This window comes from Arachis hypogaea, chromosome 5, assembly GCF_003086295.3.
Source record: "Arachis hypogaea cultivar Tifrunner chromosome 5, arahy.Tifrunner.gnm2.J5K5, whole genome shotgun sequence".
In the NCBI taxonomy this organism is placed as follows: Eukaryota; Viridiplantae; Streptophyta; class Magnoliopsida; order Fabales; family Fabaceae; genus Arachis; species Arachis hypogaea.
Genome location: NC_092040.1, coordinates 102,423,300 through 102,495,388, shown reverse-complemented (window position 1 = coordinate 102,495,388; position 72,089 = coordinate 102,423,300). Strand labels below are relative to the sequence as shown.

Here is a 72,089-nt window from a genome sequence, read left to right as displayed (position 1 = left end):
GAACCTCAAAACCAATCCCCTCACCCTAATCCCACACACATAGTCCAATCCACAGCCTTAGACATTCATGATGCATCTCCCATTAATATCAATATTGTATATACTTAATTGTCTACTACATCTGTTTTCATTCTTGGAAATTCTGCATTTTATGTTGCTCATGAATTTTTTACATGCAGCATCGAATGAGGCTCTCCCTTCACAGGTCATGTCTAGTTCACAAGCACCAGCAGCTTCCATTCCTCTTCAACACACCCAAAACATTCATTCCATGTAGACCAGAAGCAAAAATGGTATCTTCAAATCAAAGACCCTCACAGCCATAGTCTCTAAAGCCACTAATCCTACTGCCCAAACAAACACTGTCCAATTTCTTCCAAAAAGACAATTGCTGAAGCCCTTGCCCACCCCCAATGGAAGGTCGCAATGGAAGAGGAATATAACGCACTATTAAAGAACAATACCTGGCAACTTGTTGATCCACCACCAAACGCCACACCAATTGGTTGTCAATGGGTATTTCGAGTCAAATAGCACCCTGATGGGACTATCCAAAAATACAAGGTCAGGCTAGTAGCAAACGGTTTTCATAAAAAATAGGGGATATATTATGATGATATATTCAGCCCGGTAGTAAGACCAGCCACAATTAGAGTTGTATTAACTGCAACACTTTCAAAAAGGTGGAGAATCCATTAATACGACTTCAACAATGCCTTCCTTAACGGAGACCTCCATGAAACTTTTCACATGTCACAATCAAAAGGCTTTGTCTCACAGTCATCTCATCAAGTTTGCAAGCTTTAGAGGTCTCTCTACAGCCTCAAGCAAGCTCCTCGAGCCTAGTTCACCAAGTTAAGCTCGACCCTTCAATAATTCAGATTTGTCAACACAAAATCCGATGTCTCCTTATTCACCAGATTCTCACCCTTCTCTACCACCTACATAGTTGTCTATGTTGACAACATTCTGGTCACCGAAAACTCAAAATCTGAAATCAATAACCTCATGTCACAATTACACAGTGCCTTCTCACTAAAAGCCTTAGGTAAAATCAACTACTTTTTTGGAATCGAAGATAAAAGGGAGCCAAATGGATTCATAACCCTAACCCAGACAAAATACATTAAAGACTTACTGAAAAAGGATAATATGAGCAATGTTAAGCCAATCCCCATGACTTCTACCCTAAAACTATCAGCTTTTGGAGGCACCTCTTTTGACAGTCCAACCTTGTACAGGTCAGTTGTTGGAGGACTACAATATGCTATAATAACCAGGCTAAGAATCTCTTACGTTGTAAACAAGGTAGCTCAATTTATGCACTACCCATTTGAGACTCACTGGAAGGCAGTAAAAAGGATCTTCTGTTACTTGGCAGGAATAATGCATCATGGTCTCCACTTCAATTTGTCTCCAAACCTAAGGATCTACAACTTATGTGACTCAAATTCGGCAAGCGATGTTAATGACAGAAAATTCACAAATGGGTTTGGTGTGTTTCTGGGTTCGAACTTGGTGTCCTGGGCCAGTAAAAAGCAAACGACAGTGTCGTAAAGTAGCACAGAGGCTGAATTCAGAGAAATAACTGACACATTAATTGAAATTATATGGCTGCAAAACCTTCACAATGAAATAAAACTATCCGCTCTTAAAGATAGAGCTTTTCCCCGAAAATTCGGGAATAACTATCCTCTGCCTTCTTTTTTATTCCCTTTGCCATGGCCATAGCCGCTTCTGTTTTCTTCATCCTGGTCTGAGCTTTCTCCAGGTAGGACGTCAGCCCATCCCTCTCCTCCTCTAACTCCTTATTTATCTCCTTTAGCTTTTCCACCTCAGCTCTGGCAGCTGGTGCGGTGATTTAACAAACCACAAACTAACCGGCAAGTGCACCGAGTCGTACCAAGTAATACCTTACGTGAGTAAGGGTCAATCCCACGAGAATTGATGGATTAAGCAACAATAGTGTTTGATAGGCTTAGTTAGACAAACAGAAAAGAGTGTTTTGGTATTCAAAGAGCATTAAACAATAAATTAAGAATTTCAGAAAGCAAGCAGCAATGAGTTGGGAATAAAATATGGAGAAAATAGTTAAGGTTTCAGAGTTATCTATTTTTCGGATTGATTTTTCTTACTAACTATTTTAATCATGCAAGATTTAATTCATGGCAAACTATATGTGACTAGACTCTAATTCCTTAGACCTTCCTAGTCTCCCCTAAAATTCATTAACTGCCAATTCCTTGGTCAATTAATTTCAATTAGAAGGTGATGATCAAATTCCAGTTTATATGCCGCCAAAATCCTAATTATCCAAAAATAATGGTATTATATGTCATGTATCCAGTTAAATACAAACAATTATAAATTTAGGATAATATGTTTTCAAGCTGTTGTTCAAGTAAAGAGCTTTTCCAAGTTTTACTAGAACTCAATTAGAACATGGGTCATACTTCCGTTCCACCCAAATTCATAAAATAAAGAACGAAAACAATTATTGAAATATAAATCAAAACATGGATTAAATTAGAAAGATCAAACGAATCAATCCATACAAATAGACAGAGCTCCTAACCTTAACAATGAAGGATTAGTTGCTCATGGTTCAGAGAAGAAAACTAGGATTCTGGTAAAATATACAGAGTTTTAATCTGATGGCATCTAAATTCCTATTTATAACTAATCCTAATAAATTTAAAATCTAATTATCCAAAATTAAAAATAATATCTTTTCCTAAAAATAAGATTTGAATTTAAATTTGAATTAATTAACAAGTCTTCAGCTGATGGGTGGGGACCACTTGATTTGTCCATTCTGCAACTTCTAATTTGTGTTTTCTAGGCTGAAAACTAGGTCAAAACAGCCCATAAATCGCCCCCAACATTTTTCTGTATTTTTTTGCACGTAGCGCATGTCACGCGTGCGCGTCGATGGTCTTTTCTGCGAGTCACGCGGACGCGTCGGTCACGCGGACGCGTCGGTCACGCGGACGCGTCGGTCACGCGGACGCGTCGGTCACGCGGACGCGTCGGTCACGCGGACGCGTCGGTCACGCGCACGCGTCGGTCACGCGCACGCGTCGCTGAGCAAATCTTCAATTCACGCGTACGCGTCAGTCACGCGCACGCGTCGCCATGGATACCTCCAAATCACGCGCACGCGTCAGGCACGCCTGCGCGTCGCTCCTCGCAGCCATCTCCCTTGATTCTTGTGCTGCAGAAACTCTATCAAATCTAGCCAAATGCTACCTAAAATAAACAGTATTGCACAAAATTCAAAATAGCATCTATAGTGGCTAAAATATAATTAATTATTGATTAAACTCAACAAATTAGATGCAAATTTACTAGAAAAAGATAGAAAAGATGCTCACGCATCTACAGCCACTAGAGAGTTGTAAGTGACACTGATAGGAGTCTTCTCCAACTCCTTGGCCAAATTCGTATACACTCCGGCCGTTCAAATTCTACCTCGGGCCAGGAGTTGAAGATGGTTCTAGATAGCCACATCATCCATACTAATATGGCTAAAGGCTAGGATGTTTTTCTCACTCCAAGCAAGTGCGTCAAAATCCCTTGTCGTAAATACTTTCCCCTCAGCAGTCTTTTGCCTCTTAGGAAGAGGCTTCGAGGATGAAGGAGAAGGACGGGCGACAGTGCTTTCTGGAGGAGAATTAGGAGGAATCAGCCGACTTGATGGTACAGGTATAACCTTCTTAGGAATTGAAGGACTCGAGTCTGACTTTTTGGAAGAAGGTCAGGCAAAAGTATCTCTGGTTTTCTTTTATTGTATACCATGAGCCACGACGTTCTTGCTAGTGGATCATAGTGTCTTCATAGCAACAAATTTAAGAGCCATACTTTCTGCAAGCTAAAAGTCAAGGTGCATTAGTTATCAAAACAACTCACAGCCATAAATTATAAAATAAAAGGTAAGAAAGCTACCTAGCTTGTACTGAAGATAACTGGGATCCCCTAGACATTTTTTGGTGTTCAAATGAGGAGTCTGGCCCCAATACTCTTGAAACAGGTCTACCACACACTTCTCAAGATCGTCAAAGGCATCTACACTATATTTGGCTATCACAGGTTTCTCTTTCCAATATAACGGGAAACATGATTCATCATTTTCATAAAAAGAAAGGTCAGGCATCTTCTACAGTTCGGACCTTCAAAAAATTATTTTTAAAGTCGTGAAAAGACTCTTCAAGAATGGAAAAGACTTTCATTTCCTGGACAGCTTGGAATGATACCCAACCTAGTTTTTTGGAAGAACTAAAAAGGTTTGGTCAAAACAAACAGATAAAAGAACACCCTGAGTGAAGGTCGTAATCTAGTTCCTGACAAAGGAGCTGGTATATCTTCAGAAATGCCCAAGAATTAGGGTGTAATTGAGTAAGTGCGACATTGCAAGTCCAAATGACATTGGTCTCAAAATCAGAAAAAGGAAGCTTAATATCAAGCTTAGTGAAAAAACATTCGTAAGCATAGTTGAACGAGCGTTCCGACTTATCTAAGGGAGGAAAGAAAGCCCTCTCTGATCGGCCACTAGTATCTCATAATTGCGCTCGTCCTCCCGATTTTCACACAGTCTATGGTGCCTATGAAAGGTCTCGGCAAATTCTTTATCAATCATGGGGACAGGAGTAAGGACAGTAGTATCTACCCAAGATAAAAGAGAATGAAAAACTTTTGTTGACATGTCATGAATAACATATCAAGACATAAAGCTATACCTATAAATGCAACAAAGAAATTGTCACCAGAGAGCTCAGACACCAATCAAAAGAAGTGAGGTAAGTGAAACTAAACACAAAACGCGATTTCAAAAGATCTTTTCAAAACAAAGGAGATAGAAATGGCGTCACTCCTACACTAGCAACAGCAACACCATTGGGGGACAACGCGATGACATTCTACAAAAGGCAACAATTTCTCAAAAATTCCAGAGACACAGCCAAAGTTCACAATAGTGATCCCAGGCAGAAAAAACAGTTTCAAAAAGATTTTTAGCAATAAACAAAGCAGCAATAGTTAAGCAAGCTATCAAAATCTCAAGACACAAATATCGACAACATAAAAACAAAATTCATCACCAATACTACTATTCAGGGGACCATTTAGAACAGTTTCATGAATACAGAACAATCAGACAATAAACAAAAGTGGATAAAAATACCAACTTTGATGAAATTCAAAAAATGGAAAGGCACGTCAAGCAGCAAAATCACAATCGATCCTCTTCGAAGCATCAAGGACTCTTCAAACGAATCAAGATAGAGAAAATATTAAAACTAAAAAACGGTTATGAAACAAGAAACAAAGAAAGAAATTGAAGGAGTTTTCACAATGAATGACGCAAATGTAGCATTTTCAGAAATGGAAAAAGGAGAAGAAGGAGAGCGCGAAGCATTTTATATGAAAGAAGAGGTAAAACAGTCATTTCACACCCCTCCTTAAAGCCACGCGCGGATTCCAAGGGAACGGCTACATAAAGTTTGTCCCCCAAGCCTCATTTAAAGAGGTAATGTTCAAAAATTCAAAAGATGTCGTGTACCCAATCTCTTGAAGGCGGCGTACCCGACAACGAAAACTGAAGTAAGGAAATGCTTGAACCCGACCTCATGAAAGCTCGGACTCAAACAGTGACACTGTTCATACCTTGACCTAAAACATAGAGCCAGACCTAACAAGGACAAAAAGGCTCCCCAAAAGGGTGGCCTTTACAATTTATCCGACCTCTTTAAAGAGGTCGGACACTGTGACAAGGACCAGTGTTACTTATCCAAATAAGTAACTACCTCTCCGAATCTCTCTCACTATCTCTATCTCTCCTAAAATATAGATTTCAACAAACTCCCAAAAATAAAGGAAACGGTTATCCATCAATTAAAGGTGGAATCACTCCAAAAAAAGTGGTTATCAAACTCCACTATAAATACGCTGATACCCCCTCAGGTATACACGCGTCCCAATTTACTAAAAGCCTGCTTAAAGTCCTTGCTAACTTAAGGATCAGAGTCTCTTAACTTGTAGGTATCACTCCTCATCTCCTCATGAAGAATTCGAATGACAACACTTCGATACCAAGAACAAGTCGGTCGCTACCACTAAAAGAGTCTGAATCTGACATTCAATTCTAAATTATCGTTTCAAATAACCCAAAACAATATATATATATATATATATATATATATATATATATATGAAATAACATTCTATTCTAATATCTATTTTTCACTTTATTGCTCGAACTCAAAGTTATTGTTTCAAGGAATTCATTCCTACAGCAACATTTGATGGGGGAGACTTTTACCTTATCATTAAATGAGATACTACAGTATTTTTTATTACTTACATCTTTACCTTCTCTACTACTATTTCATCCTCTACTGCGTATCTTTTCAAATTTTTAGACGTAAGCTTTGCCTGTAATTCAACCATCCCGTCATTTTGTATAATTTTTTCTTCTCCATCCAATTTAGATCTTTTATGATATTTCTTTCTTTCTATTTTACCTTTTATTTTTGTCGTCTCTTTCATTTTCTATTCGAATATTTTTTATTATTTTCATGTTTCTTTATCTTTTCAGCATTCAATTTTGTTTATTTTTAAAATAACGCACGCTTAACTTTTTACTTTTAGGTAAAAATAATTAAATTATATTTATTTTTATTATTCATCCATATTTATTTCTCAAAATATTGCACGTTTACTTTGCTATATATAAAATAAATTTTTATTTATTTTTATAAATCATGTACGCCTATTTTTATAATACATGTTTACCTTTTTTTATAAAATATTTAATTTTATTTATTTTGTAGGGTAGATATGTTAACTCTATTTTTTTTTATAATGTCATCGTTTCCAATTTAATATATTATTATCGATACAACATGCTTTATATTAAGATCAGAGTATAGCTCTAATTTCATTTTTATTTTCAAAAGGTAAAACTTATTTATAGAAGAAAATGAAGCACAACCTTAGCTATGTACATCCTCTATGTGAATGTGACTATGTATAGTAGCGAGGATGAATAAATTATAATGAAATTGTCATTTTTATTGATGAAAATGTAATTAACAAAAATAACAACTAATGGGTATAATTAATTAATTACAGAAGAAATAGAATTTAGATATTAAGAATAAACTAGGATAAAACAAAAGATATTTTTCATATTATAATAGATACAGATAAGTCAACAAATCATCATAACCTATGGATATTGTTTTACCCAAAAGAGTACACTAAAAGTCTAGAACCCATTCTGGATTGGAAGAACAAGTTCCTGAATACGACAGCTACTAACAGCAAGTTGTGTAACAACATCAGTGAGGAAAATAACTCGGTGAAAGTTCATGTTTAATTATAATTAGATATGATATTTACTAAAATTTATAGTTGATCCATGTAATCTTAGAGAATTTCCAATTGACTTTTCTTTTATTAAAGAAAAAAAAACTGTATTTAGTTTAATCTTTGTTTTCTAAGAGAAGATTTAAATCAATGTTAAAATTGTGTAGAGAGGTTTTAATTAGAGGGGTATAATTTGTGCATAAGTCACAATAAGACAATATATATATAAAATATAAGTTTGGTAGGCGAGGAAAAACAATAATACAAAAGTAAAAATTGAAAAAATCATTCTATTTCAAATAAAATGTTTTAAGTATCTTGGACATATTATACATGATAATAGAGATATTAAAAAAATATAAAACATCACATACAAACAAATTGGTTAAAGTGATACAGTATGTTTGATTTTATATACGAAAAAATAATATTTTAAAACTTAAAAGAGAAATTTTATTGGACTATCATTAAACCGGCTATGTTATATGTAATATAGAGTGTTGGGTTGAAAATGTGAGCTTGAACATAAATTAAATATGAAAGAGATGAAAATGTTGAGATAAATAAGTAATTACACATTTATAGAGTAGCACCTATTATATATAGTAAAAATAGTAAAATCTCATTTTAAGTGATTTAGACATGTAAAAAGAATATCAATAGATCATTTAATAAAAAAAATAAATGAGATAAAAAATAGATAAATGATAAACAGTACAAAAAAATTTATATATATATATATATATATATATATATATATATATATATATATATATATATATATATATATATATATATATATGAAGTAATAAAAAAATTTACGTATAAATCAACAATTTTACTATAAATATAATACATAATAGGACATAATAAAATTATTTGATCAATATAATTGATGTCATCTAATAAAATTAAATAAAACTTTGTTGTTGATTTAATCTTTGTTTTCATCTCAAAACCTTAAATTAAAAGTTGGTTTTGTCTTTTCATTTACTCACAACAAAGACAAGTGATAACTTAAGATGATTGTGGATCATGGTTAATTAACGTATGGAAACACATGAGCTAACAATAAACTATATACGCAAATTCATGCAAAAAAAAAAAATAAAAACAATAGTTGGCATGATGATTAGTAAGTGACAAAACACGTAAAATTCAGGTCTAGTCGATTTCACGTGAAATTAATAGTTGAAAATTATTAGATGAAAATTTTGTCAAATTAATCAAATCATCTAACGACTCTTAATTATCAACTTCACGTGAAGTCGACTGCACCTACACTTGAATTTCTACCGACAAAATATTAACTAATGCTCCTTTAGTATTAGTGCGAAAGAGTTTCATAATTTTTTTATTTAATTATAGGCCTTTTTTTTGGCGTACTTATTATAGGCCTTTTGATATATAAGTAATTGAATAGATATTTTACAATAAAAGTTAGACACACTTTTACTAATATGTAATAACGCTCTAATAATCTCTAATATAATTGGCTCAATGGCAAGAAATGTATATGTTCTTTTTCGCACAGTTTTTCTAGATATGGTTGCCTATACTCTTTTCTAGATTAAAGATTTATGTAATAAATAAACATGGTCTCGGATCACTTGAATAATAGATCTAGCGCGCATATATATATATATATATATATATATATATATATATATATATAGAAAAAATATAGATAACCAACAATATTTTTAAATAATGTGTGAACAATGTAAATTAATAAGATTAAAAGAATAAATTTAAATTAATAACATTAAATTAGAGTAACATATATCTTTATTTGATTGATAGTTATTTATGTTGTTTAAAATAATCATTGTTCTCCTAACATTTTCTATATATAAAATATTATTGAAAAAACTAATTTATTAATTCAAATTTAAGCTGAGATAATTTTACACCTAATTAGTGTATATAATTTTTGTGAATTTCGTATAATAAATTAATAAAATTTTATCTATAAAAATAAATTTAATTAATATTATATAATATTTATATTAAAATAAATTATTTTAAAATAAAATAATATCATATAATATAAAAATATAATATTTTATTATTAATTTTACCGTAAAATATATATCTTATTTATAAAATATAATTTTGAATCGAGGTGAATTAACTTAAAATATGATTCAAACTCAATCTAAAATTATATCAAATAAATTTGATAAACTCCAACTCAATAAAATATACTTTAAATTTAGGTGAAATTTTGAACCGATCCGAATCTTATATATGCTTTTTTGCTGAACCTTTTTTGGTATGTATGTAAGATTACGTTTATTTAAAAAAGATATAAAATTATGTTTGACAGAAAAGATATAAACAGAGATAATATGTCTAAAAATATTAAATTAATATATTTTGTATCTATTTTGACAGAAAAAATATAAAGATACTAACAAAAGACACAACTTATTTTTTAGGGTAAAGTACTAAATTGATCCTCTATGTTTGGGCGTAATTCTATTTTGGTTTTTAAGGTTTAAAGTGTCTTATTTGAATTCAAAAAAGTTTCATTTAGCATCAATTTAGTCCCACAGTGAGGTCAAAATTAAATAATTAACGGAATTTCCTATATAATAACAGTATAAGAATAAAATCGATAATCTGGAGAACAAGTTCAAATTCCAGATGCACAAAATTAACTGTAGATACATCAATACATTTATTTATTATTTTTCTTATAATATAAATAAAATATTTTTTATAGGACTAAAGAGAATATTAAATCTCTATATTATCGATTTTGTCTTTGTACTATTGTTATGTAGGACATTTCATTAATTATTTAACTTTGACATCATTGTAGGACTAAATTAATGCTAAATGAAACTTTTTTGAATTTAAATAGAACACTTTAAACTTTAAAGATCAAAATAAAATTATTTTTTATTCTTGTTAATTCTTTATAATTATATCTTTTATTATTATTTTTTTGTCTCAAATCTTTTGAATAAAAAAATAAAAAAAATTAAATTTTTATAATTTATTTTTGTTTATAATAAACAATATATAAAAACACAAAAATATATATTTTTATCTTTTAATATTTTATTCTCAATATCTTATTTTATACTGTTCTCAAAAATAAACCCTGCGTAAAGGAACAAAATTGAGGGTAAAATAAAGTAAGAAACGTTCATTCACATTTGGATCAATAAAATGATTTAGAGATGTACTTTTTAAGGAAAAAATAAAAATGGGATGAATATTATCAAATTTATTCAATAAAAAGAAAAGATATTGACATCACAAGTAACAGAAAACATTCAGCTTACCTACATTTAGCTAATGAAATATTAATTATATTATAAATTATGATAATTGATATCATTATTTTATTGAGTAATCTACGGTTTCTAATCAGAAAAAAATTAAATGTTAATAATAATTCTAAAAGTAAAATATATAAATTATTTTAATACTCATCTAATACTAAATTTCTTTAAACCAGTAAAAATAGATGATTTATTGAATAATTTTGTCAAATATTTTAGAAAATTTCTTTAAACTTACCTTTATTAGCTTGAATACACTTATACACATAAAAGTAACCTTAGAATCTAGCAAATACAAAACATACACATATTCAAAAAAACAAAAATAAAAAATACAATGATTATTATATATGTGTATTGTGTGGTATGTAACGGCGCTGCATTTAACAACTCGTACGGCTGCTTCTACCAACTATTTTTTTTTTCTTTTATATGAAATGAATTAATTAAGTTTCACATTTTATTAACCAAAAACATATAATAGAAGAATCACATGTCAGTATTTAACTTCGGCACACATGTTTGGCTATTAAATAATGTTGTTAATTAATTATTTATTTATTTAACTATTTTAGTGGGTAATAGCTTCACGAGACAAAGTTGTTAGATTCTATTTGTCTGTGGCAGCCTGGCTTCTCATATAATATATATAATATAATCATCCATAAAGCAAGCCGATTTACCAGTAATTGACTAATTGTTACCTCTTAATTATTATTATTATTATTATTATTATTATTATTATTATTATTATTGTTGTTGTTGTTGTTTGCATAAGACTCGCTCCTATTTTCTTCTATTTTTACCCTCTTCAATTCATAATTGAATAAAGAGAAAAAAACAAATTGAAAGTATTAGTTAGAAGATCAACTCGTGCGTTATATATATTTTCTTTTATTAATTTTAGGGTAAAATATCGTTTTTATTCTCAATATTTGGGGTAAATTCTAAAATTATTTCTAATATTTCAATCGTCCTATTTAAATCTCTAACGTTTTAAAATTGACTCAATGTTATCCTGTCATTAGGAATCCGTTAACATAATTAACGGCATTATAAAATTGAGACGATTTAAAACGTTAGAAATTTAAATATGACGAAAATATTGGAAACAAAAATAATACATAAAAATAAATTTTAATTTTATCTTTCAATAATATCAATTTTTTACTATACATAGTATTCAATTATTTTTTAATCATATCTAAATAAATTACACTTAATCATATTACTTTCATTTTAAATAAATTATTTTTTTATAATTTTACTCTTAAAGATTTTTAGTTATCATGAAATGTTTATAAAATGACTAGTATATAAACTCACAGAAAAAAATATATACAATAAAATATAAATTATACCTTTTGTCTCTAATGTATTAAAATTCTTTAAAATTATAAAAAATAAATTTATTTAAAATGAAAGTAATGTGATTAAGTGTAATTTATTTAGATGTAATTAAAAACTAATTGAATACTATGTACAGTAAAAAATTAATATTATTGAAAGATAAAATTAAATTAAAATTTATTTTTATGTATCGTTTTTGTTCTTAACGTTTCAAAATTGTCTCAATTTTGTCCCGCCGTCAATTCTGTTAATGGATCCCTAACCGCAGGACAACATTGAGTCAATTTTAAAATGGTAGGACTTAAATAGAACGATTAAGGGTGTGTTTGGATTTGCGTTGGAGAAGAGAGAAGCGCGTTTGAGTTTTTTGAACGCTTCATCTTTTGTGTTTGACAACATTTTTATCCTCTAAACGCTGGAGTAATTTTCATCTTCAACCCACGTTTACCAAAATCTATAAATTCTAGCTTTTCCGTTTAGCTTGTCACATTGGATTAAAAATTATGGTCTATGTACTAATTATGTTCTTCATTATTCATATGTTTATTTTTTTATAATATTTTTTCTAATACTCTCTTATGCATATTATTGTTTTTTATAAAACTTCTATTTTTTTGTTTATATGAATTTTTTTTACTGTAATTGTTATTTTTTTTATATGGAATATTTTTTCACTATGATTCTATTAATTCTATTAGAGTACTAAAGAATATTAAGAGTACTAAAAAAAATATTAAAATTTATTTAAATATTTAAAATAAAATTATAAAATAACATAAAATAATTATTTAAAGGTGAAAACTCAGTTGCAGTCAATTTCACGTGAAATTGATAGTTGAGAGCCGTTAAATGAAAATTTAGTCAAATCAGTCAAATTATCTAACAGCTTTCAGTTATCAACTTTACGTGAAGTCGACCATACCTGAATTTTTACCTTATTTAAATTTATGTCCTTTTCTGTAATTTTTCATCTAAAAGTAATTTTGAATAATGTAATCCAAACAATATTTAGTTTACTATAATCCATTTTAAATAAAAATAGTCAAACATAAACCATGTTAATACTAACTCACTTTTGATCAAAATCAATTCTACAAAATCAATTTTATACAAATTTCAGTTTGCAAACGGTAATCCAAACACACACTAAAACGTTAGAGATAACTTTAAGACTTACCCCAAACGTTAAGAACAAAAATAATACTTTACTCTTAATTTTAAAATTTAATTCAACAAAAACACAAGGAGGAGGTGGGGATAACAACATAAATGGAGCTTTTACTCATAATTGGAATAATAAATTAAATACATAAAATATAATTTGAATAATAAAATTATTTGACCTGATAATTTTTTTAAAAATTAAATTGATTTATTTAATATTACAATATCAGAATATTTTAGCTTAAACTGTAATTTTCTACCAGAAAATGTAGAAGGACAATACAATAGGAGAAAAAGAAAAAAGACATGCAGTAATGCAGTATGGAATAAAAAATAATAAAGGAAACGTTATTAGAGGAGCAAATGCATGTACTATGTATGGTTTCTTAACGCCAATTTGGAATATTTTTACTTTATTGAATTAACCATAAAGCCATTATTAAACCACAAAGTGTGAAAGACTCTTCAACCAAAAAGTAGCATTTTTTTGGTGTCTAAAAGAAGCATAAAAAGATAAACAATAATAAATATATTTTTTTATATTATAAAAACAAGTCGAATATTCATTTCCTAAAATAGAAACGATTAAAATAATTGATTAACTTATTACTTACTAATCTACTTAAATAAATATAAAAAATTTAAATTTCACCAAATTTCACCTTATATAGATTTACCAACAAATAAAAATTCTTAAGGGATTAATTTTTTACTTGTGGGGTGCGAAAGAAATAAATTCTCTCTATTTTTTTTGTTACGGAAAAAAATAAAATGTAATTTCTTATCTTTAATTCTATAAATAAGACCATAAATAAATGAAAAAAATAATAAAAAATAAGATTTTTTATTGAATACCATTCAATTTTTTTCGCTGTAGACATCCACTCTCGGGTTGCGGGCGGACTTGAGGGACACCCTTGATAACAAAATATTAAATAAATAAGGTAACCGGTCACCACCAACAAAGAACCGAGTGCACGTGGGCATTTACCGGCAAAGACCGGTTTCCAGACCGGTCAACAATATCATATTGGATCGAATCTCCTTCGATCTAACGGTTCAAATTTAACGCTGCAAACCGGGTTCATTTCAGTTCTTCTATATATGTGCGTGTCTGTTATATGTTCTCTCTTCCGTTTCTTCTTCTTACTCCGTTTCTGTCTCAGCTGAATAGAAGCAAGTTTTCACTGCAAGAAGAAAGAAAAAAAGAAAAAAAAAACTGTTTTTTAATTATTATTGTTAACTTCTTTTCTCTGCACTTGTTAAAGCTTTGATCTTTGTGTAAATTGGAAGAGAAACACAATTTTGGGTATCTGAGTTTTGCGATATGGAGAGAGATTTTTTTGGTTTGAGCTCCAAAAGTGATGCAGGGACTACTATCAAAGACGATGCAGGTAGTTTTTTTTTCCTTTTAAATTTTGATTTAGTATTATTATTATTCGTAACTTATAGAAGAATTTGCATTTCTCAGGTCCGTGTTTTTCCTTTTGCAATTGTTATTTGTTGTTGTGAAACTTAAAAAGTTTTTGCATTTGCTTTGAGGCCGAATCTGATTTATTTTCTGTTTTTGGGATATTATTTTGCTTTTCAGAATTCTCTATTCATTGTTTTCGTCCTTCATGTTGCGGGAAAGAATATAATGAAATTTGTGATTTCTTAATTTGTTCTCAATTTATCTGTTGTTATATGGTGATTTCTTAATTTCTTTCATTCGTGGGTTTCATTCGTTTGTTTTATTATTATGGATGAGGTTTTGTTTTTTTCTTAATTTCTCAGAAGCTAAAATAGGGAAGAACATGTTAAAAAAAAACTAATAAATAAATAATAACTGAGATGGGAAAAAACAACAAGGTTTGAGTCTTTGGTTGATATTTTTGTTGTTCCTCTGCTGGATAAAAACAAGAGTTTCTAACTGCCCTTTTTCATAAAGGTAAATGGATTAAGGGTCTATAAATGAAGGGAATGCATTTACTGTGTTATCTTACAACTTCTTATATTAAATAAATTGCATTAATGACGTCATGTATCTATCATGTAGCTGTGCAAGGAGAAATGGTCACTAGAGTACATTTTTATGGGTCCATATAGTATTTAATGTGAACTAATAATCTTCTTGTGTCAGTGTGTTATGAAGGCTCAAGTAAATAGTGATCACTTTTTTTTTTAGGGTTAGGAGAGGTGAGAAATTCTTACATGTTGAGTACATCTGTGTCCTTTTTGATAATTATTTTAAGACAGAAATTCAAAGACAACAAGAATATATATAAAGTTATTTGGAGATAAAATTAGATACAAAAATAGACAAGATATCTCCACAAAAATTCCCTGAACATAATTTTATACATGTTTCAACAGTATTTAGAACTACTATTTTTTTCTTTTTGATGTTAAAAAAATAGTGGATATTTGTGTAACACTAAGTAATTATTCTGCAGAGTTTATATAAGTAAGAGAAAGGTAGTTATCTTGTTGGTGAATAATAATGCATTCTTCTCTTATTTGGGTGGTAGTTGAAAACTTGGTCTAAGTTGTCTGGTGCTATTTGTTTAGTTGTTTTTTAACTATATTGTAAAATGTGCTACTTCTTTTTCTTGCTTCCATTTCAGCTTTTAGATTCAAGTGCAATATTTAAATGATTTTGACAAGAGATATGTTTTTCTATTAATTATTTTGGATACTGATGTGTGAATAGTTTTAAAAGAAATATATTAATTAGACTAGGTTTTTGTCATCCTTTTTTGTTTAATATATAAAACTACTAATTTAATTTAGCATTACTCTCGCTAATATTATATTATATTATTTTATATCTAAGGTTAACATGGGCACACTTGATGCTATTGCTACGTGTCAAATGGCCTTGAGACTTTGATGTTTGTGATTGGCTTGGTGCAATAATGTTTGCATAAATTAATACTTTAGAGAAGGGAGCATTTTAATAAAAATAGCATAGCGACAGCATAAAATATTCCAAGTCAATAAAGCATGATAGCATTTAGTAAAGTATTATATTCTTGTTTCTTTAATATTGGACTAGAGATATAATATAAGAAAAAGAAGGGTCACTGGTTTTTTATTGTGTGGTGCTAACTGCTAAGATTCAGGGACTAGTTAATGTTTTCATACTTTGGTTTCTTAAACTTTCAACTATTTTTAACTGTTTCTTGCCATATGCTACTGACATTACATATGATAGCATGTGATTTAATTATAATATGTGAAGACTACAAGGATTTTTAGCTTCTTATAATGAAAAGTGCTGCCAAAGTTTCTAATGAATAAGTTTATTTGAGTAAAGAGTAATTCTTGGTGTTTCATCTTAGTTTCTGAAGTTGTTCTGACTTCAGATTAGTATTCACTGAAAGAATCTTTCTCCACTATTCCCATATTTTGAGGAATTTAATTGCCATGTATTGTCAGTATAAAAGAGTTTTACATAGACAACTAGTTGTGTATTGTCACATTCGCAAAAGTAACTAATTTTCAAACCTACTACTTCAAAAGCCATTTAAATACATGAATCTGATTAAATGATCGTTTAGAATTTGACACTGTCAGTGTATTCAAATTAGACTCTATTTTGAGTAGATGGAAAATACGGAAAAGTGTTGTCTAGAGACATAGGCATTTTGCCTGTCTTCTTCTCCAAACAAATTTATATTTGCCTGAATATCTTTGAATTTCTGTCCTGATACAGGGTTGAAATATAGGTTGTAGAACATCTTCTCTATCACTGAGGTATCCATGCAATGCATTATAATCATATTTATTCACAGATGCATTTTTGTGTTACTTGTTTCCATTACTCAACCATTTTTTTTTGTCCTTAATTTTGCTGCACAGTGAGGGGTTCAGGAATGCAGTGGACATTCTCAAACAAAGTCTCATCCATTCCTCAGTACTTGTCCTTCAAGACGACTCTGGAAGATCAGAGAAAGACAATTATGGATCCCCTAGCTTCATCTGGATATATGACCATATCAACTAAGGATGCTTATGACACTGACCAGAAACCATTGTTGAGTGTGGTCCAGGTTTGTTTCATCCTCTAATCGAAAACTAGCCTTTATTTCTGATAAAAAAGAATAGTTTCACTTTTAAGTAGAACATTTGAGTGTTTATTATTTACCAAATATTAGCTAACCTCGGGAGAGGACAATGGATATTATATTTCTAGGACTAGAGGGGAGTTAGGTTGAACTTCGCCAAAAATCGAGGAAATGCGTGTAATTCGTCTTTAACTTGTGCATGCTAATAATCCTTTATATGACTAAAGAAAGAAATGAGAACTGTGTGAGAATCTTTTGATGCTGTGTGATTCTTTTTTCGCAACTAAAATCTTACCTTCTTGCCTTGATATATATATATTTTTTAGAGGAATTTGTCCATCGGAAAGCAAGCCGGAAACAACATTGGAATGACAGTGTATCCACCGCTATGTTCTGGTTCACATTTAGCTAGCCAACAACAGGAATCAAGAATATTTTCACTTTCCAACCAAACAAATAAAGTAAGTCCTGTTCTTCAATCTAACCTTGCTACTACTACCGGACATAGCATGGTTGCTTCAGTCATAAAACCACAAGCACTCGGTTCCAAATCAACCAGCACACCTGTATCTGCTCTTCCATCTGCGAGTTCCATTGTTGGAACTACCGAATTAAGGTATTATATAATTTTATTACATCTGAGGAGTTATTGTTTCTTTAATTAGTTTAATTTCTATTTATTGTCAGCGTTCAAGAATTTACATTTACATCCAGTCAAGTGTTTCCATGTAGACAACAAAAGTAGTTTCTTTTTGAGATATTGGATATTTGGATGTCATAGTTAACTGTTTTTTCCTACCTGGCAAAACATGATTAGATATTGAAAGGGTAGTTTGATATTGTTGATCAATATGGAGTGGCACATCTAACATTTCAGAGTTTGTGTTTTCTTCAGGAATTGTTCCAAGTCTTCTGGGACACCTACTCAGCTGACCATTTTCTATGCCGGTTCAGTATGTGTTTATGATGACATATCTCCTGAGAAGGTATGTTAAAATTCCAAGGCTAGCTTTCCATTTCAATTATAGAAATGCTACCGAATTTTCAATGTTTTTCTATTTACCGGATTGTGTGACTAAAATAGTACAAACGAAAATGAAAATCCTATTTCCTGTTTTCACTTTCGCTGTTTCCTTCACTAGTTTTCTGATTGTTATCTTCTGTCAGGCCCAGGCTATCATGTTACTTGCTGGAAATGGCTCTGCTCTAAATCAGAACAACACAGTTTCTACAACTAAATTGCAGCCAGCAATGTCTGTTCCCTCCAAAGATAATGGTTTCATTGTAGGCATGCCAATTTCTCTTCCATCGACTTCTCTCCTCGTTTCTCGTCCTGGAGGAGCGTTGGTGGCAGTAGGACCTTCGACTACCTCTACCAACAATTTGGAATCTCCTAATGTTGTTTCAATAAGATCTGCATCTCAAAAAATGGTTAACACAGGTACATATTTCACCTATTTCACTACCTTTTCTTTTTTCATGCATACCTTCTGCAAGGTAATGTAACACACTATGATTAATAATAAGGTGGTGTTTTTTTTTTCCTTCAATATTTATAGTAGGGTTGCCTCAGGCACGCAAAGCATCGTTGGCTCGGTTCTTGGAGAAGCGAAAGGAAAGGTAAATTATCTTATTATCTTACATTATGATCCAAGATATTGTGAATCTGTTTGGTGTCTGTTTTCATTCCATTACAAAATTATGAAAACAGACAACATTGAAAATGAAAACAAAAACTAGACAATCCCTAATAAATTTCTCTTGGAAATGGATTTTCTAAGGATAAAGCTTGCTTTTGTACTTTATGCAGGGTTATGAGCACATCTCCCTACACTTTAAGCAAGAAATCTTCCCCTGAAAGCAGCAATCCTGGATCAGATACTATTAGTCTTTCCATGAACTCCTCCGGTTCCTGTTCGCTACCAGCCATTAACTAATCTCTTACCAAGAGGATGTGTCGAAAAATATACCTTTTGTAATTGTAAGATCCAATTATTTTAATCTCTAGATTAATTTTCTTAGGAATTTTTGTCCAAGTCCCCCCCCCCCCCACACACCCTTCATTATTTTTGCTTTGTTCCAGAGCTTTTCTATAATTATTATTGTTTTTTTTATAGCATTTTACTTCACTCTGAAGATCTCACAATTCGTCGCAGAAACTTGCATCATGCTGTATAATTAGTGTTTGTAGATGTATAACAGTGAATCATATTCAGATTTATCTTGGATTTTAGTGTTCAAATCATATACATTGGCTTCGGCATATTTGGATGTTTGTTTTAAATTTTGCACTGAGTTCATCAAAAACTAAATCAATCTTTATATTGCACCAATTGTTGATCTTCATACATGTTTGGTTGATTAAGAATGAGGCACATTTACATGACAGGAATATATGCCTTACTTTCTTTTGAAATGAATGTACAAACATGGCTTATGGAATAGCATTTGTTCCACAAATTAATGGAAGAAAAGCAGAATAAAAGGGTAGATTTTCTGTTTAGATTCTCTCAACACTTCTAAGAACAGTAAAGCTGAAACACTCAGTAGCTACTTTTCACATTTATCATCATGATAATATATATTTGTTATTATTGTTTCAAATTTTTCAACAAACCATAGGAAAATGGTACATAGAAGTCTAAAACTTTATCGAGAACAAAAAATGTAGACATAGTATATATATGATTGGTTCATCATTTTCTCTCATTCTTGGAGTAAAATCTCAGTACCAAGTAGAAGAAGAACCTGTAAAGAACACCCCAAGCTAGCAGGATCAAGATATCATACCATACATTATCCAACTGAATATCCATTGTCTCCAACACATCCTTCCCAATCAAAATGCAGTTACTGCTGAAATTGTGTTGTTGGCTAAACTTTAAATCTCCCATTGGACCCGGAGACAGATCGGCTAGGTTCCCTGTGTAGCAGTTGTTGTTGTCGAATTCGTTCGTCAGCAATGCTTCAAAAGGGTATTTGATAGCAGAAATGTAATGCAACCACCTCCAATACACTGGTATCTGAGTTCGCTTGAGGAAGAAGCCACATGTCAAGAAGAACAGCGCGGTTGTTGCTATAACAACCGCGTATCCTGTGATGTAACTTGGAACAAGAGCACTAACAAGCATCACATATGCATTGGTGGTTATAAGAGAAGCAAAAAGGATTAGCCAAAAGTACAAGAGTTTGCTTTTAAGATGGAGCAAAAACTTTGTTATGGCTGCGAAAGTTAGTCCCTGGACGGCGAAGAAAGGGAGGTAAACAAGAAGGGAAGAAATGACATAGGATGATGCGCGATAAGCGTTGTGAGAAGTCTCCCTAATGAAGATAAACCTCTCCAGGATGAAGGAAGGGACGGCGTCATTCGAAGAGAAGAAGACTAAGCATACTGCAAAGATGTAGAAGTTGAGGAGCCTATTGATGTCTAAGCAAGTTGTGTGGCTTAGATTCTTGAAGATAGAGGAGAGGACAAGTGCCATGACAGTTAGGACAATCTCTCTGGACAGGAATAGCTCTGGAGTTCGAATAACATTCAGCATTGTCCTCCATGAGAGCACGACTACCTCGCGAAGCCATGGATTTGCATACTTTGATCCATGGCTTGGTTCATCAAGCACTTCTTCTTCAATATCAAATTCTTGATATGAAGTTGCATAGATGTTCATGGATTGGCTAACTAGTGAAGGTGTTTTTGCGCGAGCATAATAAGGATCTTGTTGTTGGCTTGTCATAACACTTCTAGAAGCTGACATAGGTGTCACCCCTGGTGTCCTAGCTGGCGTCCAAGAGGGCGCGCGGCGAGGTGTCCCTACCACGCCGTGGTAGAGCCAAACAGAGAAATCCTTGGCAGAGAAATCTTTGTAAAACTGCGAAGCCAACCGGGGATGGACACCACTGGCCATAGTCCTTGGAGTTTGAGCAGTAGTAGCACTTCTCCTCTCAAGAGAATTGTCAAAATTCTCATAATCATCTTCGCCTTCGTCTTCATAATTATAGCCATAACTGAAGTTTGAGGAATCAGGAACTGATGTTCCGGCCGTGAATCCTTGAGATTTTAGGCTAATCATGTGTTTTGAAGCACCAGCAGGGTTGTTCTTCCTTGTGTAAGCTGTTCTTGGTGTTCTTGGGACTGGTGTTTTGGCGGCTTGATCTGGTTTGAGGCCGTCGCGTTGGTAAAGAACAAGAGGGTCAAGTCCAATGGTGGATTGCTCATATTCTTTGATGACATCTAATAGGTACTCCATGCTGTTCTCTCCATCTGGTACTGTCCTTCCAAATCCAGAAAGGAATACACCCAGTAAATCTGGCTTTCCCATGTATACAAGCCTTCCCCTGTATTGTTAGCTTCTTCCGTTAAATGTTGATTCCCAAAACAGTCAACTTTATCTTTCTTTCTCTATAGGGCTAGAGATATCCACTCTTATGTCTAAATATGTTACAGATAAGTATATTTTTTGTCTCACTCTTAAATTTGATTTTGTTTTAATTTTGTTCTAAACGTTTTTTATTTACATCAAATATATCCTGATAACTAAACTTTCAAGAAGCTTAGGACCAATCCAGCAATAATGCATGAGAACTAGAGCCAATGACAGAACTTTGTGTATGACTTGCTTGTGTTGAAGGTTATCTTGTGAAGTTGTTTCTGAATTCGTTCTAAGTTTCTTGAAAATTTTTGAGACAAAATTAAAACAAAATAAAATTTACAGATATTTTTGAATGTATGTATAACAAGTATATTACCTCGCTAAGACCGTGATCTTGTCAAGGAGCATTTGAATTCTAAATGAAGGTTGATGTATGGTCATGAGGACAATGCTACCTCCTCTTGCTATGTCCTTAACCTTTTCAACAACACTGTAGGCACTTGTTGAATCAAGTCCTGAGGTTGGTTCATCAAGGAACAAAAGGGATGGCTTATGAATTATGTCTATGCCAATGGACACCCTTCTTCTCTCCCCTCCTGATACTCCTCTTCTTCCCTCATCACCAATATATGTATGTGTTGCACTCTAGAGACAGAAACTTTCATCAGTAAATCCTAATAATCTAAAGGCTATATACAAATAATAGGCATATCTACCTGCAAGCCAAGTTGATCAAGAAGCTCATAAACCCTCTTCCTCTTTTCCTCCCTTGAAACTGAAGGAGGAAGCCTAACCTCAGCTGCAAACATGAATGTCTCAAAAACTGTCAACATAGGGAACAATTGATCATCTTGCATCACATATGATGAGACCATCTTCATGTAACTTGTAGTCACCTGCATAAATCACATCACATCATATCATAAACATACTCACCAACTAAATAAAGATAAAAAATATTGTTTGAATTTGTTGGGGACTAAGGTCTTCAACAAAAAGGTTCTTAGAGACTAATTTGAATTATTACTCGTATTTGAAGAAAAAAGTATACTAGTTGAATATTCTTACTGGTTTTCCATCAATTCTAACTGATCCTTCAAGACTCCCTTGAGCAATTCTCCCTGCCAAGGCATCAAGAAAGGTGGATTTTCCAGCACCACTCGGCCCCATGATCGCCATGATTTCGCCTTTGTTGGCCTGGCCGGAGATGTCATGAAGAAGATATGCTTCCTTCTTCATCCAAACCCCATCCTTCTTCTGCTTCTTTATGACACTATAAGAAAGGTTACTAAATTCTAGCCCTGTTCCAGGAACAGAGTTCTGTGGTCTAAGTTGATTATTCAATTTTTTCACAACTCCTCCTGCTTGATCCATGTCTAATAAACTCTCTAGGTTCTTGTTTGAGCCTAGTTTCTTATTTGGCCTTGATGCCATTCTTGCTGTTGAATTATTCAGCAAAGCTCTATGGTTTCTTTTATGTTGACTAGTTTTTTCTAAATGGTTAAAGTGGAGCTATGTGCAAAGGTATTATAGCAGAGGGGGCATGAAGAGTGGACAAAAAATGTGATGGCTAAAGTTAATGCAAATTGATCATATAGTATAATATGGAGTTGGAAACATGGATATATTTTCACATTTTAAGCTGGTTACGCTTTCTTGCTAATTACAATTGTTAAATGATTCTCCTCATACTACGGCCATAATAATCTATCTCGGAATATGAGATGTGAAAAATATTATGCGTATACTCAAATCAGTTATCAAAATCAATCATTATATACGTGTCATGATTCACCAAGGATCAAACTCTTGACCTTTCGGATCTAGCGCTTTAATACCATGTCATGATACCACTCATCCCAAAAGCTTCAGCTGACAGAAAAATGTAACACTAATAATTATATCTTTAATACTCTATAAATTTCCATTGTACACATTGTATAAATATTTCATTGACTCCTCATACTTTCCCTTTTCGAAATTATACAACTGATTATTGTGAAACGGGACAAAGACAACTGTTTTTTGGTCTTAGGACACTCATCAAACAAAATTTTAAGGTTTTGTGGTATATATATAGACAACTCTTGATTGTCATATCTACACCAATGTTTGGTTGATTTGGTTAGCCTCTTATCTTATAAAATATTAGAACAAAAATATTATTTATATACAAAAATTAATGATGTATTTATGTATAAATATATATATTATATTAAATTTTTTTAATATGTATTTTTTACATATGCCTAATTTGATGGTTGATTTTTTTTATATAACGTAATATAGTTAATATTAGAATAATGTGTGCTATATAAGGTAAAGTTTAGGAGAGTTTAATTATTTAAGTGTAAATTACACTATAAAATATATATTGTTGAACAATTGAAAACGATGTATAAATAGTTGGGTGTGAATAGCTAATGAAAGTGTGGCAGTATATTCTTTACTATATATGCATGAAGATAGAGAGAGAGCATAAGATCTTCAGACGGCACATTAAGTAGGAGGAGTAGTCTCTTTGATGTTGTCGTTAATTCGACATAGGTGGTGCCGAAGAGTGTTATTAATTATTCTTTTGTTCCATCAAGCAATAATAGAGACAACGAACTTTTATTTAATTAACTTTCACTAGAAAATGACGAATGCAATACATGCATGCTATTGGCATGTATATGCAATGGTATGTAGCATGTTTTAATTAAGAGCCTCATAATGGAATTGGAAAATGCTATGTGTCCTTTAAAATTCAGCCTTTATTCAGTCTTTAAATTTAAATAATATTATTTAAATAAATTTTAGTTAAAAGACATTCTTAATTTGTAGCTAAACATGTTGGTAATTAAAATTAATTTAAATTTCAAATATTAGAATTTCTCTAACTTCCTACTTACTTCATAAAATAGTTATTTTATTAGTTTTTTATTTATTTGCACGTCCCCCTCCCCTCTCTCGTGTACGTTCTTTTTTTTTCTTCTCTCTCTATGTTCTTTACAAAATTTTTTATAGAAGAGTATTATTTCTCTATTGGTAAATTTATTATTTCATATTTAACATTTTATTATTATTATTATTATTAGATGAGTCGTGCTATTTTGTTTCTATTTCGAGTGACTTACATACTAACTCAAAACTCATTCATCATTATTTTAATAAGATCATATCAATATTTGAATTAAATAATAAATAATCAGTGTATATATCAATATTTTTTTCTTCTTCTTTATTTTTTTCTTTCTTTCTTTCTTTCTTTTATTTTTTTTTGAATTTTTTCATTGCTTATTTGAATATTAACGCTTTTAAAATTATTAAAATGTATGTTCGTAAAAATTATTTTTTTTCAATTGTAACACATCTAAAATTATTAAAGTATACATAAAATATTTTTAAAACACATCCAAAATTATAAATCTAAAATTTAAATTTAAACATTAAAAATAAAATTAATTTTTTATATCTTATTCGAGAAAAACTCATCTAATATTTCTCTTTTTTTAATAGTTAGATTTTTTCGTTACTTATTTTAATATTAATGCTTTTAAAAGTATTAAAATGCTTGTTTGTAAAAATTCGATTTTGTTTTCAATTGTAACACATCTAAAATTATTAAGTGATACAAAAAATATTTCTAAAACACATCCAAAATCATAAATCAAAAATTTAAATTTAAACATTAAATATAAAATTAATTTTTTTTATATCTTATTCGATAAAATTCATCTAATATTTCTCATTTTTTTTATTATTTGTTGAATTTTATCGTTACTTATTTGAACATTAATGCTTTTAAAATTATTAAAATGTATGTTTGTAAATATTGGTTATTTTTCATTTATTACACATCTAAAATTATTGACTTATATACAAAACATGTTTGAAACACATCCAAAATTTTAAAACGGTTTAAGATTTATTTTAAAATTTTAAATTCAAAATTTTGAATTATAACTAATTTGATTTTTGGATGTGTATTTAAATTGTAATTATAATATATTAATAATTAAATATATTAAATTTAAAATAGAAATTTAAAATTTAAATTTAAATTTTAAATTTCAGTTTTATTTAGTTTGTATTTTGAATGTGTATTTAATTTTAAAAAGACACTAAATCTATTTAAAATTTTTAGATATATTTATTTTATTTTTTTAAATTATTGTAATAAAAGGCTAAATATTGTACAACTTTTAAAGGATACCTAGTTGAACTGAATGGAATTATTTGCTAGCTAGCTTTGTTGCATGAGACACGAGAAGGCAACAACTTCAAATTTCAATTTTGTCAAATCTTGACTTAGCTTGTGCTTGATTCTCTTGAATGGTCTCTATGGATCACGTTATTTTTGCAACTTTATAAAGATTATTTAGGTTTAACTGTTCTATTACTCCTTATAATTTTATTAAATTTATAATTAAATTTTTTTTATATTTTTTTAAATAAAATTTTTATAATATTTTTAATTTCAAAAATTAGATCCTTGTCAATATAAAAAATATTAGAATAATTAATAAAATATTTTTTTATAAATTAAAGATAATTTAAAAATAAAAATCTAATTAAATTTTTTACCATATTTTTTTAGAAAGAATATTTTATTAAACATCTTAATTGACGCTTTGATGGAAATCACGGATTACATGAGAGCATTTAGAAATCAGTAACTCTAATATTTTAATTAGAAAAAATATTAGGAGACCAACAATTTTAATGGAAAAATAGAAGAAAGTCACTATAATCTTTATCTTTTATAAGAGAAAGGGTTCAAATATAAATAAATAAATTCATAATAAAGGGTAGATGAAGCGTCAAACAATACAAAATTCGTGTGGGAGGAAAAAAAAATGTAATTAACGGCTAATAATAAAAGCATCCAACTATTAAGCACATCTATATATAGAAAAAAAAAGATGAGTGGTTGAATTTAGTCTTCAAAAACAGACTTAAAAATAGAAAGTTCATCTAATTATAAACCAAGTTCCGCCACAATGATGCACTAGGAGAATTGAGAGGAAAACCAAAAACCATTCATTTCCTTTGTTTTGTGTGTTCTTCTTCTTGCTCTTTAATTTTTTAAAGAAAAAGAAGAAGAACATAACCATCAATAATAATATGGCTTCCAAGGTTATGTTCTCATTCTTCCTCATATTCTCTTCAATAGTTCATCAAGGAATCTCTCAAAGCCTTGAAGAACTTCTTGGAGGACTTGGAAAAAATATGGGAGTGGTGAAAGAAGCACAATGCATGCAAAAGCTAGTGGCTTGTAATAAATACCTGAAGGACCAAAGTAATGTTCCTGAAGAATGTTGTGGACCTTTGAGGGAAATTGCAACATCAAATGACCAAGAATGTTTGTGCGCTTTCTTCAACAACCAACAGATGCTTGATTCCATGCAAATCTCTAGGGATGATGCCATGAAGCTTCCTAATGCTTGCTCTGTCCCTGTTGAGATTTCTACATGCAACAATGGTAATTATTATTATTATTATTATTATTATAGATTTTTTTTTATGTGTGTCGACGTGTGTGCAATTTTTAAATGGTTACATTTTATGTGGTTACAAATTAGCTAAATGTTCTAGTAATTTAAAATGACCAAAATTTTTAAATTTAGTTAGATTAAAAAGTTGTACTTGTGTATTTTTGTAAGTATTTGACAACAATTTTTTAGTAGAGTAATTAATCACTAAAATAATTATTTTTTTATAAAAGAATGAAATTTTTGTAGTAGAGTAATAAATATTTTTTAAATCAAATAATCAATTTTTTCATGAATATTAAAAGTTAGGAACCAATCAGATATCTATTTTTTGTACTTTTATTTGTATTTTAATTACAAATATATATAAATTTAGTTGATTATATTATTTATAAAATTTTATTATAAATTTGAATTTAGTTTGATTTTATTTTTATTTAAAGTTCCATTATAAATATGAATTCAATTATTATTTAAAGTGTGATTATAAATATAAATTTGTAATTATTTTATTTTTTTAATAATACGGGTGGTTCTTCATTTTTAAATTAATATAAAATGATTGTTTTCCAATATCACAAGTTGCACAACTTAATGCAATATTTATCTTCTTGTTTCACATTAAAATAGGAATATTGATTGTTGTTATAATTTTTTTTCCTTTTATTTTCATAGTAACATTTTCATTATTATATCTTTTTTCTTGATTTAGAAATTTAACAACCGAGAAATTACATTTTCCATTGAAAGATCCATAATCAAATTAAGAGAACAAAACCATTATAGCTATAAATCTACTAATAAACAAATTAAAACAAATAAATGAACATTTTATAGTTCGTGAAATTGTTCCCTATTATATTTTTCTCGCTTTTACCCAATCAATATATACGTTCTATAATGTTCACCGAATCGTGTACTTGTGTTGAGCATTCGCAAAATCTTGAATTAATAACATAATGTCTATAATTTGTATTCTTCAAATTTTGTTCACTTAATGGATGGCTTGGTTATAACCTTCAATTTACGTTGTTTTGTTTTCATTGCAGTACAAAGCCCACCAGTATCAGGTAAATCATCAACCAATACTATTGTGTTTGAAACATTGAAATTTTCATGTCTAAAAAAAAGCATTGAATTTTAAAATATTTGTGAACAAGTTAAATAAAATTTAAGCAGTTTTAAAGTAATTTATATATGACAAATATATTTATTTGAAGTTAATTTTTAAAATTATTTCTAAAAAAATAGAAAAAATATCATCCTTTTAGATTTGAAAACAACTAAATTTTAATTTAGTTCCTAACCCTTAAAACATTTTTTTTTCACAAACATTTTCTATCATTCTATTTAAATTTTTGGTTGAAACTAATTTTTTTTCAAAAATATTATTTTTCCATTATTATTGCCTTCTTATTTCTTTTATTCTTCTGTTATTTTCATTTTCAAAATATTAGAAGCACCATCACTATAATCACTCTAATTACGATATTTGTGTTACCTAAAAAAATCATAATAGAAAAAGTGTATTTAAAAAAAAATTGGCTAAAAAACTAAAATAGGACGAAATAAATATGTTTAGAAATAAAACATGTCGATTCAAATATTAAAAACAGAACTAAGAGTTAAACTAGACATTAGAACTATAAGAGTACTTTACTGATACAAATACAAAGCGATAATATATCTATATTTTTTAATAATGCATAGTAGTGAATAAATTTATCCAATAATAAATTAATTTATTATTAATTTCAAATCAGTTAGTTTGTTAATTTTACATTTATCTGAGACTCATTGATATACATGTGTAATAACAAAATTCAAACTACATTTGCTGGTTTCAGATATAAATCTAGACCCTAAAATGTTTGGTCCCCCTGCTGAATCATCAAGTGCAACAGGACTCATCCGTTTTGGTGTTCCAAGTTTTTTTGCTTTGTTGGCTGCTGCTCTATTTTAGATTAATAGTCCAACAAAATTCATGTATATGAATCTTTGTTTATTTGATGCTGAAATTTTTTTTTATTATTGTTTTTGGGATGGGGGGGGCTTGCTTGATGAGATTATATTATGAGATTTCATGTGATCAATTGCAACCAAAACGCATGTACTTAGAGCTATCATAGAGCAATTCAATGATTCTTTAATTCTTTAATCATTTTGCCATATTACAGTATCTTCATCAATGTATTAACATTTTTTTTGAGACAACGAAAGCAGAATAGATTCTGCAGAATTGGAATAAGATAGTATTCTTGAATATAAATTCTATAACAATCTGAATAGAATATTGAGCATTCGCAAAATCTTGCATTAATTAAGAAAATGGCCAAAAATCTTGAGATAACTGAACCATAAATACCTTGACTCGATGTTGCTTAGGTTGATGAAAAAAGGGGACATGCATTTTAGAAGGTGGGTTTATTTTTAAGATGGAAGTGAAAACTATATAGCCTAAGAATAAATCCTTAGTACCTATTTAAATTTCCTTTTACAACAATTCCCGGAGGATTCAATCAAATAAACAATAGCTCACGGTTGCTTATGATAAAAACTCATAGGAATTAGTTTGATATATATATATATATATATATGGTACCTACAAAGGTGCGGAAAAATAAGTTGCACAATAGAATAGCAGAGAACAAACAACAAAACAAAATTTTCAATCTTTTTACTTTAGTTTTGCTTAGTTAGTAGCATGATAAATACATGATCTCATAGAATAACAGTAAAGAACACTCTATTGCTATAAAGAGATCTTAAACACTAAATCTGTAAGCTATGACTAGGAATATCATCTAAAGAATCAATAAAGTAGTGGAATGAAAAAGGATCATAGCAATTGCAAAAATCGGAAGTGCAAAATTAATTAATGTTATGGTATTGCCAAAGTCCTCTGACCCAACAGACACAGAATTTACAAAACTATGATACATATTCAGCAACAGTGAGATGTAATTTCAATTTGAGTTGATGTATTTTACCTTCTTTTATCAATTCAATAAGCCTCTAGCAACCATTTCCCGAAGAAGTTTCTCAGCCATGTCATTCTCATTTTTTTCAAACAAAGCACGGATAACAGTTTCAAAAGTCACAACATCTGGTAAGCAACCATTGCCTTCCATTTTTGACAAGAGTGCCAATGCTTCTTCAAACAAGCCCTCTTTGCAGAGCCCATTGATCATAATATTGTATGTCCTCACATTTGGACGATAGCCTTTAACGGAAAGATCTTGAAAAATCTCTTTTGCATCTATAAGTCTTCCACCTTTGTATAGGCCATCAATAAGTATATTGTAAGTGCATATATCTGGATCAATGGCACACTCTTTCATTTGATTGAATAACATAAATGCCTCGTTAGCTTGTTGGTTTTTGAACATCCCATTCAACAACGAATTATAAGTGACTACATCAGCAGGTTGACCTCTATCATGCATCTCGACAAGAAGCTCCAAAGCACGGGAGATTCTCTTCGATTTGCTCAAGCCATCAAAAAGAGTGTTGTATGTTACCGTGTTTGGAACCAAGTTCTTGCGACGCATTTCTTCAAAGAGATTCAAGGCTTCATCGACCATTTTACTTTTGCAGAAGCCATTAATCATGATACTGTAACTTTGAACATCGAGTGAAACTCTACTTTGGGCCATTGTGTTGAATAAATATTTTGCCTTATTTACCTGATTAACCAAACAATATCCATCCATTAAGCTGGTATAAGTAACTACATCTGGTTTCAAACCATGTTTTGCCATTACAGCCAATACACTCTTAGCATCTTTGATCTTTCCTTCCTTGCATAGCCCATCGATCAAAATACTATAGGTATAAACATTTGGAGTAATGTTTCTAAGCACCATATCACTTAACAAATCAATGGCTTCCTTATATTGACCCTCAAGACACAATCCAAAAATGAGAGAACTGTATGTGATAACATCGGGAGAAATTCCCTTAGCAAGCATTTCAGAGAATAAATGAAAAGCCTGACTTACAAGTGTATCCTTGCAGAGGCTATCAATAATGGCGCTGTACATGAAGACATCAGGAGCAATGCCATACCGTGGGATGTTTCTCAACACTTGAATAGCAGCTGATGTGTGTCCGGTCTTACAGAGGCCATTGATCAACGTCCCATAAGTGACTCGGTCGAAGTGAAATCCATGAGCCAGCACTCTGTCATGAAAGTGCAGTGCTTTTTCAACATTACCACAGAGACAGAGACCTTTAACGAGTGTATTCAATGTTATAGTATCAGGTTGATAATCCATTCTGAAAATCTTGGCCAATACAGAGAAAGCAAGCTTCATACGACCCATGCCGCAGCAACAATTGATTAAGATATTCAAAGTAAATAAGTTGGGAGCGATTCCCCTGGCTTGCAATTGCTGAAAAAGGGAAATGGCGGTGGGGAAATGGTTGGTCTTGGCAAGAGATCCCAAAATCTTGATGACACATATTTATATATTAGATTCTTTTTGACATTATTTAAATTTGATATTTTTTTCTATTTTTACGCTTCTAATCATTTTTTGTCTTAATATTTTGTTCTCATCAATTTCTATATTTTATTTTAGGTTAACTTTATGGTTCAAATATAATCATTTATGTTATTATTGAATGTTATGAAATTGACCTTATATTAACAATAAATAATTCGAAAAAGGTATTTTTTGGAATAATTCTCCTAAATTTAAATTGTTACGTTAAATAGATGATGATAAATATTTTTGTATTAAATCTCTTATAAAAGAAACTTATAGAAATGTTATGTTATATGATATAATTTGATTATATATTTTTTTATCTTCAATCTAAATTATTTGAATTGGCATACCATTTATTTTTAAATTTAATTAAATATCTAAATATCTTACAATTTAATATAATTTAATTTATATAAATACATGACTTTTAATATTTATGTAATAAATTTTAGAGATATTTTTGCAAGTTATAATTTTTTATCTGTATATTTAACTTTTAATAATATTTTTTATTTATTAATATATTATTTCTATTATTTGAGTATCAATAATGCGTTAGGAATTTTTCATTGTATAAGTTACTTCGAGAAAAAAATGATAAAATTTGATTTATAAAAATTTAAACTTGAGCGTTTACTATGATTAAACTCAAATTTTAATTTATTTTTTATATTATATAAATATTAAATTCTTTGATTAAACACTTATTTATTTATGATAGGATATTATATATAATTTTTATATTGGCAATTAAATTTCAATTGCTAAATAAAAATAATATATTTTAGGTAATTGTACATTTTTTGTTATTTTAAAAATTATTATATATTTTTAAAATTATTTAATTATGTTTATTTTTTTAAAAGAATTACTATTATTAGAAAACAACGAATATTTATAATAGTTTAAAACTGAAAAAAATATAAAATATAAAATATTAATATTCTGAATTTTCGAAGTATAAATCTTAAAATAAATATATATGATTATGATTAATGGTTATAATTGGAGTTTTTATTTTATTGTAATTTTTTTCAGAACATATTTGCCTTATTTAAGTTTTATTTTTGTATTGATTGCTTTTTTTTTATAAAATATCAATTAAAATTTATACCTTGAATAAAATAGTTACGTGTCTAAAAAAATGAACAAAAAAATATTTTTATTTTTACTAAAAATTTATGTCGCTTTAATTTTTTTCTATATCACATCTTATATTTTTACTATATTTATAAGAGAGTTTTTATTCAAATTAAGAAAATTTTATTTTTAGTTATTTTTTTCTTTTAGTTTTAAATATTATTTACCAATATAATAAAAAATTAAAAATAACAATAATTACTCACATAATTAAAATAGATATCCTAATATATACATGATCCGATCCTATGTATACCAAGAATTATTATATATAATAAATAATTATTTATTTTTTATAATTACTATTTATAAAATTTATTACGTAATTTTCTCATCCTAAAAGCAATATTTAATGAATATAAGATACAAAATATTATTTATATTATTTAACATACAAAACAAATATCTTAAGTTATCATGTAGAACAAGAAGTATACTAGTGCAAATATTTACTTACTTATTTATTCTATTTATTTATTCTATTATATAAATATTGAGTTTTTGCACTTAATAATGAAGCTGACGTAGCATGCTCCAGAGAGTGTTTTTCGATTTAATTATTTTAACTCATTAAATATAATTTATTACAATAACTTAATTATATTAACTAATTGATTTGATTGGATATTTAAATATTAATATAATTTATTAAAATTTATATTAATTAATTAATTAGACTACGTTAATTGTAATTCATTATATCAGTAAATTGGTTTTTTCACTTATAAAATCTAAAATAAAATAAATAATTTATTATTTATTCTAATTAAATTCGTTAAATTGGATGACACATAACAACGCACACGACGACAGAGTAGACACGACAACAGTAGTGACTGGACAGGTGGAATAACGGCGACGAGATGGAAATTGCATATTCTTCTCTATTGCATTCGAAAGCAAGTCAAGCAATATTCTACTCTCTTGAGGTTTTGGGAGTGAGATTATAGAATTAAGGGCAAGAAAAGTTAGGTGGCTATTTGGTTTTTCAAGGCTTTCTTTTTTTTTTTTCAGATTTCTAAATACCTAAAAGAGTACCGTGTTAAAGATTATATATCCTTGATTTCTTTCTTTTTTTTAAATGTAGATGAATATAAAATATATTAGAAATTGTCTACGAAAAAATTAAATTAAGTTAGACAAATATATTATTATTATTATTATTATTATTATTGAATAAATTAAAAAAATTAATTAAAAAATATCGTTATTCTTCAATTTAACTCTACCTATTATACAAAATCTCTATTTATATGATTTATTTCTCATTATATCTAGATTATATCTTATTAATAATTATAGATAAAAAAATTTTATTAATTGCATTTTAAGTTTTCAATTATATGTGAGAACTAATTTTTTTATCTAAAATTAATGTAAAATATAAAAAAAAATTCACATCAAGTTATCTAGACTCTAGAGTCATTAATAAGTTTTTTGACCAATAAGATGTCATTAATAACCTTCTCTAAAAGTTTAAGTTGCATAAATATAATTAGATAATTTTAATAAGAATAATATTACGCATTTAAATTTATCTATTCTATTATATAAAAATCGAATTTTTGTACTTAATGATGAACCTGACGTAGCATACTTCTGAGAATGTTTTTCGATTTATTTATTTTAACTCATTAACTATAAGTTATTACAATAAATTAACTATATCAACTAATTAATTTGATTAAATATTTAAATATTGTATAACTTATTGTAATTTATATCAATTTGATTTGGTAGTATTTTCTAATTTATTTATTTTAATATTCTGTTAGTATTTTTGATTTATTTTTTTTTAAATTTATTAACCCAAATTTATTGTGTGTACTAATTAATTAATTTGATTAATTTATTAGTCATTAAAATAATAAATTTATGAATAAAATAGGCAACTGAGATACTTTCAACTAACAATTAAATCAAATCAAATCAAATGATACATATTGAACTAAATTCAAATCATGTGAATTATGGACCAAATTAAAATAAAATAATTTCTTACTTATTCAATACACTTTTTGTATTTACAAATAAATTATTGTCTACTTCAATATATGAAATTTTCATGAATTTTTTATTGCGCAATTCACTTTAACACAAATAAATTAATTTATAAAAATTTAAACTTGAACGCTTGCTATGATTAAACTCAAACTTTAATTTATTTTGTCATATTATTATATAAATATTAAATTCTTCGATTAAACACTTATTTGATTATGAAATGATATTATATATTACTTTATATTGACAATTAAATTTCAGTTACTACACAAATATTATATTTTAGGTAATTGTATATTTTTTTTGTTATGTTAAAAATTATTATATAATTTTAAGATAATTTAGTTATGTTTATTTTTTTAAAAGTATTGTCATTATTGGAGAGTAACTAATGTTTGTGATAGTATAAATTAAAAAATAAAAATACAAAATATTAAACTGTATTTTCGAAGTATAAATCTTGAAGTAAACATATGTAATTATAATTAATGATCAAAATTAAAAGTCCTTATTTTATTTCAATTTGTTCAGGGCATGTTTATCTTAAATTTTATTCCTTTATTAATTAGTATTTTTTTTTACATTTAATTATCATTAATTTATATAAATCAAAATGTATAACTTAAAAAGATAGATATGTGTCTAAAAAATAAAAAAAAATATTTTTTTGTTAGTAAAAAATTATGACGATTTAGTTTTTTTTTTTTTTTTGGTATCATATCTTACATTTTTATCATAAGTTAGAGGTAAATTATTAAATATAAATTAGATTTATTACTTATTATCCTAATTCGAATTTATTAAATTCGATTTAAATGGAGACAACTAGGCAACATTATTGGATTTAGGGGATTCAGGTAATTTTAGGGTGACTTTGATTTATCAACGTAAATTAGCCTAATATGTGATATTAGTTATTGTTATATATATATAAAAAATGTGACATATTTATGCATTGTTTAGATTAGAAGAATTTGCAGAGAAATAACATGCTGAGAAAGAAAATGGATGGAAAAATCAATTTTTCATTATTTGGTTCAACAAAGAAATTAAATGAAAAATATAAAAGTGTATATGAAGATCACGTAAATTTTTTCTCTTCAAAGTTGCGAAGAAAATTGATTCAAAAGTGCAAACAGGAATAAAAATACAGAGTTACCATTTGAAATATAATTTATATATAATATATAAAAATATTAGTATAATTTTTCTCTATTATAATTTTTTCTCTTCTTACTTTTCCTTCCATTCAAGCAAAAGAAAATTTTTTCTCTATTTTCTTTTCATTCATTTTTTTCATCTAAACAGCACACACAAAAAATATACTTTTCTTTCCATTTTATTTCCTCTTATTTTTTATCTTATATCCAAACAATAATTTAGTATTTATCCATTTATCTTTTATTAATATTGTTATAACAAGAATACATGTAACTTTATAAAAATGATATAACCTAAACTTTGATTATCTAAGAATTTATTGAGTGGCTAAAATAGCTCCACGTCACGAACCAATAAATGCTAGCAATAAGGATGATCACAAAAACAGCTGAAACAGGTATTTGCAGGGATTACTCGCGTTTTGAAGCTAAATGGGGACCCCTGAAATCCTCACAACCTGCCATGCGAAAATGAATGGGGACTAGGGGTGGCCAACGGGTCGAAATTTGTCGAGCTGGTCATATAACCCGCCAAAAAATGCGGGTTGGGCTGAAAATTTATGGCCACCAAACTTAAAAATCCCGTACCCTGCACTGCCTAATCCACGGGATTTGGCGGGCTTCGACGGAGCGGGGCAGGCTTTTCCGCTGGGCCAAGTTTTTATTTTGGTAGAGCCATTTTTTACAAATTTCTATGATGCCATTGATCTACAAAATGATGAAGATGATAATTGAAGAAGTTTTAAGTTATATTTTGGATAATATTTGTTTTGCTTTGGACAATGCTGGTTTTATTATTTTGTTTCAAAAAAAATATTTATAATTATATTTATTACATATTTATAATTATAAAGACATTAATGTACATGAATTTAAAAATTATAATTTTTTATGTTTTTAGAAATTATAAATTTATTGAAATTGTTGTGAAATTATATATTTTATTTAATATTTAATGGCTTATAAAAAAAGGAGATCCCGCCAGCCTACCATTAGACGGGCGGGGAGAAAATTCAGGACCGTCTTACTAGGCGGGGCGGGCTTTTGGCGAGACAGGACGGACTTTTCTGTTTGCCACTCTTAATAGGGGAACGGACATAAGTACCCGCCCCATAAAACTTATTAAATATACGCGAATATAAAATTATTAATTTATCCTAATTTATATATACGTAAATCCATTTCTTAAATTTAGTAATCCTAATTTCTGCCTCCAATTCGAATTTTTTCTTTCTCTTTCAGACTCATTCTCAGCCTTGATCTTCTCTCTCTCTTTAACTCACTTTCTCTACCTCTCATCAAGTCCGTCACTATGTCGCTCAGTATCGTCCTAAAAAATTATGTTATGTTATTATGTTGGATTATTTTTTTATGTTTTCTCCTTTTGAAATGTTATTTTTCATAACGAATATGTTATAAATTGTGTTGAATTATATTGAATTGATTATTTTATAATTTATTATATTATGTCTTTTTGTGTTAATTTTTTTAAAAATTTTCAAAGAATATTCATAGATACCCGAAGAGATCTACGTTCTCTAAGGGGTAATTAAACAGGAATTTGCAATGACAGAGAAAGAATGGGGACATTTTTTTTAAATAGGAGTGAGGGATGGAAAGTGGGCTTCTCACGCTCCCCTGAGTCTTCATTACCATATTAATTTATTTTTCAATAGAATAAATTATATATTGAATAACAAAAGTTGCTATCGGTTTCTTTTCACATTAACTAATACTCAACGATGGTGTTTCGATACACCATATTACAAAAAAATATTAATCGATCTAATAACTTTTGTGATGACATAAGTTTATGAATTTGAAATTTTAAAAATTATTTCATAAAATGTGAAGTATTAACAAGTAATAATGTTGATCATATTATTTTGATTTCAAGAATGAATACGATAGCAATAAATAAAATTGTCCCAAGTAAATTTCGACAAAGACAAAAATTCATAAGTATTTTTATTAATGAAAAATTAATCTATTTTAAAGACAAATACAATTTTTTTCTATAGATTTCCTAACTTGGCAAGTCGAGAATTAATCCACCACATATTGATGCTCTATTTATTAAGGGTCTGTCACTAACTAATGGATTGTGTTACACACAAGGCGAGATTCAAACTCCAAATACTTGCTTAAGCGGACAAATGAGATGACCATTCAATAAATTTAAATTGATTAAAATAAATATTAATTATTTTTAATATTTTTAAGTTGCAAAATATTTATAATAATAATTACTATGTATATTTTTTATTTAAATTTAATAAAAAAATTATATAATTTTATGTATTATCCCGTGTAGGACACGGGAACATACACTAGTATTAGTAATTTTTAAATTATTTTTACTTATAAAAAATAAATTAAGAATATATTAGTGATTAACATGTCACATAAATATGTTCTGGAGAGATATCATGCATTAATACAAAGACTAATTAATCTCACAATATTAAGAAATAATGGCCAAAATAATTTTTTTTCTTTTTTGAGACCTCCTACTATTTGGAAGAAATTATCAAGAGTCGGGATGGATATTCACTCTTTGTTTAATAATAATAATACCAAAAATAATAATAATAATAATAGTTAAGTTTAATTATTTTGTTAATTGTTAAAATTTTACCAAATTTTTAATTAAGTCTTTTAAAGTTTAAAATATGATAATTAAATTCTTATATTAGATGAAAATTTATAATTAAATCTTTATTAGTTGTTATTTAAAAATATAATAATTTTAAAATATTTATTTTTAAAATATTTCATATCATTCTATCTCAAATACAAAAGTGAATATTTTAAAATAAAAAATATTTTTAACAGAAAAAAGTTAGAGATGATCTAATTAAAAATTTTAGTCTAATTTATAAATTCAATTATAAACTTTTAAATTATAAAGATTTAATTAAAAAATTTTAAAATTATAAAAGTTAATAGATTAATTAAATCTAATAATAATAACAATAAAGGAACATGTTATTTTTTAGAAAAATAGTGTGGACGGATAATTTTTAGGATTTATGAGTTAGAAAAGTTGTTGAGTAGTACAGTGTTAAAATATGTCGAATTAATATGTTTGAAGTAGTTAACATTACACTTACCATAATATTACTGGTGTACCTGATAATTAATATACATCTATTTATAAAAAGTTTATCGAATTCTGCTATAAAAATTTTCGGGTAAAGTGAAGGACCAAAAATATTTAATAACATGCTAAAAAAATATAACAAAAAATGTATACTAAAACAATGTTCATGCTCTCACAATTAATTAGAGTTAGTTTTGGTTCATGGCTCTTGATAATTGTTGATTTATATAATTATATTAAAAAACTTAACAAACAACGTTGACAAATCAACTTATCATTAAAAAAAGATTGAATAGAATAAATAAATATTGTCACAGAATAAAACATTGCACCCCATAGCATTATCATTAAAATTAGGGACCCTAAATAATAATTTTTCACCAAGAAACAATGACTACTCTTTAAGACTGTTAATTTCAATTCATTATTTTAATGTGAATTCATTGAACAACATGTTGTATTACTAAATATATTGCTACTATTTGGAATTTTGGAGATACTATGGAAAACCTGCAAAAAATCAATTCTGAGTCCTGGTGAATAAACTCCTTGGTGAATAATATTTTTAAAAAATAAAAAAATTTAAAGATTAAATTTTTATTTGATTTTTTATATGTATTTTTTAAATAGTTAGCTAAATGTTCTTATGAAATTTTAGATTAAATACATAAACAATTTGTTAAATACAAAAGTTATTTGTCATTTATAAAAAAATATTTTTTTTGTATTTTTAAATTATTTAAAGATATTTTTATTGATAACATAATTCAATTGTATTTTTGTTGACGACAAAATTATTTAAATATATTTTTTATAGTTTATCCTAACATTAATTACATCATGCTATAGAGGAAATAAAACATGTTATTCTGTAAGCTTAAACCTGATAATTCTATAATGAAATAAAAAAGTTGTCCCAAGATTAGATTGAAACTCATATGCAATTATTTTTATATGAAATTGTTATTTAAAAATTATTAGATAATTTAATAAATTTGACTATATTATTATCTAATAATTTTAATTATTAATTTTTCAAAAAAATAACTACATATAAGTGTATTTTATAATATTAATTAAGAAAAACAAATTGAAAAGATATATTTTTTCTTTGTTACTACAATAATTAATGTGTTTAAACTGATTTCTCAATCACTTTTCGAAAAAAAAAAGAAAGATTGACTAAATTAACAAAAATTCATAATTGATTCACTAAAAAATTCACTTTAAAAGAATAAAAAATCAATTTTAATATACTAAAAATATAAATTATTCTGTATATTTGTTTAGTTATATAGTTCTTTTAAATAATTATTTATATAATTAACATGAAAAATAATTATTTTTGTAAATATAATAATACATAATTAAATATAATATGTATATAATAAAATACTACAGCACTTTTATATATTTTTTTTATCAAATTTAAAACCAAAAGACAGTATTTTTATGAGTTTATAAAAATATAAACAATATTATTTTTTACAGCGGGTAAAGAGTGAAGAAGTTAGACATAAGTACATAACACCTGGCCCCATCCAAATTGAAAAATGAAAAAGAAAAAAAAAGAATAAAAAGTTTATCTAATTTGCATTTAGACTCTAGTTATTAGAATTGAATCGGTAATTGACCCGATCATATAACTAGATTATTAGGTTATTAATTTACCTAGTGAGTTACTGATTTATCTGGTTAATCCAGTCATAATTAAATATATAAAATTATAGAAATAAAATTAAATTAAAAATTAAATACATATTTTAAAAAATATATTAATAACAATCAAATGTCAATTTTTAGATATAATTTACGGTGCAAAAAAATAATAAATTAATTACTAGTATAAAATATTTTCTTAATTTAAATGAATAAGAGAAAAAACAAAAAATAAAAAAAATAAATATTTATTCATATGTTATTACTTGTTTGATATTTATGTCAATCCATTATTAAAAGGATAAAAAATAATAAAAACTCATTCATGGTTTATTATATATATATTTTTTTGTCACAAATATTAATGAAAAACAAGTTAACATAGCACCAAGAGCTCTGTATACATCCTACTCCGTGTTTGAACTCCACCTTCAACATTTTTGGAGTTGTAGTAGACGGAACTTCTACTATGGTTTGGCGGCGCGCGGGTGTATCCTGGACTCGCGTAGGTCTGGCGTATTCTGGAGCGTGAACTGATCGGTTTTTAATAGATTTGGCCACCATTGACCGGTTCAATTACAAGTCCAGTTTAATATACTAATCGGATCGATTAGACCACCGATTCACTAATTTTTTGATCAAACCGATCGGTCCAATTCAATTCTAATAATTTTAGAGCACCAAACAATTTCCAATTTTTCACGCACTATCAATTTTTCTTTCATTCAAGCTACAATTGCAACATCTCATAATTCTTGCACATCAAAATTTAGGATTATAGCAAAATTAAAAAAGAATTGTAGACAACTATAAAGCACGAATATTTCATTGTGTTATTGTGTTTGCGTATTGGACATGACATTCATCCGACACATGTGTCTGTCGTGTCTAACCGTGTTTTAATAAAAAATAAAAAAATTTCTTCTGACACATTTGGACATACTAAATACCATTATGTGTCAATGTGTCAAATCTTATTCTTAATATATATTCTTGGAATAAATTTAGAAATAATATATATTATTATTTATTAAAAATATATTTTAAATATTATATATATATATATATATATATATATATATTCATGTCTTATAAGATTTAAAAATTTATGTATCAACGTATTTCGTGTTGTATTCTGTATTTGTGTTACACAAACAAATAGTACAAACGGATAACGAATCCATTACAGATTGCAAAAGACATTTTAAAAGTAACGGGAAGGGAAAAAAAAAGGAAAGAAAAGGGACAAGACTAAAAAGAATCACTACTTAGTAATTATTATTATTAATAAATATTTTTTGTGAAAATTTAAGTGCAATTAATTTTATGTGAAATTGATAATTGAAAACCGTTAGATGAAATTTTAATCAAATCAGACAAATTATTTAACCGCTCTTATTTATTAACTTCACGTGAAGTTGACTGCACTCGCACCTGAATTCTCAACATTTTTTTTATGTGTGTGGACGTGCGTGCAATTTTTTTCATGTGGTTACCAATTAGCTAAATATTTTAGTAATTTAAAATGATCAAAATTTTTAACTTTAAATAGACTAAAATGTTATACTCAAGGTTCTGAAAATCGATTCGAACTGATCAGTCGAATCGGTTAAACCTCAAACCGTAGAAAAAAACAAATCGATCAAATAATAAAACTGAAAAATTCAAAAACTGCTCTTGAACCGCTAAACCAGTCAAAAATCAGTTAGTTGAACCAAATTGTAACCCATTCAGTTTTTTTGAATTAAGTCTAGACGGCGCCGTTTTGTAGGACATTAGGGCACGGGAGGTAACCTTTACCACCCTCAGCCCTAAGCCCCTGTCCCCTAACCAGAACGCGCTCCTACCTTTCTCACACTTAGCCAATCCGAGCTCCTCTCATCGAGCTCTTGCTCTTCCATCACTGGCTCACTTCTGTCCAGCCACCGCCTGCAACCGCCGCCGATGCAATTGTGAACTTGGAAGCCACCGTCGCGCCGTCGCGTCTTCCTTCCCCTCTGCTGCGCAGCAACCATCGCAACTTCCTTCCCCTCCATCGCGCAGCCACCGTCGCAACGTCAAAGCCTCCGTCGCACAGTCGTCCCGTCGGTGCCAGCTTTGTTCCCCCTTCAGCCTTCAATCGTGGTCCACCACTCCCTGTCCCCCTCTTGCGCCAGCTCTGCCCTGTTTTGCGCTCCCTCCGTCCTTGGTATTCAAAAAAATGTTTTTGCAACTATAATTGAATACCTTTTCGTTAATTTTGTGAATTGTGAATTGTAACTATTAATTTTTGTTGTTGTTAATTTTGTGAATTGTGAACTATTAATTTTTCTTGTTTTTAGTTTATCTGTGAACTGTGATTTTCTTTTAGGATTGTGGATAAATTTGAATAATTGTTGTAAGTTAATCTGTGAACCTTGCCATTGTTACTAAGTTGAATAATTGTTGAATAATCTGTGAACCTTGCTCCGAAAAAACAAAAGATAAAAAAATAAATATTTATTCATGTGTTATTACTTGTTTGATATTTATGTCAATCCATACTTAAAAGGATAAAAGTAAAATAAAAATTCATTCATAGTTTATTATATATTTTTTTGTCACAAATATTAATGAAAAACAAGTTAACATAGCACCAAGAGGGAGGCCTTGTATACATCCTACTCCGTGTTTGAACCCCACCTTCAACATCTTTGGAGTTGTAGTAGACGGGAGCTTCTACCATGGTTTGGCGGCGCACGAGTGTATCGTGGACCCGCTCAGGTCTGGTGCGTTCTGGAGTGTGAATTGGTCGGTTTTTAATAGATTTGGCTACCATTGACCGGTTCAATTACAAGCCCAGTCTAATATACTAATCGGACTGATTAGACCACCGATTCACTAATTTTTTGGCCAAACCGACCGGTCCAATCTAATTCTAATAATTTTAGAGCACCAAACAATTTCCAATTTTCCACGCACTATCAATTTTTCTTTCATTCAAGCTACAATTGCAACATCTCATAATTCTTGCACATTAAAATTTAGAATTGATTATAGCAAAATTACAAAAGAATTGTAGACAACTATAAAGCACGAATATTTCATTGTGTTATTGTGTTTGCGTATTGGACATGACATTCGTCCGATACGTGTGTCTGTCGTGTCTAACCGTGTTTTAATAAAAAAATAAAAAAAATTTCTTCTGACACATTTGGACATACTAAATACTATTATGTGTCAATGTGTCAAGCCTTATTCTTAATATATATTCTTGGAATAAATTTAGAAATAATATATATTATTATTTATTAAAAATATATTTTAAATATTTTAATATCAATAAAATATCAAAATATCATATAATTTATTTAAAAATATTATATATTTTATATATATATATACATATTTTCATATTTTATAAGATTTAAAAATTTATGTGACGACATATTTCGTGTCGTATTCTGTATTTGTGTTACACAAACAAATAGTACAAACGGATAACGATTCCATTGCAAATTGCAAAAGACATTTTAAAAGTAAACGGGAAGAAAGGGAAAAAAAGGAAAGGAAAGGGACAAGACTGAAAAGAATCACAAGACTGAATGAGCAAAAATACTTAGTAATTATTATTATTATTAAATATTTTTTTTGTGAAACTTAAGTGCAATTAACTTTATGTGAAGTTGATAATTGAAAATCGTTAGACAAATTAGACAAATTATTTAACCGCTCTTATTTACTAACTTCACGTGAAGTTGATTGCACCTGCATTTTCAACATTTTTTAATGTGTGTGGACCTGCGTGCAATTTTTTTCATGTGGTTACCAATTAGCTAAATATTTTAGTAATTTAAAATGACCAAAATTTTTAACTTTAATTAGACTAAAATGTTATACTCAAGGTTCTGAAAACCGATTTGAACTGATCAGTCGAATCGGTTAAACCTCAAACCGAAGAAAAAAACAAATCGATCAAATAATAAAACTGAAAAGTTCGAAAACTGCACTTGAACCACCAAACTAGTAAAAAATCAGTTAGTCGAACCGAACTGTGATCCGGTTAGTTTTTTGAATTAAGCTTAGACAGCGCCGTTTTGTAGGACATTAAGGCACTGGAGGTAACCCTTACCACCCCCAGCCCTAAGCCCCTGTCCCCTAACCAGAACGCGCTCCTGCCTTTCTTACACTTAGCCAATCCGAGTTCCTCTCATCAAGCTCTTGCTCTTCATCATTGGCTCACTTCCGTGCGGCCACCGCCTGCTACCGCCGCCGACGCAATTGTGAACTTGGAAGCCATCGTCGCGCCGTCGCGTCTTCCTTCCCCTTTGCTGCACAGCAACCATCGCAACTTCCTTCCCCTCCATCGCGCAGCCACCGTCGCAACATCAAAGCCTCCGTTGCACAGTCGTCCTGTCGGCGCCAGCTTTGTTCCACCTTCAGCCTTCAATCGTGGTTCACCGCTCCCTGTCCTCCTCTTGTGCCAGCTCTGCCCTGTTTTGCGCTCCCTCCGTCCTTGGTATTAAAAAAAAATTTTGCAACTATAATTGAATAATTTTTCGTTAATTTTGTGAACTGTGAACTGTAACTATTAATTTTTTTTGTTGTTAATTTTGTGAACTATGAATTATTAATTTTTCTTATTTTTAGTTTTTCTGTGAACTGTGATTTTTCTTTTAGGATTGTGGATAATTTTGAATAATTGTTGTAAGTTAATCTGTAAACCTTGCCATTGTTACTAAGTTGAATAATTGTTGAATAATATGTGAATCTTGCTCCCTCTCCCTCATAATAATCTGCTCATTGCTCATTGCTCAGAGTCTCATACCAAAAGTAATTGTTGTTTTCTTGGTTTTTCTATTGTTCATTTGTTGTTTAGATTCAGAGATGCCCCTTCCTTCTTTTGCTTAGTTAGATAGTATTATTTAGTTTATTCATTGAAGATATTGCTTAGATTTTTTTTGGTGCAGAATCACTTAGTTGGACATTTGGTTAAATTGCGGATAATTGTGCAGAACCATATATTGAAAGAATGACTGGATGGAGGTTGCAGTTTTTATTTTGTGCTTGTTTGGGTATCATTATTTTAATAAAAAAATATTTTTTTCAATGAAAAAAATTTTTTTTTTTAGTTTTAGCGTGTTTGGCAAATTTCTAGTAGTAAAAGTAAAAGTGCTAGAAAAATAAAAAACATCTTTTTTTAGAAGATACAATTTACATCTTTTTTAAAATATCTTTTTTCTTTAAAAAAAGATGTTTTGATGTAATAAATAAACGAAAAAGTACTTTTATATTCAAACATAATTGATAGATAAAAAGATCTTTATGTATGAGATATCCAAACATAAAATTACTTTTACTTTTTCATAAGATCTTTTAAAAAAAGATAACTCAAACAAAGATCTTTTTTTAGAAGTTTACCCAAACAAGTCCTTTAGCTAGTTGTTATTTTAATTAGTAGGTTGCAGTTCTAGTTCTGGTTTTGATTGGATTAACTTGTTTTTGTTAACTTGTTTTGTTATGTCGTTGATCTTATTAACTTGTTAATTTGATAAATTGTGATTGTTAGGATGCTGGATTGTTCTTGACATTTTGATAATTTGTTAATTTGGTAAACTATTTTTGTTGTAGATTATTGTTCTTAATCTTGATCTTATTATTATTGTTTGTCATTGATTGTTGTTAACTAAATTTTGTTATTGGCTAGATGATAATATCAATAAATTTAATTCATTATTCTGGACTAATTCATTATTCTTGACTTCTTTGTCATTGGGATGCTGTTTGATCTTAAATAATGTATTTGGGAATTTTGATGATTGATGGCAAATTTTGATGTTGGTATTTTATATTTGGTTTTTTTTTTGTTATTTGACTTTTGAGTTTATATTTGAATAATATTATAACATTGTGGTTGATCTCATACTTTTAATTTGAATGATATTTTAAAATTTATATTAGATTATAATTATATTTTATTATGTTTATTTATATTTTATTTATTATTTTTTATAAAATTATTACTTCGGTTAAACCATCGATTAAACCAATAAACAATAAATTAGTAGTTAGAATGATTTGATAACCAATTCGATTTTCAGAACCTTGCATTGAACAACACGATGTATTTCTAAACAAGGGCTAAGAGCTCAAAAAATGTGTTTCTATTTCTAAACATTAATAGCTACTATTTGGAGTTTTGAATGTACAATGAAAAACCAACCTGCAAAAGACTAAATCTGAGTCATGATGAATAAACCCCACAAAGAATTCTAATATCCGTAGAAAAAAATCACTAAATATCCTATTAACATTAATTACATTATGCTAATATGCTATAGAGGAAATAAAATTTCTGTAATGAATCAGAAAAGTGTCCCAAGATTAGGTAAATGTGTCTGTTCTAGAGTATGCTACCTCAACTCATCATGTGAAGGAAAAAAAAGTTTCATTAACATAACAATGGCCTTTTATTATATCACATTCTTTTTATTTCTTTTATTTCACTTAAAAAGTAGCTAAGGTCTAGGTTAGATGACAATTTTATTTATCTCACTTGGAGTTATACCAGGTTCAAATCCTCATATATAAACAAGTATAGAACCATGCTAATAGAGTAATAGAAGAGATAGGTGTGTGAGTTAGTGTGTGTTGTATAAGGCCAAAAAACAAATGTTGATAAAAATCATATTTTATAGACAAAAACTTACATACAAATATTTTTATATGAAAATAGTATTTAAAAATAATTAAATAATTTAATAAATTTAACTAAATTATCATCTAATAATTTTTAACTATTAATTTCATATAAAAATAATTTTATGCAAGTCTATTTTATAATATTAATTAAAACAACAAATTGAAAAGATATATTTACTTTTTGTTACTATAATTAATGAGTTTGAATTAGCTTCTCAATCACTTTTTTAAGAAAAAGAAATGTTGACTAGACTAAAGAAAATTTATGTTTGATCCACTAAAAAAATCATTTTAAAAGATTAAAAACATTTAATTTTAATATACAAAAAATATAAATTATTTTATATTTTTAATTAATTATATAATTTTTTAAATTTCTATTCTTATTATTTTTACAAAAATAACATCACGCAATTAAATATATGTATATAATAAAATATTAAAGTACTTTTATACTTTTTTTTCCCATCAAATTTAAACCAAAAGATATTATATTTACGAGTTTGATAAAAATATAAACAATATTATTTTTTCCAGTACGAAGAGTGAAAGAGTTAGGCTTTATTTAGTAAAACTTTTACGTTTTAAAAATAGTTTATAAAAATAACTTTTAAAAGATACAAACAACAACAACAAAGTCTTGTCCCACTAAGTGGGGTCGGCTACATGAATCAAATGACGCAATTGTGCTCTGTCATGTATCATGTCTACAGAGAGACCGTTTACATGTAGATCTCGTTTGACCACCTCCTGGATTGTCTTCTTAGGTATTCCTCTGCCTTTCGCCCTTTTTCCATCTTCCATCTCATCCACCCTCCTGACTGGATTTCTATCGGTCTTCTTCTCACATGTCCAAACCACCTGAGACGCGATTCAACCATCTTTTCCACAATAGGTGCTACTCCAACTCTCTCCCTTATATCTTCATTCCTTATTTTATCCAATCGCGTATGACCACTCATCCATCTCAACATCTTCATCTCTGCCACACTCAGCTTATGTTCGTGCTCCCCTTTAGCCGCCCAACACTTCGTACCATACAGCATAGCCGGTCTTATAGCGGTGCGATAGAATTTACCTTTAAGTTTTAAAGGCACTTTTTTGTCGCATATAAAACCAGATGCACTCCGCCATTTTGACCAACCTGCTTGGATCCTATAATTTACATCCTGTTCAATCTCTCCATTATCCTATATGATGCACCCAAGATACTTAAAACTTTTAACTTTTCGTAGGATGTTTTCTCCAATCTTCACCTCTATATTGGGATTTTTCCTTCTCAGACTGAACTTACATTCCATATATTCTGTCTTGCTACGGCTTATGCGCAGACCATACACTTCTAAAGCTTCTCTCCATAACTCCAACTTCTTATTTAGGTCTTCCCTTGACTCTCCCATAAGGACGATATCATCGGCAAAAAGCATGCACCATGGCACAGGCTCTTGGATGTGCTCTATGAGTACTTCCAAGACTAATGTGAAAATGTATGGACTTAAGGATGATCCCTGGTGTAATCCTATACCAATAGGGAATTCCTCTGTCACACCACCTTGAGTCTTCACACTAGTTGTGGCCCCATCATACATGTCTTTAATTGCCCGAATATATGCGATCCTTACTCTCCTCTTTTCTAAAACCTTCCATAAGACCTCCCTTGGTACCCTATCATACGCTTTTCCAAATCAATAAACACCATATGTAGATCACTTTTATTACTACGATACCTCTCCATCATCCTTCTTAATAGGTACATCGCTTCAGTGGTAGATCTTCCTGGCATAAATCCAAATTGGTTCTCTGTTACTTGTGTCTCTTTTCTCAACCCCCGTTCTATCACCATTTCCCATAACTTCATAGTATGACTCATAAGCTTAATCCCTCTATAGTTTTCGCAACTTTGTATATCCCCCTTATTCTTGTAGATAGGTACCAATGTGCTCTTTCTCCACTCATCATGCATCTTCTTTGACCTTAAAATCTCATTAAAAAGCTTGGTTAACCAGTTGATGCCTTTTTCTCCAAGACCCTTCCAAACCTCAATCGGGATATTATCAGGTCCTACTGCCCTGCCATTTTTCATCTGCTTTAGAGCCTCTTTTACCTCGAAGTCTCGAATCCTTCGATAGTAGTCAAAGTTTTGATCTTCTTTCCTTGTGCATAATCGACCAAGGCTCGGAAGAGTCTTCTGTCCCTCATTAAATAACTCGTAGAAGTAGCTCTTCCACCTTTCATTAATCTTCTCCTCTTGAGCCAACACATCTCCATCCTTATCCTTTATGCACTTAACCTGATCCAAATCTCTCGTTCTTCTTTCCCGACTCTTTGCGATTCTATATATACATTTTTCTCCTTCTTTCGTGCCCAAAGACTAGTAGAGACCCTCATATGCTCTTGTTCTTGCTTCACTTACAGTCACTTTTGTCTCTTTCTTAGCTGCCTTATATTTTTCCCAGTTATCTGCATTGCGACATAAAGACCACTCTATAAAGCATTTCATTTTTATCTTTATCTTTTCTTGTATACTCGCATTCTACCACCAGGACTCCTTGTCTCTTGGTCCTATTCCTTTAGATTCACCAAAACTTTCTTTTACTATTCTTCTGATAACTTCTGCCATCTCCCTCCACATCTCTTCCGCGCTTCCATTCCGATCCCACTTTGCCTCTTCTCCTACCCGTCTTAGGAAGCTTCTTTGTTCCTCACCTTTCATCCGCCACCACCTCGTCCTTGGGTTTTTCGTATGATGTCTTTTCCTCAACTTTTGCTCAATGCGAAAATCCATGACGAGCACCCTATGTTGTGTTGTCAAACTCTCTCCCGGGATAATTTTACAGTTAATGCAAAATTTCTGGTCGACTCTCCTCAACAAGAAGAAGTCGATTTGAGAGTTTGTCATGTCACTCTTATAAGTTATAAGATGTTCGTCTCTCTTTTTAAAACATGTATTTGCGATGAGAAGATCAAAGGTTGAGGAAAAGTCCAAAATAGTTTTACTATCGGCATTGATCACCCCGAAACCATGGCCTCCGTGAATACTCTCATATCCCGTCACTTCTCTCCCAACATGGTCATTTATATCTCCTCCTAAAAAAATCTTATCTCCCAAAGGTATGCCTTGAACCAAACTCTCTAGATCCTCCCAAAACTTTATCTTGTGTTGTTCGTCCGAACCCACTTGCAGTGCATAGGCGCTAATCACATGAAAAGCACTTCCCTCCACCACAAGTTTGATAGAGATGATCCGATCTCCCACTCTCTTGACATCTACTACGTCTTTCTTCCACTGCTTATCCACAATTATTCCAACCCCATTCCTATTCTTCACCTTTCCTGTATACCAAAGTTTGAAACCAGAAGTATCCAACTCCCTAACCTTTGCAAAAAAATAACTTTTAAAAATGATAGCATTTATATTTGATAAATTAAATTAAAAATAATTTTCAATAAACACAAGTAACAATAACATTTAGTAAACTAACTTTTAAAATTTAAAAATACAATAATATACATTAATATAAAAATTATATTAAATTTGTAATTTTAATAAGCAAAATTATTTTTAAAAACTTCTATCTTAGATGCTTTTAAAAACACTCCTATCTTTTAAAATTTGTAACTTTGTAGATGATTTTTTTTTATTTACCAAATACAAAATAAAAAATTGTGCTTTTCAATAAAAAAATTATTTTTTAAAAAATTTTACCAAACCAAGCCTTAGACTTGGCCCCATCCAAATTAAAAAATGAAAAAAAAAAAAAAAGAGCTTATCCAATTTGCATTTACAGCACCAAACAATTTCCACACACTATCAATTTTTCTTCCATTCAAGCTACAACTGCAACATCTCATAATTTATGCATATCAAAATTTAGAATTGATTACAGCAAAATTACAAAGAATTGTGTACACAAACAAATGGTACAAACTGATAATGACTCCACTGCCAAAAAAAAAGTTACAAGTAAATGGGAAGAAAGAAATAAAAAAAAAAAGGAAAGGAAAGGGACAAGACTGAAAAGAATCACAGGACTGAATGAGCAAAAATACTATACAACTCGTCTTCCCATCATTTTCTTTATCAGCAAAAATGGAAAAAGATATGGTTAGCTGAGTCTGCACCAACTCTTATGACTGAGCCTTCTCATGGTTTCGGCACTTCAGATTGAGAACCAATGATCGGCTTGTGCAACGGCTTCAGCGCCGCCATTATTTCTGTAGTTCTCAACTTTGGATCTCTACCATACAAAAGAGTATCATATAGTCACCCCAACCATGATTGTAGGTTAAGTATTATAAAGGTTCCTAAAGCTTAAACATTTGCAAGGGCATCCCTGTATATGCGAAATATTTTCGACAAATCCCTATAGTCTAGAAGTTTTCAATTAAGTCCATATACAGTACAAATATTTTTCAACCAAATCTTCTAGTTTAAAAATTGTGTAATCAAGTCCCTATCATGCATAAAAATCTTAGAGAAAACTAGTCGTAATCACAGGGGTTTGTTGAAACTGGCTTGCACTTTATAAGGATTTTTTATTTAAAAAATGGTTATATTGAAACAAAACTACCTTGGCAAGATCAAATGTGTATTTCCTTTCATGTGATTTCATATTTGATAGAACAAGCGGTTTTCAGAATGCTATAAGCAAGAGTTCTGATATCTTAGAATAAGGATAAAATGATTGAAGAGTACACTCACGTCTCCCAGCATTGCTTGATAATATCCGTGATAGCAGGGTCCATATCATCTGGAATGACAAGGCAACGATGCTGGAAACCGACAGCACCCACAACTTGCATCGATTCATTCCACCCCAGGGCTGTTGCAAAGTAGAGAGATCCCATAATATGACTCCAAAGTATAAACATCGCACCTGGATATCCAATCACCACTTGTTATAATCATAAAATTATGAATGCTTTATAAGTGTGGCAAACCAATGAGAAGAACGACGAGACAAGGAAGCAAAGAACAACAGTTATATATAATAAAAATTCCAACTTATTTTTCCCTATGCCAGATGATTTAGGTTAGAGAGGAACACAGACTATGAAATCCTCCTCCACAAGCAAAATAAAGAAAAATTTAATGACGAAAACCAATGATAACTGAGCTTACTTTTCATTTGAAGGTTCATTTCTTAACACTTCAGGCACCATCCACTCGGCCTACAACATGTCATAAAAAATGAATATATTGCAATGGCAAACAAACGCTTAGCAGCAAAACTAAATACGTGCAGACTATTGAAACTGATCACGCATACGAAAGAGAGGAGTTTGAGGTAGAGATGAAAAGCATGTAGTTACACTAACGCCCCATTTGGCAATTATCAGAGGACACAGACCTATTTGAAAAAAGGAGACAGAGAGAAATGCACAAAGTTTCTCTTCCCTAAGACAAAATTTGCCCAATTATCTCTATCTCTCCTGTCTTTATATTTTTTGTCCAGAAAGGCAGAAACTCTTACCAAACAATAACTTTAGGCCTCAACAAAATTAAGGAAGATTTGCTCATTTGTTACCAAAGACCATTCATCGTAGTAGAGTGAGTCGGTAAAGTCTAGAGAAGAGTTACAAGAGTTAGTTATGAGAGAACTGTTGGCTGTTAGAACAGTGCCAGCTACGTAGGAGAGCTGTTAGTTACAGCTATCATAACTAACTTAAGAATGAACAGGCTGCTGTGCCTTTTGTACTAGCTTGCACAGCAAGCTACTCTTCTCTATACATAAGCACAGATTAGTGATAAGCTCACTAGTAATGCAGATCATAAATTTCTTGTCTTTCTCTTCAAATCTTCTTTTCTTTCTCACTCTCTGTTTTCTTTCTTCCTTCTCTCATTCTCTCAAACCCTATTCAATCAACATTTTCTTGGCACGTAGAACTAGTAATTGTATTATAAATTGAACATAAAATAAGCCCAGTCTAAAGATAGGTATTCATCATCACAAAAAGATTAATATAACATGCCAAACATAATGAATTTTTAAACGGCAAGAATCTCCTGGTTTTCCAAATTTTTTGTTAAAAGATAATAGCAAAGGCCTCCATTTGTGTATGTTTGTATATCTTCAGAAGAATATAAAGCACAACGAACATAAAAAATATGCAGCAAATTGTAGAACAAGAACATGAAAAAACGAATAATTCAGAAGGCAGAGGGTATGACACAGTATTTGAGCTTAGAAATGAGGATTATGACAGCTTACTGTTCCTGCAGTTGATCTGGAAGAAAGGAATGTACTGTGCTTCATTCTTGATAATCCAAAATCACATAACTATACGAAAGAAAAAAGAAAGGGTGAAAAAAAGCAATTAAACCATATCTACGGGTAGCATTCAGCATGCTATCAAGAAAATTCAATCATGACAATTAGTTGACACCTTCACAACCCAATTTTTATCAACAAGAAGATTTAGTGACTTCAGGTTCCGTTTGGTTGATGTATTTGATGAGACATAGACACAGAGACACAGACATTAAAGACATGGACATAAAATATTTGTGTCTATGTATTGTGTTTGGCAAAAATAAGAAACAAGACACATATATTTAAAAAAGACCGAATTACCCTTCATTCAACCACAAGTTTTACCACCATTACAATACACCTATTATCCCAAACAATGCATGCCATCACCATTAAATTTTTATTTCTTCTAATAATTTTTTATTTCTTCTAATACCATCTTAAATTATCATTTAAATATTAAATATATAATTATTCTTGAAAAAAAATAGAAAATTAAAGTTCTGAATTTATCAAAGATTAATCAAAATTTAAATAAATAAAAAAATTAAATGTACAAATTTTTTTTTGAAAAAAATAAAAAAGTAAATTTAGTTGTAGAATCTAAAAGAGAAAGAGAAAAAAAAAGATTTGGGAAAATAAGAAGACAAATTTTAAAAACTCAATAAGGGTAAAAGAGTAAAAAATTAGTGTCTCACAAGTTGTGTCTCAGTGTCTCACCAAATTGGAGGTACACAAATTTAGTGTCTCCGTGTCCATCCGTGTCCTCCCGTGTCCTTCGAAAATCTGTGTCTCATCAAACCAAACAGCAGACATGTGTCACCGTGTACCACTGTGTCTATGTCTCAGTGTCTATGTCTCAGTAACCAAACGCTACCTCAAGTCACGGTGTACAATCACTGGAGTGCAGTTGTGCAAATGGTTTATTCCTCGGGCCTGTAGATTCAAAGAGATATATGTCACGTCAACTGAGTTTCACTGATTATGGCAATAATTTGCTTAATGAAACTACATCGCAATAAAATAAAACAGAATCTTACAGTATCGAGGGCCATCTCAACTGCCTTTGCTCATCTAATTGATTGTTTGGCAGATGAATTAGTCTGTACAAACTTCCTCTGCATAGCAAATATAAAGTTCAGACTTCGGAGTCATTAAAAGTAATCCTTCCAGAACAACATTAATCAAAATAATAAATAAATGCAGAGAAATCCAGCAAATAAAATCAAATTCAATTTCAAAGAGTTCTGTATCGTTTCACTTGTAACACCTCCGTCACAACAACACACAATGAAACTCCAAGTCAGTAAGAGTTTTTTTAAAATGCTAACAATCAGAGAGTCAAAGACAATGGAATAATGTCTACACAGGATCTTAGACAAGAAATAATGAGGTAATTCATCTAAGAATTAAGAGAAAAACATCCTCTGAAAAAGTACTTCATAACGTACATATTTTCAGCAGGAGCGATTTCCAAGCATTACAACTGAGCAGCAATAATTAAGTAAATGGCCAAAAATTTTGAGACAACTGAACCATATTAACCTTAATTCAATGTTGCTCAGGATGAAGAAAAAAGGGGACATGCATTTTAGAAGGTGGGTTTAATTTTAAGATGGAAGTGAAAACCCATATAGCTTAAGAATAAATCCTTAACAGGTACTTAAATTTCCTTTTACGACAATTCCTGGAGGATCCAATCCAATAAACAATAGTTCATGGTTGCTTTTATGATAAAACAGTCATAGGAATTAGCTTGATTTATATACGGTACCTACAAAGATTAGGAAAAATAAGTTGCAGGGCAAAATAGCAGAGAACAAACAACAAACAACAACACAAAATGTTCAATCTTTTTACTTTTGCTTAGATTGTAGCATGATAAATATATGATCTCATAGAATAACAGTAAAGAACACTCTATTGCTATAAAGAGATCTTAAACACTAAATCTGTAAGCTATAACTAGGAATATCATCTAAAGAATCAATAATGTAATGGAATGAAAAAGGATGATAGCAATTGCAAAAATCAGAAGTGCAAAATTAATTAATGTTGTGGCATTGCCAAAGTCCTCTGACCCAACAGACACAGAATTTACAAAACTATGATACATATTCAGCAACAATGAGATGTAATTTCAATTTGAGTTGATATATCTTACCTTCTTTTAACAATTCAATAAGCCTCTAGCAACCATTTCCCGAAGAAGTTTCTCCGCCATGTCATTCTCATCTTTTTCAAACAAAGCACGGATAACAGTTTCAAAAGTCACAGCATCTGGTAAGCAACCATTGCCTTCCATTGATCATAATATTGTATGTCCTCACATTTGGACGATAGCCTTTAACCGAAAGATCTTGAAAAATCTCTTTTGCATCTATAAGTCTTCCATCTTTGCATACGCCATCTATAAGTATATTGTAAGTGTATATATCTGAATCAATGGCACACTCTTTCATTTGATTGAATAACATAAATGCCTCGTTAGCTTGTTGGTTTTTGAACATCCCATTCAACAACGAATGATAAGTGACTACATCAGCAGGTTGACCTCTACGATGCATCTCGACAACAAGCTCCAAAGCACGGGAGATTCTCTTCGATTTGCTCAAGCCATCAAAAAGAATGTTGTAAGTTACCGTGTTTGGAACCAAGTTCTTGCGACGCATTTCTTCGAAGAGATTCAAGGCTTCATCGACCATTTTACTTTTGCAGAAGCCATTAATCATGATACTGTAACTTTGAACATCAAGTGAAACTCTAGTTTGGGCCATTGTGTTGAATATATATTTTGCCTTATTTACCTGATTAACCAAACAATATCCATCCATTAAGCTGGTATAAGTAACCACATCTGGTTTCACACCATGTTTTGCCATTACAGCCAATACACTCTTGGCATGTTTGATCTTTCCTTCTTTGCATAGCCCATCGATCAAAATACTATAGGTATAAACATCAGGAGTAATGTTTCTAAGCACCATATCACTTAACAAATCAATGGCTTCCTTATATTGACCCACAAGACACAATCCAAAAATGAGAGAACTGTATGTGATAACATTAGGATAAATTCCCTTAGCAAGCATTTCAGAAAATAAATGAAAAGCCTGACTTACAAGTGTATCCTTGCAGAGGCTATTAATAATTGCGCTGTACATGAAGACATCAGGAGCAATGCCATAACGTGGGATGTTTCTCAACACTTGAATAGCAGCTGATGTGTGTCCGGTCTTACAGAGGCCATTGATCAAGGTCCCATAAGTGACTTGATTAAACTGAAATCCATGAGCCAGCACTCTGTCATGAAAGTGCACTGCTTTTTCAACATTACCACAGAGACAGAGACCTTTAACGAGTGTATTCAATGTTACCGTATTAGGTTGATAATCCATTCTGAAAATCTTGGCCAATACAGAGAAAGCAAGCGTCATACGACCCATGCCGCAACAACAATTAATTATGATGCTCAAAGTAAATAAGTCGGGAGCGATTCCTCTGGCTTGCAATTGCTGAAAAAGGGAAATGGCGGCGTGGAAATGCTTCGTCTTGGAAAGAGATCCCAAAATCTGGTTAAATTGGATGATGGGAGGAGTACGACGCATAGAGAGCATGCGAGTGAAGGAATCAACAGCTTCATCAACTTGGCGAGTAGAATGAGAGTGAAGGGATGAAGAGGAAGGGAAGGAAAGAAAATTAGGGATTTGAAGAAGAGAATACCTAAAAATGAAAGTGATCCTTGAGGTTGAGGATGACAACATTTTAATTTTAGAGATTCGCACTGTCGCTGTTGTCGAAGTTTGAGGGAGTTTGCTAACTCTGTGGAAATAGTCCTCTGTTTCCAACACCCCCCATACTAATGAAAGGTCTCCAGACTCCAGTCCCCTTTTACTTGGGTTCTATTGATTTTATAAGTATTTGACAACAATTTAATCACTAAAATAAATATTTTTTTTATAAAAGAATGAAATTTTTGTAGTAGAGTAATAAATATTTTTTAAATCAAATAATCAATTTTTTCATGAATATTAAAAGTTAGGAACCAATCAAATATCTATTTTTGGTACTTTTATTTTTATTTTATTTACAAATATATATAAATTTAGTTGATCATATTATTTATATAATTTTATTATAAATTTGAATTTAGTTCGATTTTATTTTTTTTAAAGTTCGATTATAAATATAAATTCAATTATTATTTAAAGTGTGATTATATATTTGTGATTATTTTATTTTTTTAATAGGATAGTGCTAGGAAATTAATGACCTAAGTGTACAATGGACTAAATCTTTGGTCCATGAATAAAATGAACATCATCCATACTATCAAGAATACCGAATAAATAAACATCTCATGTCATAAAATCACTCATCCCAAAAACTTAAGTTGATTTTTGGGTTCACCAAGAATCGAACTCCTGACTTTCCGAATCTAGAACTCTAATATCATATTATGAAACTACTCATCCCAAAAGCGTAATCTGATAGGACAATATAACACTAATAATTATATCTCTAATACTTCCTAATCCTCCATTTTACATATTATACGCTTAAACCATTGGCTCCCTATACTTTTCTTTTTTTAATAATACGGGTGGTTCATTTTTAAATTAATATAAAATGATTGTATTAAAAGTATTAGTACCCTTGTAAAACAAGGATATATAGCCTTCCCCCTCCCCTCTTTTAATATCACAAGTTGCACAACTTAATGCAATATTTGTCTTGTTTCACATGAAAATAGGAATATTGATTGTTTTTATAATTTTTTTTCTTTTTATTTTCATAGTAATATTTTTATTATTATATCTTTTTTTTTGTTTAAGAATTTAACAACCGAGTAATTGCATTTTCCATTGAAAGATCCATAATCAAATTAAGAGAACAAAACCATTATAGCTATAAATAATAAATCTATTAATAAACAAATTAAAACAAATAGATGAACATTTTATAGTTTGTGAAATTGTTCCCTATTATATTATTCTCGCTTTCACCCAATCATCATATACGTTCTATAATGTTCACCGAATTGTGCACTTGTTTTGAGCATTCGCAAAACCTTGAATTAATAACATAACGTCTATAACTTGTATTCTTCAAATTTTGTTCACTTAGTGGATGGCTTAGTTTTAACCTTCAATTTGCGTTGTTTTGTTTTCATTGCAGTACAAAGCCCACCGGTATCAAGTAAATCATCAACCAATACTATTGTGTTTGAAGCATTGAAATTTTCATGTCTAAAAAAAAGCATTGAATTTTGAAATATTTACAAGTTAAATAAAATTTAAGCAGTTTTAAAGTAATTTATATATGACAAATATATTTATTTGAAGTTAATTTTTAAAATTATTTCTAAAAAAATAGAAAAACTATCATCTTTTTGGATTTGAAAACAACTAAATCCTCTCAAAGTAGATGAGGAAAAATTACCACGATCCTTTCATGGATAATTTATACAAGGCAAAAGTATTATTTTAGACTTTAAGGTTTCAGTTAAATTTTAATTTAATTCTTAACGCTTAAAATATTTTTTTTTCACAAACATTTTCTTTCATTCTATTTTAAATTTTTGGTTGAAACTAAATTTTTTTTTTCAAAAATATTATTTTTCCATTATTATTGCCTTCTTATTTCTTTCATTCTTCTATTATTTTTATTTTCAACATATTAGAACCACCACCATTATAAATTTATAATCACTCTAATTACGATATTTGTCGCTACCTAAAAAAATCATAATAGAAAAAGTGTATTTTAAAAAAAATGGCTAAAAATATATCTATATTTTTTAATAATACATAGTAGTGAATAAATTTATCCAATAATAAATTAATTTATTATTAATTTCAAATCAATTAGTTTGTTAATTTTACATTTATCTGAGACTTATTGATATACATGTGTAATAACAAAATTCAAACTAGATTTGCTGGTTTCAGATATAAATCTGGACCCTAAAATGTTTGGTCCCCCTGCTAAATCATCAAGTGCAACAGGACTTATTCGTTTTGGTGTTCCAAGCGTTTTTGCTTTGTTGGCTGCTGCTCTATTTTAGATTAATAGTCCAACAAAAATCATGTATATGAATCTTTATTTATTTGATGCTGAAATTTTTTTATTTTTTATTATCATTTTTGGGATGGGAGCTTGCTTGCTTCGATGAGATTATATTATGAGATTTCATGTGATCAATTGCAACCAAAACGCATGTACTTAGAGCTATCATAGAGCAATTCAATGATTCTTTAATTCTTTAATCATTTTGCCATATTACAATATCTTCATTAATGTATTAACATTTTTTTTATACAAAGAAAGCAGAATAAAATCTGCAGAATTGGAAGAAGATATTATTCTTGAATATGAATTATATAACAATCTGAATAGTTGAATCATTAGTTCATTATACTGTTGTATATAGGGATGGCAAAAAACAATGGGGATGGAAGACAGGGATTGAGGTCAACAAGAACATGTGAAATTCCTGCGAAAATGAATTTACTTAAATGCCTTTATATACATAACAAATAACAAATACGATAAAAATAATAACAGAATTTGTACTATAATGACAAAAAAAATTACATAACATGTATATTATACGAATATGTTATGATGGCTGAATAAGTCACATTGACAAAAAATAATGTAACTGACTTTTGAAATGAAAATTTACCGAACACAATTTTTAAGTAAAGCATGAGTATTAAATTTGAAAAGAACAAAACAAGTACAAAGATGCTGGAGCTATCGTACTATTATTGGATTCCTGAAAGTGTTCGCTATTGTTGAGTGATGGTGATAAAACAAATTATTTGGAGAGAAAAATTATGATTGAATGATGACATCGAAAAATAGGAATTGGAAGGATATGTGCAGGGAAAATTAATATTTGGAGGCAGAATTAGCAAACACTCGAAGAATTCTGTATTGTTTCACTTTTAACACCCCCATCACACACACCACATAACAAAACTCCAAGCCAATAACTTTTTTAAAATGATAATAAACAGAGACTTAGAGACAATGGAATAATGTCTACACAAGAAATAATGAAGTAATTTATCTAAGAATTAACAGAAAAACATTCTCCGAAAAAGTATTTCAAAATGTACATATTTTCAGCAGAAGCAATTTCCAAGCAATACAACTGAGTAGCATTAATTAAGAAAATGGCCAAAAATCTTGAGATAACTAAACCATATTAGTTAGGTTGATGAAAAGCGGGGACATGCATTTTAGAAGGTGGGTTTATTTTTAAGAAGGAAGTGCAAACTATATAGCCTACGAATAAATCCTTAGTACCTATTTCAATTTCCTTTCACAACAATTCCCGGAGGACTCAATCAAATAAACAATAGCTCATGGTTGCTTATGATAAAAAGTCATAGGAATTAGTTTGATATATATATATGGTACCTACAAAGATATGTAAAATAAGTTGCACAACACAATAGCAGAGACCAAACAACAAACAACAAAACAAAATTTTCAATCTTTTTAATTTTGCTTAGTTTGTAGCATGATAAATACATGATCTCATAGAATAACAGTAAAGAACACTCTATTGCTATAAAGGGATCTTAAACACTAATTCTGTAAGCTATAACTAGGAATATCATCTAAGGAATCAATAATGTAGTGGAATGAAAAAGGATGATAGCAATTGCAAAAATCGAAAGTGCAAAATTAATTAATGTTATGGCATTGCCAAAGTCCTCTGACCCAACAGACACAGAATTTACAAAACTATAATACATATTCAGCAACAATGAGATGTAATTCAATTTGAGTTGATGTATCTTACCTTCTTTTATCCATTCAGTAAGCCTCTAGCAACCATTTCCCGAAGAAGTTTCTCCGCCATGTCATCCTCATCTTTTTCAAACAAAGCACGAATAACAGTTTCAAAAGTCACAGCATCTGGTAAGCAACCATTGCCTTCCATTTTTGACAAGAGTGCCAATGCTTCTTCAAACAAGCCCTCTTTGCAGAGCCCATTGATAATAATATTGTATGTCCTCACATTTGGATGATAGCCTTTAACGGAAAGATCTTTAAAAATCTCTATTGCATCTATAAGTCTTCCACTTTTGCACAGCCCATCTATAAGTATGTTGTATGTATATATATCTGGATCAATGCCACTCTCTTTCATTTCCTTAAATAACATAAGTGCCTTGTCAACTCGTTTGATATTGAACATCCCATCCAACAAGGAATTGTAAGTGACTACATTAGTGGATTGACCTCTTTCATGCATCTCGACAAGAAGGTCCAAAGCACAAGAGATTCTCTTTGATTTGCTCAAGCCATCAATAAGAGTGTTGTAAGTTACCGTGTTTGGAACCAAGTACTTACGACGCATTTCTTCAAAGAGATTCAAGGCTTCATCGACCATTTTAATTTTGCAGAAGCCATTAATCATGATATTGTAACTTTGAACATCAAGTGACTCTCTAATTTGGGCCATTGTGTTGAATAAATATTTTGCCTTATTTACCTGATTAACCAAACAATATCCATCCATTAAGCTGTTATAAGTAACCACATCTGGTTTCACACCACGTTTTGCCATTACAGCCAATACACTCTTAGCATCTTTGATCTTTCCTTCCTTGCATAGCCCATCAATCAAAATATTATAGGTATAAACATTAGGAGTAATGTTTCTAAGCACCATATCACTTAACAAAACTCAGGAGGAGTATACTAAAATGGAATGCGTTGAGTCGAAGAGTGCTTTCCACCTTCGAGAGTGAGACTGTGAGAGTAGCATTGAGCTTGTTGGAGGTTATTCTTTTAAGAGAAAACCCTAAACGGCCCTCACAACGAGGTTCAATAAAAAAAAAGGGTGAATTATGTTGTGATAAGAACTTATGTTTATGTCCATTTCTAATCTAACTTGGTTTATTAAAGATGATTTTATTTATTATAGTTTGAAAAATATCATCATGTGCATTTATAAACAGAGACTTAAGTCTCCGAGTAAAAAACACACAGCAATAATAAATATTTTTTTATATATATTATTAAGAGGAGTGCTACACATACAAGTCTTTTTGACTTACAAGTCTTACAAGTTATTAGGCCTTTTAATGCGTTATTCAACGTTTCCTGTTTTCAAAGCGCTACACTCAGAACGGTTCTTCCTCTTCCTCTTCCTCTTCCTCTTCCTCTTCTTCTCCTCTTCCTCTTCCTCTTCCTCTTCCTCTTCTTCATTTTTTTTCGATTTTCATGATTTCTGAAATCAAGCTTTGAAATCGTTTTGAAAAAGAAGAAGCAGCAGAAGATGAGGAGAAAGAGAAAGAGTTCTGAATTATGCAACGAATTTTGGGTGTATTTCTTAAATCCTTTGGGTGTATTTTTCATAATCCTTTAGGTGTATTTCTGTAATCCTTTTGAAGATAATGGAATTTCAGAAATACACTCAAACGATTACAGAAGTACACCCAAAATGATTACAGAAATACACCCAAAGGATTACAGAAATACACCCAAACGGTTATAGGAATTCACCCAAACGATTATAGAAATACACCCAAAAGATTACAGAAAATACACCCAAAAGATTACAAAACTACACCCAAAGGATTTAAAGAAATACACCCAAAATTCGTTGAAGTGCATCTTATGCATAATTCAGAACTCTTTCTCTTTCTCCTCCGCATCTTCGGCTGCTTCTTCTTCTTCAAAAATGATTTCACCATGAAAAATCGGAAAAAAAAAAGAGAAAACAGAGAGAAAAGAACGTAAATGAAGAAGAAGAGGAAGACGATGAAGAAGAACATGCAGAAACGAAAGAAAAGGAGAAGAAGAAGAGTAAGAGGAAGAAGAATGTGCAGCAAGAAGAAGAAGAAGGAGAAAGAGAAGGCAATAAACGAAAAAAAAAGAAGAAGAAGGAGAAGACGAAGAGGAAGAAGAATAGTTCGAAGCGCGTTTTGAGCATTAGTTTTAATTGAACTTGTAAGGTTTACAAGCCTTAATCGCTTGTATGCGAAGAATTACTCTATTATTAATATCTCTCTTTATATTTCTTTATTTTATTTGTTACCTCTTCCTTATTTATTATTTAGTTATTTTATAACACGTTATCAACACGAAACTCTAACAAAATTTTAGGAAGACTCCAGGTAACATTTTTATTATGTCGAAACTCTCTCATCTTGAATATAATGCTTTTGATATATTTGGAAACAATTATTTATCATGGATACTAGATGCTAAAATCCATCTTAATTCAATGAATCTTGAAGATACCATTAAGGTTGAAAATAATACATTCCAAAAGGATATAGCCAAAGCCATAATTTTTCTTTGTCGTCATCTTGATGTATGATTGAAAAGAAAATATCTCACATTAAAAGATCCTGCAGATATGTGGAAAGACCTTAAAAAAAGGTACAATCATGTGATACTTCCTCAAACTCGATATGTTGGAGAAAACTTTTTCAACCTTCCATGCCTCGAATGTACTCCTGCTGCAGCAGTATCGAAAAAAAGGGTTTAAAAAATATTCTAAGTTAATTTCTTGCCTTCTTGTTGCTGAGCGCAACATTGAGTTGCTCTTGAAAAATCATGAAGCGCGCCCAGCTGGCGCCGGCCCATTTCCTGAAACAAATGCAGTAAATCATAACCCCATAAGAGGTAAATAGCAAGATATTGGTAATAAGAAAAATTATGGAAGGAAGAAGAATTATATTCACAAGAAAGGATCTCACCAGAAGTGGGATAAATAAAGAAACAATGGCCAAAGTAAATCAATTGATGATAAATGTTTCCGTTGTGGTGGAAAGGGCCATTGGTCACGTACCTGTCGTACCCCAAGGCACCTAGTTGATCTTTATCAAGCATCCTTGAAAAAGGATGACAAAGAAAAAGAAAAAAATTTTGTTTCAAATGATGAAAATTCCACCACTCATTATGATATATTTAATTTCTTTGAGAATTTTGAAAGAAATATTGGCTATTTGATCAATGATGGAATATTTTAATATGTGTGTTTGTGAAGTATTCATGTGAATAATTTTATTGTGCATGTACTTCTGCTCATTTTATTATTATTATTATCATTTGTCTTTGAAGAAAAATGGTAAGGACATATTCTGAAAATATTTGCCTTGCGGATAGTGTAAGTTCACACACTATTCTTAAAAGTGATATATATTTTACTCATCTTGTGCCAAAAGAAGAATATGTTAATACTATTATTGGCCCGGACAATGTGATAGAAGGCTCCGAAAGAGCTATAATTTTGTTTTCTTGAGGAACAAAATTTATAATAAATAATGCACTATTATCTACCAAGTCTCTAAGACTCTTGTTGAGCTTTAAAGATATTCGCCGAAATGGATATCATATTAAGACTATAAATGAGGAAAATCATGAGTACTTATATATCACAACTCATGATTCAAATGAAAATGTTATATTAGAAAAGTTGCCCTCACTTTCATCTGGGATATATTATACCAAGATTAGTGCAATTGAATCACATGTCACTGTAAACCAAAAGTTTACTAGCCCAAATGAATTCATAACTTGGCATGATAGATTGGGTCTTTCGGGAATAACCATGATGAGGAGAATTATTGAAAATTCCCATGGACATTCACTAAAGAACTAGAAGATTCTTAAAACTAGTGAATTTTGTTGCGCTGCATGTTCTCAAGGGAAGTTAATTTTAAGACCATCACCAGTAAAATTTGGATTTGAGTTCCCTGAATTCCTAGAAAGGATTCAAGGTGATATATGTGGGCTTATTCATCCACCATGTGGATCTTTTAGATATTTTATGGTCCTAATAGACGCATCTTCGAGATGGTCACATGTGTGCTTATTATCTTCTCGCAACCTGGCGTTTGCGAGATTATTGGCTCAAATTATTCTATTAAAAGCATAATTTCCAGAAAATTCAATCAAAATAATTCATCTTGATAATGCTGGTGAATTTACTTTCCAAGCCTTTGATGCTTATTGTATGGCTAATGGAATAAGTGTTGAACATCCAGTAGCTTATGTTCACACACAAAATGGGTTAGCAGAATCACTTATTAAACGCCTCCATTGATTGCTAGACCCTTACTTATGAGAACAAATCTCCCAACCTCGGTTTGGAGGCATGCTATTTTACATGTCGCAGCATTTTTTCGTTTGAGGCCAACGAGTTACCATCGGTTTTCTTCTATGCAATTAGCTTTTGGCCAGCATCCAAATATTTTCCATTTAAGGATATTTGGGTGTGCGATATATATTCCCATTGCACCACCTAATCGCACCAAAATGGGACTCCAAAGAAAATTGGGGATATATGTTAGATATGATTCTCCTTCTATAGTGAGGTATCTTAAGATACAAATTGGAGATGTATTTAAAACCCAGTTTGCGAATTGTCATTTTGATGAATCAAAAATCCCAACATTAGGGAGAGAGAATAAGCTTCCTGAAAAGGAACTTAATTGGAATGCATCATCGTTGATGCATTTAGATCCTCGATCAGGGCAATGTGAACTAGAAGTTCAAAAGATTATACATTTGCAAAGAATAGCAAATGAATTGCCTGATGTATTTTCCGATACAAAGAGGATAACTAAATCTTATATACCAGCGAAAAATGGCCCAATTCGAATTGATGTCCCAGTAGGACAAGTAGCCACTGAAGCAAATTCACACTAGAAGCGTGGCAGGCCTGTCGGTTCTAAAGACAAAAATTCTCGAAAAAGAAAAGAGGTAAATATGATTCCTGTTGAAAAAGACATAGTAAAGACACCTGCAGTTGTCCTAAATTCTGATATAGTGTTAATGCCAGAAGACGTTCAGGTACCTGAAAATTGTGAAAATGACGAGATCTCGATAAATTATGTCTTTATAGGAAAGAAATGGAACCAAAATAAGACAATTGTCAATGAAATATTTGCATATAATATGGCACTAAATATCATGCATGAAAGTAAGGATCTTGAGGCAAGATCAGTCGAAGAATGTCGACAAAAGAATGATTGGACAAAATGGAAAGAAGCTATGAAGGCTGAATTAGACTCACTTGCAAAACGTGAAGTCTTTGGACCTGTAGTCTGTACACCTGAAGATGTAAAACCTATTGGATACCGATGGGTATTTGTGAGAAAACAAAATGAGAAAAATGAAATTGTGCGCTACAAAACCCGACTTGTGGCACAAGGTTTTTCAGAAAGGCCCGGTATAGATTATGAAGAAACGTATTTTCCTGTAGTGGATGTGATAACATTGCGTTATTTGGTCAATTTATCTGCATATCATAAACTGCATATGCATTTAATGGATGTGGTAACAGCCTATTTATACGGCTCATTAGATCGGAATATCTATATGAAAGTCCCTGAAGGACTAAAGATATCTAAACCATCCAATGAATATTCATAAGGGTTATACTCAATCAAATTGTAAAGATCTTTATATGGTCTAAAGTAATCTGGACGAATGTGGTATAATCGTCTTACTGAGTATCTGGCCAAAAAATGGATTCAAGAATGATGATATCTGCCCGTGCGTTTTCATAAAGAAATTTGCATCTGGATTCATTATAATTGCTATATACGTTGATGATTTAAATATCATTGGAACTCCTGAAGAGCTTCCAACAATTATAAAAACTCTAAAAGAAGAGTTTGAGATGAAAGATCTTGGAAAAACTAAATTTTGTCTCGGCCTGCATATCGAGCATACAAAAAATGGGATCTTTATTCATTAAACAACATACACAGAAAAGATCTTGAAGAAATTTTATATGGATAAGTCGCATCCATTAAGTACTCCAATGATCGTAAAATCTTTGGATGTGGAAAAGGATCAATTCTGTTCTAAGAAAGAAAATGAAGATATCCTTGGTCCTGAAGTACTATATCTTAGTGTCATTGGAGCGCTGATGTATCTTGCTAATTATACACGACCTGATATATCATTTGCTGTGAATTTACTAGCAAGATATAGTTCCTCTCCAACCAGAAGACATCGGAGTGGAATCAAAAAATCTTTCGATATCTTCATGGAACGGTTGATATGGGATAGTTTTATCCCTATGGATCCAAGTCACAACTAGTTGGCTATGCAGATGTTGGATACTTGTCTGATCCACACAAAGGGAGATCTCAAACAGGATACCTGTTTATATATGGTGGTACAGCTATATCATAGAGGTCCACAAAACAGACAATAGCAGCAACCTCCTCTAATCATGCCGAAATACTAGCGATTCATGAAGCAAGTCACGAGTATTTTTGGCTCAAGAGTTTGATCCAATATATTCTGTCATCATGTGGACTAATTGATCATAAGTTAACTCCAACTGTCCTATTTGAAGATAATACAACATGCATTGCTCAACTTAAAGGCGGATATATCAAAGGTGATAGAACAAAGCATATTTCTCCCAAATTCTTCTTCACTCGTGATCTTCAAAATCAAGGAATAATTGATGTCTAACAGATCCGCTCAAGTGACAATCTGGCAGATTTATTTACAAAGTCACTCCCAAAATTCTCCTTTGAAAGATTGGAACATGAGATTGGGATGCGCCGATTTCAAGACATTAAATGATGTCGACAAGAGGGGGAGACTGTACTCTTTCTTCCTTGGTCAGGTTTTTTTCAATTGGGTTTTTCTTGACAAGGTTTTTAATGAGGCAGTCCCTATCACTAAAGGATATTGTACTATTTTTCCTTCACTAAAGTTTTTTTCCACTGGGTTTTTCTTTAGTAAGGTTTTAACGAGGCAATAATCCTAAATGGTCATCCAAGGGGGAGTGTTGTGATAAGATCTTATGTGGATGCCCATTTCCAATGTAGCTTGGTTTATCAAGGATGACTCCATTTATTGTAGTTTGAAAAATATCATCATGTGCATCTATAAATAGAGACTTAAGCCTCTGAATAAAAGAACACCCCGCAACAATAAACATTCTCTTCTTTCTTTCTACACTATTAATATTTCTCTCTTTATATTTCTTTATTTTATTTGTTACCTCTTCCTTATTTATTTATTTAGTTATTTTATAACAAATTATATGGTAAAGATGATAGATTTTTTTTTTAATAGAATAAAAGAGAGATTGATAAAGGTAGAACCCACATTTTAAATAACAATAAAATAATAAAAAATAACTATAAAAGAAATTTATACTCTTTCTTTATACCACTTCAATCTTCATAGTAGAGTGTCTCATAAAAAAAATACCGTCTCCAACCTTTAACCTTTATTTCTGTGTGACTGATTAGTCATTTAATTAATATTTTTTACATTAATAGAATAAATTTGTGTAACCTACTAAATTATTAATTTATTCATTAAAAATTAATTAGGATTGATATATTTTTTTTGGAAGCTTTGTTGTATTTTAGGAAATTATTAGAATTGTTTAAGTTTTTTATTTTTTTATTATTTTTTTAATACATTGACTAAATTTGTTGTGTAAAATTAAAAAATATGAGTAATTTTTAAATTATTTTTACTTATAAAAAATAAATTAAGAATATATTAGTGATTAACATGTCCCGTAAACATGTTTTGGAAAGATATCATTAATACAAGGACTAATTAATTTCACAATACTAAAAAATAATGGCCAAAATAGTTTTTTTTTTTAGACTTCTTACTATTGTTGGAAGAAATTATCAAAAATCGGGATAGATATTCACTCTTTGTTTAATAATAATAATACCAAAAATAATAATAATAGTTAAGTTTAATTATTTTGTTAATTGTTAAAATTTTACCAAATTTTTAATTAAATCTTTTAAAGTTTAAAATATGATAATTAAATTCTTATATTAGGTAAAAATTTATAATTAAATCTTTATTAGTTGTTATTTAAAAATATAATAATTTTAAAATATTTATTTTTAAAATATTTCATATCATTCTATCTCAAATACAAAGGTGAATATTTTAAAATAAAAAAATATTTTTTAACAGAAAAAGGTTAGAGATGATCTAATCAAAAATTTTAATATAATTTATAAATTCAATTATAAACTTTTAAATTATAAAGATTTAATTAAAATTTTTAAAATTATAAAAGTTAATAGATTAATTAAATCTAATAATAATAACAATAAAGGAACATGTTATTTTTTAGAAAAATAGTGTGGACGGATAATTTTTAGGATTTATGAGTTAGAAAATTTGTTGAGTAGTACAGTGTTAAAATATGTCGAATTAATATGTTTGAAGTAGTTAACATTACACTTACCATAATATTACTGGTATACCTGATAATTAATATACATCTATTTGTAAAAAAGTTTATGAATTCTGCTATAAAAATTTTCGGGTAAAGTGAAGGACCAAAAATATTTAATAACATGCTAAAAAAAATATAACAAAAAATTTATACTAAAACAATGTTCATGCTTTCACAATTAATTAGAGTTAGTTTTGGTTCATGGCTCTTGATAATTGTTGATTTATATAATTATATTAAAAAACTTATCAAACAACGTTGACAAATCAACTTATCATTTAAAAAAGATTGAATATAGAATAAATAAAATATTGTCACAGAATAAAACATTGCACCCCATAGCATTATCATTAAAATTAAGGACCCTAAATAATAATTTTTCACCAAGAAACAATGACTACTCTTTAAGACTGTTAATTTCAATTCATTATTTTAATGTGAATTCATTGAACAACATGTTGTATTACTAAATATATTGCTACTATTTGGAATTTTGGAGATACTATGGAAAACCTGCAAAAAATCAATTCTGAGTCCTGGTGAATAAACTCCTTGGTGAATAATATTTTTAAAAAATAAAAAAATTTAAAGATTAAATTTTTATTTGATTTTTTATATGTATTTTTTAAATAGTTATCTAAATGTTCTTATGAAATTTTAGATTAAATACATAAGCAATTTGTTAAATACAAAAGTCATTTATCACTTATAAAAAAAATATTCTTTTTTGTATTTTTAAATTATTTAAAGATATTTTTATTAATAACAAAATTCAAGTGTATTTTTGTCGACGACAAAATTATTTGAATATATTTTTTATAGTTTATCCTAACATTAATTACATCATGCTATAGAGGAAATAAAACATGTTATCCTAAGCTCAAACCTTATAATTCTATAATGAAATAAAAAAGTTGTCCCAAGACTAGACCGAAACTCATATGCAATTATTTTTATATAAAATTATTATTTAAAAATTATTAGATAATTTGATAAATTTGACTATATTATTATCTAATAATTTTAATTATTAATTTTACAAAAAAATAACTACATGTGAGTGTATTTTATAATATTAATTAAGAAAAATAAATTGAAAAGATATATTTTTTCTTTGTTACTACAATAATTAATGTGTTTAAACTGACTTCTCAATCACTTTTCGAAAAAAAAGAAAGATTGACTAAATTAACAAAAATTCATAATTGATTCACTAAAAAATTCACTTTAAAAGAATAAAAAATAATTATTCTATATATTTGTTTAGTTATATAGTTCTTTTAAATAATTATTTATATAATTAACATGAAAAATAATTATTTTTATAAATATAACAATACATAATTAAATATAATATGTATATAATAAAATACTACAACACTTTTATATATTTTTTTTATCAAATTTAAAACCAAAAGACAGTATTTTTATGAGTTTGACAAAAATATAAACAATATTATTTTTTACAGCGGGTAAAGAGTGAAGAAGTTAGACATAAGTACATAACACTTGGCCCCATCCAAATTGAAAAATGAAAAAGAAAAAAACAAAAGAATAAAAAGTTTATCTAATTTGCATTTAGACTCTAGTTATTAGAATTGAATCGGTAATTGACTCGGTCATACAATTGAATTACTAGGTTATTAATTTACCTGGTGAGTTACTGATTTATTTGGTTAATCCAGTCATAATTAAATATATAAAATTATAGAAATAAAATTAAATTAAAAATTAAATACATATTTTTAAAAATATATTAATAACAATTAAATATCAATTCTTAGATATAATTTACGGTGTAAAAAAAGATAATAAATTAATCACTAGTATAAAATACTTTCTCAATTTAAATGAATAAGAGAAAAAATAAAAAATAAAAAATAAATATTTATTCATATATTATTACTTGTTTGATATTTATGTCGATCTATTATTAAAAGGATAAAAAGTAATAAAAACTTATTCATGCTTTATTATATATATTTTTTTGTCACAAATATTAATGAAAAACAAGTTAACATAGCACCAAGAGCTCCGTAAACATCCTACTCCGTGTTTGAACTCCACCTTCAACATTTTTGGAGTTGTAGTAGACGGAGCTTCTACCATGGTTTGGCGGCGCGCGGATGTATCGTGGACTCGCGTAGGTCTGGTGCATTCTAGAGCGTGAACTGATCGGTTTTTAATAAATTTGGCCACTATTGACCGGTTCAATTACAAGTCCAATTTAATATACTAATCGGATCGATTAGACCACCAATTCACTAGTTTTTTGTCAAACCGATCGGTCCAATCCAATTCTAATAATTTTAGAGCA

At 29.7% G+C, this 72,089-nt stretch overlaps 5 protein-coding genes and 1 pseudogene across 6 annotated transcripts; 2 read left to right on the top strand and 4 right to left on the bottom strand.

The window, feature by feature from the left end:
- The first annotated feature begins 14,231 nt into the window (after positions 1 to 14,231).
- On the top strand, positions 14,232 to 19,487 carry LOC112802357 (protein TIFY 6B). Its single transcript, XM_025845530.3, has 7 exons — positions 14,232 to 14,569; positions 17,019 to 17,209; positions 17,551 to 17,840; positions 18,120 to 18,210; positions 18,392 to 18,665; positions 18,784 to 18,844; positions 19,035 to 19,487. The coding sequence occupies exons 1-7, from the start codon at positions 14,503 to 14,505 to the stop codon at positions 19,159 to 19,161; spliced, it is 1,101 nt and encodes a 366-aa protein (XP_025701315.1). The 5' UTR covers positions 14,232 to 14,502; the 3' UTR covers positions 19,162 to 19,487.
- On the bottom strand, positions 14,813 to 23,196 carry LOC112802356 (ABC transporter G family member STR). Its single transcript, XM_025845529.3, has 4 exons — positions 22,663 to 23,196; positions 22,311 to 22,490; positions 21,971 to 22,239; positions 14,813 to 21,559 (listed from the first exon to the last, which is right to left on the bottom strand). Exons 1-4 carry the CDS (start codon positions 23,026 to 23,028, stop codon positions 19,921 to 19,923), a joined length of 2,454 nt encoding a protein of 817 aa, XP_025701314.1. The 5' UTR covers positions 23,029 to 23,196; the 3' UTR covers positions 14,813 to 19,920.
- Positions 23,197 to 26,581: 3,385 nt separating this feature from the next.
- Positions 26,582 to 29,229, top strand: LOC112802355 (non-specific lipid transfer protein GPI-anchored 3). Its single transcript, XM_025845528.3, has 3 exons — positions 26,582 to 27,061; positions 28,121 to 28,141; positions 28,919 to 29,229. The coding sequence occupies exons 1-3, from the start codon at positions 26,704 to 26,706 to the stop codon at positions 29,032 to 29,034; spliced, it is 495 nt and encodes a 164-aa protein (XP_025701313.1). The 5' UTR covers positions 26,582 to 26,703; the 3' UTR covers positions 29,035 to 29,229.
- A 690-nt stretch (positions 29,230 to 29,919) lies between these two features.
- LOC112802354 (uncharacterized) lies at positions 29,920 to 31,498 on the bottom strand. Its single transcript, XM_025845527.2, has one exon. The coding sequence runs from the start codon at positions 31,394 to 31,396 to the stop codon at positions 30,071 to 30,073; it is 1,326 nt and encodes a 441-aa protein (XP_025701312.1). The 5' UTR covers positions 31,397 to 31,498; the 3' UTR covers positions 29,920 to 30,070.
- Positions 31,499 to 51,088: 19,590 nt separating this feature from the next.
- Positions 51,089 to 53,761, bottom strand: LOC112803900 (probable serine/threonine-protein kinase SIS8; annotated as a pseudogene).
- A 481-nt stretch (positions 53,762 to 54,242) lies between these two features.
- LOC114927787 (uncharacterized) lies at positions 54,243 to 57,427 on the bottom strand. Of its 2 annotated transcripts, XM_072237661.1 has the most exons (4): positions 56,922 to 57,426; positions 55,709 to 56,825; positions 54,585 to 54,662; positions 54,243 to 54,480 (listed from the first exon to the last, which is right to left on the bottom strand). In XM_072237661.1, exons 1-2 carry the CDS (start codon positions 57,306 to 57,308, stop codon positions 55,809 to 55,811), a joined length of 1,404 nt encoding a protein of 467 aa, XP_072093762.1. In that variant the 5' UTR covers positions 57,309 to 57,426; the 3' UTR covers positions 54,243 to 54,480; positions 54,585 to 54,662; positions 55,709 to 55,808. The 2 variants fall into 2 exon arrangements, with proteins under 2 accessions (XP_072093762.1, XP_029154579.1); XM_029298746.2 differs by having other exon boundaries at positions 55,709 to 57,427.
- Positions 57,428 to 72,089: the final 14,662 nt, after the last annotated feature.

What these genes read in the sequence shown, in the direction of transcription:
- LOC114927787 (XM_029298746.2), bottom strand. Translation starts at nt 57,308, where the DNA reads ATGTTGTCATCCTCAACCTCAAGGATCACTTTCATTTTTAGGTATTCT.
- LOC112802355 (XM_025845528.3), top strand. Translation starts at nt 26,704, where the DNA reads ATGGCTTCCAAGGTTATGTTCTCATTCTTCCTCATATTCTCTTCAATA. An exon ending in GATTTCTACATGCAACAATG is followed by an intron (nt 27,062 to 28,120) that starts GTAATTATTATT and finishes TTTTCATTGCAG; the next exon opens with TACAAAGCCCACCAGTATCA. An exon ending in ACAAAGCCCACCAGTATCAG is followed by an intron (nt 28,142 to 28,918) that starts GTAAATCATCAA and finishes TGCTGGTTTCAG; the next exon opens with ATATAAATCTAGACCCTAAA.
- LOC112802357 (XM_025845530.3), top strand. Translation starts at nt 14,503, where the DNA reads ATGGAGAGAGATTTTTTTGGTTTGAGCTCCAAAAGTGATGCAGGGACT. An exon ending in TACTATCAAAGACGATGCAG is followed by an intron (nt 14,570 to 17,018) that starts GTAGTTTTTTTT and finishes TTTGCTGCACAG; the next exon opens with TGAGGGGTTCAGGAATGCAG. An exon ending in TTGGAGAAGCGAAAGGAAAG is followed by an intron (nt 18,845 to 19,034) that starts GTAAATTATCTT and finishes TACTTTATGCAG; the next exon opens with GGTTATGAGCACATCTCCCT.
- LOC112802356 (XM_025845529.3), bottom strand. Translation starts at nt 23,028, where the DNA reads ATGGCATCAAGGCCAAATAAGAAACTAGGCTCAAACAAGAACCTAGAG. An exon ending in TTAGAATTGATGGAAAACCA is followed by an intron (nt 22,491 to 22,662) that starts GTAAGAATATTC and finishes TGATTTATGCAG; the next exon opens with GTGACTACAAGTTACATGAA. An exon ending in AAGATCACGGTCTTAGCGAG is followed by an intron (nt 21,560 to 21,970) that starts GTAATATACTTG and finishes CTAACAATACAG; the next exon opens with GGGAAGGCTTGTATACATGG.
- LOC112802354 (XM_025845527.2), bottom strand. Translation starts at nt 31,396, where the DNA reads ATGGGTCGTATGAAGCTTGCTTTCTCTGTATTGGCCAAGATTTTCAGA.